Consider the following 72,089-nt stretch of genomic DNA (forward strand, 5'->3'; position numbering starts at 1 on the left):
CACTCTTTCACCCATGCCTTCTTCCTCTCCGCCCATCCGTTCTCGAGCTCCAGCGCACAAGCTTCCACTCTCTCCGCCCACAAGAAGCACTCCGACCATGTTCACATCTGGAGCGCAAGGCAAGTGGATAGCCTCCTCTGTCACGGAGGAGAACATCAATGAGCTCCGGGACGCGGGATACTTGTCCCAGGAAATCGCCCACCGGCTTCCGGCCAAGGGGTAGATCGTCACCACCCCGGAGCCCAACGAGAGGATGGTATTCATCCCCCACTTCGTCTGCGGGTTAGTATTTTCCCTCCATCCCTTCGTCCGTGGACTCATGTTCTACTACGGGCTAGATTTCCACGATCTAGCCCCAAATTCTTTCCTCTACATCTCGGCATTCATTGTCATGTGCGAGGCTTTCCTTCGCATCCCACCCCACTTCGGATTATGGCTAAAGATCTTCAATGTGAAGCCGAAAGTGGTGGATGGTCAACATGCAGAGTGCGGAGGCGCCATGGTGAGCAAATTGTCCAACGTCCCCTGGCCCACAGGCACCTTTGTGGAGACCGTCAAAGGGTGGCAACAGCAGTGGTTCTATGTCACAGAGCCCCGTGACACCACCTGGGCCGTGGCTCCCGAATTCAAGTCCGGGCCCCCAATGCGGCTTACCTCCTGGCTAAAGAAGGGCCTGGACTGGGCGTCGTCGGACGAGGTGTCAGCGCTGTAGACGCGCATCAAGAGCATGGTGGACAAGGACATCAAGCTTGTCAATGTGATCCAGGTGATGCTTTTTCGCCGGATCCTTCCCTGCTAAAGCCGGACTTGCCATTTGTGGGAGTTCGATCCGGCCAAGCATCACACCTTCCAATAGTTCTTCGGCGCTACGCACGAAGGTATCTAGAAGGTGCTTTTCAAGGCCAATCAGACGTGGCCGAAGACGACCGAGGACCGCGGCTACAACCTGACTCATCCAGCCAGTCCGGTAAGTTCTTCATATTTCAAGGTGTATCCTCCACCTGTACATGCAAGGAAATTGCCTAAGCTTCTCCATCTGTCTTTTTAGGGCTGGACAAAGAAGGTGGAGTAGATCCAGTGTCCGGCTCCACTGCCTGAAAACCCAGCGATCCCGCTTCTGACGAAGATGTTGGTTCCGGCGCCCTACAAGGCGCCGGAGAAGAAGGCCAAGGAGACAAGAAGTGGCCTCCGCCATAAAGGTACTTCGGACGCAACGTCCGAAGACACCAAAACCCACTCCTCCCTCACTGAGAATGACGAGGAGGAGCAGGAAAGAAATTCTCCCCCAAGGGGGGAAGGAATAAAAGGGCAGCCTCCACGAATCTGGAGGCAGAGGCGGAGGCGTCCAAGAGAGGGAGGGTCTCCCTTGCGGATAATTCTGCATTAGACACTGATAGCAGCTCCGAGTGGCATCCCAGGCCGAAGCCCCTAGCCGAATCGTAAGTTCTCAAAGGTACTTACGCACATATACATCCAGCTTCTTTACTTCATGGTTTTTAACAGGATGAATCATGCGCTGCAGTCCGGCTCACGCCCATCCCCAGCGATCCTCATCTTCGGGGAATTCGCTGGATCCAAATGTGATGGACAGCGAGTCGCCTCCGCTGGCCTCCTCCCCCAAGACTACGGACGATGCCGAAGTGTTGTCCCGAAGGACCCTCCCAAGCCAGGGAGAGGTACAGGAGGCCGTTCAGGTGGCGCCAGAGGGTGATACCTTGGCCACCGGACACATGGGGGAATAGATCCCCCTGGAAACTGGCGATGGGGGCCATACCCAATTCGGCCCCCAGCCGAATACTATTCCGGAGGCCCATATGGCTCCGGAATCAGGTAAGCAGCCTCCTTCGAAAGAGGGAGGTGCACCTATTCCGCCGGTGTCCTCTGTCCACCCTGAAGCACCGGATACTTTACTGCAAGCGCTTCAAGGTGCTTCCATTATGGAAGAACACCGTATGCTTATGGGTACGGTGGTTGAGGAGGTACAGTCCGCTAAGAGCGGACTGACCGAAGCCTACGTCAGCCTTCTAACAGGCTTTGAGGTATGTGACGGAATTATGCAAAAAGAATGTTGTAGTATAGACAGTAACCCCTGAGACTCTGTCTGGTGTTCGAAAAGAAAGGCCGGATAGAGGATCAAATAATTTTCGCAGGAGACTAATCATGTGTGTGAATAAGCAGGCATCGATGCTGGCAGCAACCTCCCATTCTGCCGAAGTCTCCAAGCTGAAGCAGAGGTTGGAGCAGGCCGATGAAGAGCTCGGCCGTGTCAAAAAACAACTAGAGGACAAGCAAGGTATGCAATGTCCTATTCAGATCGAGAATGATATGAATTGTTTGTGTTGATCATGTTACCATGATATTTCGTAGGAGCTGCGGCCGAGGTGGAGTCCCTCAAGAACGTGCTGGCCGAGGCCCAGAAAAAAGCGGAGAAGGAACAAGCCACCCGCAAAAAACACGAATCAAGGGTCGGGGAGGTTCAGCAAGAGCTCAAGGACGCCGTAGAGAAAATGCGAGTCCTTGGAGCGCAAGATTGCGGACCAAGAGTCCGAAATTGCTAAGGCCTGCCAAAGCTCACAAGAGGCCCGGGTTGAAGCCCAGGGCGCCCTCCGGGAAATCCAGGAGGCCATGCAGATTGCGGCGGGTAAGGCCTTTATTATGCAGAGCAAATTTGTGAAGAAAAGGTATCTCTTACTGAACCGAATTTGGAGTTCTCTAGGAGCGTTTGCGGATCTACCTCACAGTGTTGCTGATGCCACAGAGTTCTTCCGAGCTGAAGAGGGGAGCTCAATGGAGAAGCTGTTCTGGTCGCAATACCTTGCGCCAGAGCATCCGGTGTCCCTTAGCGATCAGCTGAAACAGCTGACCAAACTGCATAGGGTGGCCGGACTGGCCATGAAGGATTTGATAATCCGTCTGTGGCCTGCTGAAGCCATGCCCAGCAGCTACTTCGGGCTCGTGAAGCGGCTGGTCGATGTCTGCCCTCGGCTTGATGCCATAAAGTGGTCAGTCTGCATCGAAGGTGCGTGGATGGCCTTCACCCATGTCAAGATGCAGTGGGCGAAGATGAATGTCGTCAAGCTCGTGACCAAGGGACCGCCTGCGGGCAAAGACCACCACACGCCCGAGCGGTGTTTTGATGATGTCCTGGAAGGATCCCGCATTGTAGAGGGCTAGTGTGCGAAGGACATTATCTTTGAATGATGTATTCATGTTACCCAGTCCTGTATTATGGAACGAAGCCTATATGTAATATATTGCTTATTGTTGTGTGAAAATATTTCCTCCTATGCGGCCGTTTTATTAAATCTGAGGGTGCCAGTCGTCGGCTTCAGCCCCCACGTAGGTAGTACGGGGGTGTTTGGGTTGGAACCTAAATACACTTGACCCAAGGGTTTGGTCCTTTAAGGAGGTGTTTAGTGCAGCGAACCAGGCAATCGGACTATGTGGCTTTATCACCCTCACTTAGCCATAGGAGTTTGACAATAGGAGTGTAGGTGCAGCCCCTAGTTAGTATTTGTTTTATCCAGACTAGGGGGCTGTAGACACCTGATCGGGTGGAAGCCGATGCGTCGCATAATGCGGAAAAAATCGCAAGAGATTTATGTTTAGCCACTGAATAGCTGACCAGCTCTTGTCGCATCATGACAGTCAGTTTTCGGCTTTCTCTACTGAGGTGTTTGTCCGGATAAACCAGAAACACAATCGCAGTAGTTCTCCCTTTACTACCCTAGACGATAGACGGAACGTAAGGTAGCAAGCACAGGAGCCGGGCAACCCAACTATTGACCAAAGACATGATTCGGAGCCGATGCATATAATGCTATATTCGGGGCGCTGAATAATACTATAAAAAGTGTTCGGACTTGTTGTAAGCATATGAAGCACAATGGGGCCCCTGGCAAGTTAAGTCGTACCAAAGGGGACGGGTGCCATCGATGAAATACAGTGAAACATAATGAAGGAGTAAACCAGTGCCACATATATTGGGCCGGAAACCGTTTCCATTATAGTCTGATTTATATGTCAAAGCGTATTTGTACAAATAATGCAATAAGCAACATGGCTATTTAACATGCCGAGACTAAGGGGAAGCTGCGTGCGGGTCCTGAGAACAGGTAAAGTGATCGTCAAGAAGATCATCTGGATATTCCACCACACGTCTATGTGCTACCTCTTGAGCACTGCGTTAGTTTTCCCTTGAAGAGGAAAGGGTGATGCAGTAAAGCAGCGTAAGTATTTCCTTCAGTTTTTGAGAACCAAGGTATCAATCCAGTAGGAGGCCACGCACGAGTCCCTCGCACCTACACAAACAAATAAATCCTCACAACCAATGCAATAAAGGGGTTGTCAATCCCTTCATGGTCACTTACGAGAGTGAGATCTGATAGATATGATAAGATAATATTTTTGGTATTTTTATGATAAAGATGAAAAGTAAAGAAAGCAAAATAAAAACGGCGCCAGAAATAGCTTGTTGACGGGAGATTAATATGATGGAAAATAGACCCGGGGGCCATAGGTTTCACTAGTGGCTTCTCTCATGAGCAAAAGTATTACGGTGGGTAAACAAATTACTATTGAGCAATTGATAGAATTGAGCATAGTTATGAGAATATCTAGGTACGATCATGTATATAGGCATCACATCCGCGACAAGTAGACCGACTCCTGCCTGCATCTACTACTATTACTCCACACATCGACCGCTATCCAGCATGCATCTAGACTATTAAGTTCATCAGAAAAGAGTAACGCTTTAAGTAAGATGACATGATGTAGAGGGATAAACTCAAGCAATATGATATAAACCCCATCTTGTTATCCTCGATGGCAACAATACAATACGTGCCTTGCTGCCCCTACTGTCACTGGGAAAGGACACCGCAAGATTGAACCCAAAGCTAAGCACTTCTCCCATTGCAAGAAAGATCAATCTAGTAGGCCAAACCAAACTGATAATTCAAAGAGACTTGCAAAGATAACCAAGCATACATAAAAGAATTCAGAGAAGATTCAAATATTTTTCATAGATAAACTTGATCATAAACCCACAATTCATTGGTCTCAACAAACACACAACAAAAGAAGATTACATCGAATAGATCTCCACAAGAGAGGGGGAGAACATTGTATTGAGATCTAAAAAGAGAGAAGAAGCCATCTAGCTATTAACTATGGAACCGAAGGTCTGAGGTAAACTACTCACACATCATCGGAGAGGCTATGGTGTTGATGTAGAAGCCCTCCGTGATCGATGCCCCCTCCGGCGGAGCTCCGAAAAAGGCCCCAAGACGGGATCTCACGGGTACAGAAGGTTGCGGCAGTGGAATTATGTTTTTGGCTCCGTTTCTGGTAGTTTGGGGGTACGTAGGTATATATAGGAGGACTAAGTACGTCGGTGGAGCAACATGGGGCCCACGAGGGTGGAGGGCGCGCCCCCTACCTCGTGCCTTCCTAGTTGATGTCTTAACGTAGGGTCCAAGTCCTCTGGATCACGTTCGTTTCGAAAATCACGTTCCCGAATGTTTCATTCCGTTTGGACTCCGTCTGATATTCTTTTTCTGCGAAACTCTGAAATAGGCAAAAAACAGCAATTCTGGGCTGGGCCTCCGGTTAATAGGTTAGTCCCAAAAATAATATAAAAGTGTATAATAAATCCCATTAACGTCCAAAATAGAATATAATATAGCATGGAACAATCAAAAATTATAGATACGTTAGAGACGTATCAAGCATCCCCAAGCTTAATTCCTGCTCGTCCTCGAGTAGGTAAATGATAAAAACAAAATTTTTGATGTGGAATGCTACTTGGCAATTTCAATGTAATTCTCTTAATTGTGGTATGAATATTCAGATCCGAAAGATTCAAGACAAAATTTTAATATTGACATAAAAATAATAATACTTCAAGCATACTAACTAAGCAATTATGTCTTCTCAAAATAACATGGCCAAAGAAAGTTATCCCTACAAAATCATATAGTCTGGCTATGCTCTATCTTCACCACACAAAGTATTTAAATCATGCACAACCCCGATGACAAGCCAAGCAATTGTTTCATACTTTTGATGTTCTCAAACTTTTTCAATCTTCACGCAATACATGAGCGTGAGCCATGGACATAGCACTATATGTGGAATAGAATGGTGGATGTGGAGAAGACAAAAAAGGAGAAGATAGTCTCACATCAACTAGGCATATCAACGGGCTATGGAGATGCCCATTAATAGATATCAATGTGAGTGAGTAGGGATTGCCATGCAACAGATGCACTAGAGCTATAAGTATATGAAAGCTCAACAAAAGGAACTAAGTGGGTGTGCATCCAACTCGCTTGCTCACGAAGACCTAGGGCATTTTGAGGAAGCCCATCATTGGAATATACAAGCCAAGTTCTATAATGAAAATTTCCCACTAGTCTATGAAAGTGATATCATAGGAGACTCTCTATCATGAAGATCATGGTGCTACTTTAAGCACAAGTGTGGTAAAAGGATAGTAACATTGTCCCTTCTCTCTTTTTCTCTCATTTTTTGGGCCTTCTCTTTTTTATGGCCTTTCTCTTTTTTAGTCCGGAGTCTCATCCCGACTTGTGGGGGAATCATAGTCTCCATCATCCTTTCCTCACTTGGGACAATGCTCTAAAAAACTGATCATCACACTTTTATTTACTTACAACTCAATACTTAGAACAAAATATGACTCTATGTGAATGCCTCCGGCTGTGTACCGGGATACGCAATGAATCAAGAGTGACATGTATGAAAGAATTATGAACGGTGGCTTTGCCACAAATACAATGTCAACTACATGATCATGCAAAGCAATATGACAATGATGGAGCGTGTCATAATAAATAGAACGGTGGAAAGTTGCATGGCAATATATCTCGGAATGGCTATGCGAATGCCATGGTAGGTAGGTATGGTGGCTGTTTTGAGGAAGGTCTATGGTGGGTGTATGATACCGGCGAAAAGTGCGCGGTATTAGAGAGGCTAGCAATGGTGGAAGGAAGAAAAGTGCGTATAATCCATGGACTCAACATTAGTCATAAAGAACGCATATACTTATTGCAAAAATCTACAAGTTATCAAAGCAAAGTATTACGCGCATGCTCCCAGGGGGATAGATTGGTAGGAAAAGACCATCGCTGGTCCCCGACCGCCACTCATAAGGAAGACAATCAATAAATAAATCATGCTCCGACTTCATCACATAACGGTTCACCATACGTGCATGCTACGGGAATCATTAACTTTAACATAAGTATTTCTCAAATTCACAACTACTCAACTAGCATGACTCTAATATCATCATCTCCATATCTCAAAACAATTATCAAGCATCTAACTTCTCATAGTATTCAACACACTCATAAGAATTTTTTTACTAATCTTGAATGCCTATCATAATTAAAGAAAAATACCATGCTGTTTTTTAGGACTCTCCAAATAATCTAAGTGAAGCATGAGAGAACAATAGTTTCTATAAAACAAAACCACCACCGTGCTCTAAAAGATATAAGTGAAGCACTAGAGCAAAAACTATATAACTCAAAAGATATAAGTGAAGCACATAGAGTATTCTAATAAATTCCGAATCATGTGTGTCTCTCTAAAAAGGTGTGTACAGCAAGGATGATTGTGGCAAACTAATAAACAAAGACTCAAATAATACAAGACGCTCCAAGCAAAACACATATCATGCGGTGAATAAAAATATAGCTCCAAGTAAAGTTACCGATGGAAGTAGACGATAGAGGGGATGCCTTCCGGGGCATCCCCAAGCTTTGGCTTTTAGGTGTACTTAGATTATCTTGGGGTGCCATGGGCATCCCCAAGCTTAGGCTCTTGCCACTCCTTGTTCCATAATCCATCAAATCTTTCACCCAAAACTTGAAAACTTCACAAGACAAAACTCGGCAGAAAATCTCGTGAGCAACGTTAGCGAAAGAAAACAAAACACCACTTCAAGGTACTGTAATGAACTAATTATTTATTTATATTGGTGTTAAAACCTACTTTATTCCAACTTCTATATTGTTTATAAACTATTTTACTAGCCATAGATTCATCAAAATAAGCAAACAACACGCGAAAAACAGAATCTGTCCAAAACAGAATAGTCTGTAGTAATCTGTAACTAACGCAAACTTCTGGAACTCAAAAACTTCAGCCAAAATAGGACGACCTAGACAATTTGTTTATTGATCAGCATCAATTGAAATCAATATTTTATCACGTTCTGGTGATTTTTAACAATTATTTTCGTGAACAGAAAGTTTCTGTAATTTTCAGCAAGATCAAATAACTATCATCCAAGAAGATCCTATAGGTTTAACTTGGCACAAACACTAATTGAAACATAAAAACAAGTCTAACCAGAGGCTAGATCAAATATTTATTCCTAAACAAAAGCAAAAAACAAAAAAATAAAATAAAATTGGGTTGCCTCCCAACAAGCGCTACCGTTTAACGCTCCTAGCTAGGCATTGATAATTTTAATGATGCTCGCATGAAAGACAAGAATTGAAGCACAAAGAGAGCATCATAAAACACGTGACAAACACATCTAAGTCTAACATACTTCCTATGCATAGGCATCTTATAGGCAAGCAAATTATCAAGGTAAGCAAAAACTAGCATATGCAAGGAAGCGGAAAGTAACAATAGCAATCTCAACATAACGAGAGGTAATTTAGTAACATGAAAATTTCTACAACCATTTTTTCTTCTCTCATAATAATTACATGTAGGATCATAAGCAAATTCAACAATATAGCTATCACAAATCATATTCTTAACACGTTCCACATGTATGTAAAGTTGACACTCTTCCAAAATAGTGGGATTAAAATTAACTAAAGTCATGACCTGTCCAAACCCACTTTTATCAAAAATACCATAAGATTGAACATTCTCCAAATATGTGGGATCTAAAGTTGAAACTCTTCCAAACCCACTTTCAATAATATTGCAAACATTATTAATAATCTCAGAGTCATCATGGGGCTTAAATAAATTTTCAAGAACATAAGAAGAATCACCCCAATCATGATCATTGCAACAAGTAGTAGGCATGGCAAACTTAGCATCCCCAAGCCTGAGGTTTTGTATATCATTGACACAATTGACATTAAGAGAATTTATAATAACATCATTGCAATCATGCTTTTCATCGAAGGAACTATCCAGTATGGGTGCAATAGCAACGATCTCATGTTTAACATACGAAACTATAGCAAATTCATCTTCATAAATATTGGCATCATGGCCACAAGAATAGCAAGCATCATGTTCATCAAGGGATATTTCAATCAAATCATCGGAATCACAATTATCTATAGATTCATGCATATCATTATTTTCATCCGAAGAAATGGTCATTCTTTCAATAAATTCTTTGACATAGACATTATGAGCATAATTTTCATAGCAATATTTAAGTATGTCAAGATTTTCAGATTCGTAGAGAGTAATATCATACTTTTCAAACAAAGAAGCAACTTCATAAGAACCCTTAAAAGCAACAAATTCTTCAATTTGTTCGATATCGTAGTAACTATAAACTCCCTTTGCATAAGAAGATAAGATTTCATTATCATTAAACTCACATAGGTAGGGGAGGTGTTTTTAGGGTTCTTAGAGCAACAAGTAAGATCACAAATTTCACAAAGATTCCAAGCATAACACAACAATTTGTTTATTTGATTCCATAAGAGTCTCCCTTTTTTAGACAAACGGTGACGCACAAAATGAGCATGCTCATCTAAAGATTTCCCATCAACTAGGCTAGTTCGGGTTTTAGCACGAGCACATAAGGATCGAAGATGATCCAAGTAGAACACTTTAAGTGGATCCATAACAATAGATTTTTAGCAAGAAAATATGCAAGCAAATAGAAGGAACATGGTAACACAAGCAAACAAGCAAAAGAGGCGAACGAAAAAGAGGAGGAGAATAAAATGGCAATGGTGAAGTGGGGGAGAGGAAAACGAGAGGCAAATGGCAAATAATGTAATGCGAGGGATAAGGGTTTGTGATGGTACTTGGTATGTTGACTTTTGCACATACTCCCCGGCAACGGCGCCAGAAATCCTTCTTGCTACCTCTGGAGCACTGCGTTGGTTTTCCCTTGAAGAGGAAAGGGTGGTGCAGTAAAGCAGCGTAAGTATTTCCCTCAGTTTTTGAGAACCAAGGTATCAATCCAGTAGGAGGCCACGCACGAATCCCTCGCACCTACACAAACAAATAAATCCTCGCAACCAACGCAATAAAAGGGGTTGTCAATCCCTTCACGGTCACTTACGAGAGTGAGATCTGATAGATATGATAAGATAATATTTTTGGTATTTTTATGATAAAGATGCAAAGTAAAGAAAGCAAAATAAAAACGGTGCCAGAAATAGCTTGTTGACGGGAGATTAATATGATGGAAAATAGACCCGGGGGCCATAGGTTTCACTAGTGGCTTCTCTCATGAGCATAAGTATTACGGTGGGTAAACAAATTACTATTGAGCAATTGATAGAATTGAGCATAGTTATGAGAATATCTAGGTACGATCATGTATATAGGCATCACGTCCGCGACAAGTAGACCGGCTCCTGCCTGCATCTACTACTATTACTCCACACATCGACCGCTATCCAGCATGCATCTAGAGTATTAAGTTCATAAGAACAGAGTAACGCTTTAAGTAAGATGGCATGATGTAGAGGGATAAACTCATGCAATATGATATAAACCCCATCTTGCTATCCTCGATGGCAACAATACAATACGTGCCTTGCTGCCCCTACTGTGACTGGGAAAGGACACCGCAAGATTGAACCCAAAGCTAAGCACTTCTCCCATTGCAAGAAAGATCAATCTAGTAGGCCAAACCAAAATGATAATTCGAAGAGACTTGCAAAGATAACCAATCATACATAAAAGAATTCAGAGAAGATTCAAATATTGTTCATAGATAAACTTGATCATAAACCCACAATTCATTGGTCTCAACAAACACACTTCAAAAGAAGATTACATCGAATAGATCTCCACAAGAGAGGGGGAGAACATTGTATTGAGATCCAAAAAGAGAGAAGAAGCCATCTAGCTAATAACTATGGACCCGAAGGTCTGAGGTAAACTACTCACACATCATCGGAGAGGCTATGGTGTTGATGTAGAAGCCCTCCGTGATCGATGCCCCCTCCGGCGGAGCTCCGGAAAAGGCCCCAAGATGGGACCTCATGGGTACAGAAGGTTGCGGCGGTGGAATTAGGTTTTTGGCTCTGTTTCTAGTAGTTTGGGGGTACGTAGGTATATATAGGAGGAAGAAGTACGTCGGTGGAGCAACGTGGGGCCCACGAGGGTGGAGGGTGCGCCCGGGGGGGGTAGGCGCGCCCCCCTACCTCGTGCCTTCCTGGTTGATGTCTTGACGTAGGGTCCAAGTCCTCTAGATCACGTTCATTCCGAAAATCACGTTCCCGAAGGTTTCATTCCGTTTGGACTCTGTTTGATATTCTTTTTCTGCGAAACTCTGAAATAGGCAAAAAACAACAATTCTAGGCTGGGCCTCCGGTTAATAGGTTAGTCCCAAAAATAATATAAAAGTGTATAATAAAGCCCATTAATGTCCAAAACAGAATATAATATAGCATGGAACAATAAAAAATTATAGATACGTTGGAGACGTATCACTATGCTGCTTTCCTCCTTGGTATGTGATCCTTCGAAAGGATCGACGATCGGGCCTTCGATTGGGGCCCGTGGAAAAGAAACCTGAAAAGGGTAGAAAGGAAAGGTAAAATATGAGTGTCCAGAGGAGGTCGAGCCGTATTGTGGACCGTGGTAGAGTGATGCCTCCATCTTTGCCCATGGTATTTTTAGTGCGTAGTTATCTACACGCAGTACGTATGCCACAATTTGATCGGGACTGAGACGGAGGCCGAATTGCTAGTCGAACTCCTGACGAGCTGGACTTTCCTGCTGCGGAGTAGTCTGGACTCATTTAATAGTGTCTAGGGGCTTGGCCGCCGAATTGATGTTCTGCTTGGTAAGGCCGCCCTGTACTTCCGCTGCCAGGGCCGGAGTGTGCTCCTCGGTACGGAGGGAGTGTTCCATGTTTCCATTGACTGTTATGACACCGTTTGGTCCGGGCATCTTGAGTTTGAGATAGGCATAATGTGGCACCGCATTGAAGCGAGAAAATGCGGTTCGTCCGAGCAGTGCGTTATAGCCACTGCAGAATGGGACGATGTCGAAGATCAAGTCTTCGCTTCAGAAGTTGTCCGGTGATCCGAAGACAACTTCCAATGTGATTGAGCCCGTGCAACGGGCCTCTACACCTGGTATTACTCCTTTGAAGGTAGTTTTTGTGGGCTTGATCCTTGAAGGATCGATGCCCATCTTGCGGACTGTGTCCTGATAGAGCAGGTTAAGGTTGCTGCCACCGTCCATGAGGACTCGCGTGAGGTGGAATCCATCAATGATTGGGTCGAGGAACAGTGCGGCAGAACCGCCGTGACGGATACTGGTCGGATGGTCCCTACGATCGAAAGTGATCGGGCAGGATGACCATGGATTGAATTTTGGGGTGATTGGCTCTATCGCATAGACGTCCCTGAGCGCGCTTTTGCGCTCCCTCTTGGGGATATGGGTAGCGTATATCATGTTCACCGTTTTGACTACGGGGGGGGGGGGGGGGATTTCTTCTGCCCCCCTGTGTTTGGTGGACGGGGCTCCTCGTCATCATCCTCACTTGGCGACCCCTTCTCCCTATTCTCGGTATTTAAGTTACCGGCCTGTTTAAAGACCCAACAGCTTCGGTTGGTATGATTGGCAGGTTTATCGAGGGTGCCGTGGATTTGACATGGTCGATCGAGTATTCGGTCCAAGCTGGATGAGCCCGGATTACTTCTTTTAAATGGCTTCTTCCGCTGATCGGACTTGGAGCCACTGAATCCGGCGTTGACCGCCGTGTCATAGGTATTGTCACCGTTGCTTCGACGCTTGTGCTTGTTGCATCGGGGCTTGCCGTTGCTACTTCTGGATTCAGAGGTGCCAGGTTTGCTTGCACTGTTACTGCTACGGGCTAGCCAACTATCTTCGCCCACGCAAAAACGGGTCATAAGTGTCGTGAGGGCTGCCATGGACCTAGGCTTTTCTTGGCCAAGGTGTCGGGCGAGCCATTCGTCGTGAATGCTGTGCTTAAAGGCCGCTAGGGCTTCAGCATTCGGACTGTCGACGATTTGGTTCTTTTTAATTAGGAACCTAGTCCAAAATTTCCTGGCCGACTCTCCGGGTTGTTGAACTATGTGACTTAAGTCATTGGCATCCGGAAGTCGGACGTATGTACCCTGGAAGTTGTCGCGGAAGGCGTCTTCCAAGTCCTCCCAACTGCCAATGGAGTTTTCCGACAGGCTGTTTAACCAGTGCCGAGCTGGTCCCTTGAGTTTTAGCGGGAGGTATTTGATGGCATGAAGATCGTCACCGCGGGCCATATGAATATGGAGAAGAAAGTCCTCAATCCATACTGCGGGATCTATTGTTCCATCATATGATTCGATATTCACGGGTTTAAACCCTTCTGGGAATTCATGCTCCATTACTTCATCAGTGAAGCAGAGGGGGTGTGTGGCGCCTCTATATCGGGCCAAGTCACGATGCAGCTCGGATGGAGTCCGTCTGCGGTTTTTGGCCCGGACGTGCTTATGCTTGTCACGTCCGGCTAGATAGCCGTCGTCGCGCGCCGGGGCACGCCCCCGCGATCCGTAGATCGATCTGGTCCGACCTGCTCTATTTTATAGGTCCTGCCGCAGGTCATATGTATATCCCCGAGCTGCTGTGTCTCTACCTTTATGGCGAGGTAATACGGGCTGGTGTTCGGCTTGAGTTGCCGTTTTGTCACGGCCACGTGGTGGACGGTTGTCCGCGTTACGCGCTGATGGTACGGGCTCTAGCTTCTCGTCGTCGAATTGAGGTAGCAGCTTACGCTTCGGGTAACTCTTAGTTGGGCGCCCGATATCGTATTCCTCGGCTGCCAGGACATTAGTTCACCTGTCGTTGAGCAGATCTTGATCAGCTTGAAGCTGCTGCTGCTTCTTCTTCAGGCTCCTTGCGGTGGCTATTAGCCGGCGCTTAAAGCGCTCCTCTTCGAGAGGTTCTTCAGGCACGATAAAGTCTTTGTTGCCGAGGCTCAGCTCTTCTTCGGAGAGTGGAGGGTAATTACTATCCTCCGAGTCTTTGTTTATAGCCTGTCCATCAGGGCTAACTTGCCCATCTTCCCAATCGTGCTGTTCGGAGGTTGGCTCGACGGTGTTTTCTTGGTCCTCGGTGTCGTCCGGAGTATTGTCGTTTCCGGTGCCGGTATTGCTGTCTTTTCGCGGCGTGATTTACAGCGGCGCCGCTGACGTCGGCGCTTTGGTTGTATCTCAGGAGGTTTATCCTCAACTAGATTTTTCTCATTATCGCCGTTACCCTCTTTGGGTGTATCCGCCATGTACACATCATATGAAGAGGTTGTCGACGTTCTGGGAACGAGGGTCCCCAGACTTGCCTGCCTGCGGCCCACGGCGTGGCTGTGCTGTAGGCCTGTACGGCCCATCTTCATCAACAAGGCATTCAAGACCCTCGTGAGGGGCCAAGCCTTGCGAGTCGGGCGACGCAAGACCTCCTCAGGAGCGGTTTCTCTAGGCAGGCTCACGAGGAGCGGAGATATCAAGGCGGGGCAAACCTCGCGAGGCTCTCGTGACGTGAGCCATGACGATCGACACCAGGCGGGCGCCAGCGCGCGCAGCGTCCCTGTTTCCTCTTTGGTGCTAAGGAGGCCAGCGCAGGCGCGGAGTACCGGGGCATCAGGCAAAGGTTTCCATATCAGTGCAACAAGACCAAGACCGGCAGGACGGAGCTCACCGTGGAGCCCACGACGGCGTCATCACTAGAGCTTTCTGCAGGCGAAGACCGCTTTTTTCAGGATAAGCTGTACTAGCTGTCCCCTTTCAAATTGACCGTTGTTGGCTCCCTTCCCGCTCAATATTTGGGGAGAGGACCAGGGCCTATATAAGTAGAGCTAGCCACCACAATAGGAGGTGGCTTGATCTCATCTGATCGAGAGCCAATCCTTAGCCACACGCCGAACACAAGAACACCTCAACCTCAGGAGGTTGTTCTTCCCCTTGCACAGTTCATCATCAGCCCAAGAGGCAATCCACCACCACCACACTAGAGTAGGGTATTACACCACAACGGGGGCCCGAACCCGTATAAATCTTGATTCTTTGTGTTGTGAGTGCGTCGAGTTCGTCCGCGAGATCTTAGCGAGCTAGGGCGTAGATCGGTAGGGAGGAAATCTCCGCGCGCACCCCAGTGTTCGAACCTTGAGGGTTTTGCCGGAACCCGTGATCCGACATTTGGCGCGCCAGGTAGGGGTGCGCCGGAGCTTCCTTTCCATCGCTTCGCGTCCAGTTGCTCCGTTGTCTCCATGGCGGATGCTCGCTGTGCTCGTGCTGAGCGCCGGGCTGCCCTGGCCACCCGCGTCGCTCGGACGGCTCCCGTAGGTGGGCCACCTCGTCGTTCCCCGTCTCCTGCCACCAACGCCGCCACCGGCCCGGCGGGGAACGAGCAGCAGGCGTCCTTGTTGCACCCCTCGGTGCGGCAGGACGGCCGCACCGCCACTCCATCGTTGACTCCCACTGGTTTGTCGTCCCACGCTCGTCGCGCTCCCATGGACGCACGGGCAACGCTCCTCATGGCGCATGAGCTCCTGCTCTACCGCCCGGTCGACGACCTCTATGAGGACTGGCTCGACCGCATCGCCGAGCTTGTCCGCGCCGCAGGGGGCTCCCCGACGCCGTCCCTCTCTCTGCCTTGCCCTCCACCGGCTACGGGAGACGTGGCTCACGGAGCGCCTCCACCACCTCTGCCCCAAGACGGTGCCTTGGCGCCAAGGCGCGCGGCCCCACGGCGCGACTCGCCATGCCCGGTGCCCGCGCGCGAAGAGAGAAGCTGCCAAGAAATTCCTCGGCCGCGAGAAGCTGCACCTGCGCTCCCCGCGCCGCCTCGCCAAGACCGCGCGCTACCTGCGGTGGCGGCACACGGACCTCATCAAGACCAAGCTCCACCTCCGAGACGGGCCCCGGCAACCACGTTCGGCTGCCGCACCTTCACCCCCGAGCTGTGTAGCGTCGCCTGGCCGGGCAAGTTCAAGCCGGATCTGCCTCCTTGCTACGACGGCACCCTCGGCCCCGTGGAGTTCTTGCAGCTCTACGAGCTGAGCATCGAGGCGGCCAACAGCGACGAGAAAGTAATGGCGAACTGGTTCCCTATGGCGCTCAAAGACGGCGCCCGTTCGTGGCTCCTGAACCTGCCTCAAGGCTCGATCTCCTCCTGGGACGAGATACGCGACCGCTTCATCGCCAACTTCCAGGGCACTCGTGACCGCCCGCCGGCCGCGGGTGACCTGCGCCGCATCAAGCAACAACCAGGAGAGACCCTCCAGAAGTACATCCAGCGCTTCAACAACACTCGCCTCAAGATTCCCAAGGTGACGGACGAGCCATCATCTCCGCATTCTCCGACGGCGTCCGCGATGTCAAGATGAAGGAGGAGCTGGCTATCCATGAGGAGTTGCGCACGTCTCAGGAGTTGTTCAACCTGGCGACCAAGTGCGCAAGAGCTGAGGAGGGGCGCCTTTTCCTCCTCAAGCTGCCAGCTGCGGGTGCAGAGGAGAAGAAGGCCAAGGCCAAGGATGTGAAGCGCAAGGAAGCAGCCGTGCTCGCAGCGGAGCCGGACACCAAGCGAGGCAGGGACCAGCCCGAGTCATCCAAGAGAAGCCGACTGTTCTGCGCCTTCCACAACCTGAACACCCACAACACCAGCGACTGTCAAGAGCTTAGAGCCATTCACGAAGGACGCTACGGTCGACGCCCCGAGCGCAGCGACCGGGGCTACGGCCGAGGAGGAGGACGTGGTGGCGGACGTTGGGACGACCGTGGCCCGCGCCAGGAGTGGCGCAACAGGCCTCGCGAGGACCGCTGGCAGGATCATCCTCGCGAGGGAGCCTGGAGAGACCAGCCTCGTGAGGATCGTCCTCAGGGCAACACCGGTCTTCCCCCGCTGCCGCCACCGCCAAGAAGGAATAACGACCACCATCAGGATGAGGGGGTTGGGGGCTTCCAGGAGCCGCGTGCAATCGCCTGCATCTTGGGTGGAGCTCAGGCCCCAGCCTCGCAGCATATCTTCAAACAGTTTGCTCGTGAAGTAAATGCAGTCCTCCCAAAGCTCGAGGCCACGCGCCCGCTCAGGGGGGTCTCAGTGCGCCATCACCTTCAACTCGGCAGATAACCTCAAGTGCGCAGCCACCCCTGGCGCCCTCCCGATGCTTTGCTCACCAGTCATCAGCAACGTGCAAGTTACCCAGACCCTCATCGACAGCGGCGCAGGGCTTAACGTCCTGTCCGTCGATACATTTGAGAACCTCCAAGTGCCATATGACCAGCTTCAGCCTACCAAGCCTTTCTCAGGAGTGACCGGCGGTTCCACCACACGGATAGGGCAGGTCCGCCTCCCTGTCACCTTCGGGGAACACAAGAACTACCACACCGAGCTCATCGACTTCGACGTCGCGCACATCCGTCTGCCATACAACGCCATCCTTGGGTGTCCAGCCCTGGCCAAGTTCATGGCGGTGACACACCACGGCTACAACGTCCTCAAGATGCTAGGAAGTGGCGGAATCATCACAGTCCCGTGCGAAGAAAGAGACGCGGTGTGCTCCCTCGAGCGCGCTTTTCAAGCTGCAGCAATCAACGACCCCGACAGCAAAGGCGAGGGCCCTCCTGAGGCCCTCCCCAATAAGAAGAAGTAGTTGCACCATGCAGGATCTCAGGAGGATGGCGTCCTAACTGGAACCTCGTCAGGATCAGCGCCCGCTCCAGGGGCGCCTCCCTCGATCACATAGGAAGGCGCGCCCGGCGCCCTCCTCAGGCAGGGCTCGGGGGCTCTCTCCTTGAGGGCCTCAAACCTTGCCCACATCACGAGGGAGGCGCTCGGGCACCACTTGGAGGCGTGCTTCGCGGTACGTTTCCCCCAGGAGAACACAGGGCAAGGAGCGCCCACCGCTCAGGAGTTCATCACCAAGACCACTCAGGAACTGCAAGACGCAAGGGCCATGCGCGGCAACCGCCGCTCACGAGGCACAGCTCCCCATCCAGGTGAGGATGCCGGGCTGCGCGTCTGCATCGATGTTCCAGGGCTCAACAGGGCCGCATCTCAAGAGCCTTTCCGGCCTTCGCGCGTGGGCCGCTGCGAGGGTCCACCGCACAGCTACGTTCGCATGCCTTTCGGCCTGCCGAACGTGTCGTCAGCCTATCAGCGCAACCTGCGGCGTGTCCTGGCAGCTCAGGAGGCCAGGCACCACGCCATCCTAGCAAAGATGGAGACGGTCCTCAGGGAACCACCTGAGCCCCAGAGCCTCTCGAGGCTCAGGGTCCCGGTGGCTCGTGAGGAGCTACCCCTTCGTGGCGCGCCTTCAGCTGCACCAACTCTCCTTCGTCGACAGAACCAGGTGACATTTTCCAAGTTCATTCAGCCGGGAGCACCCCTCGGGCTGCATCATTCCCAGGCCGCGTGGGTCCGTCCCTGTGGCATGTATCCCTCTGCGTATGTCTTTAGCTTACCTTGCTGGGGGCGCCCCTTGGGCTGCATCATCCCCAAGCCGCCCGGGCCTGACCCAAGTGGCATGTATCTTTCCGCATTTACCCAAGCTGATCTGCCTTTCATGCTTAACCTTTCCATGACTATCGCCTGCTTGACTATCACCTCCCTTGGGGGCTACTCACACAGGCACGACGCTGGTGCATGGGCCCGTCCCTGCCACGTCGACAAAACTGAGCGGTCGAGCTCTGGCTCACGGCACGCTCCGCGCACGTCACCTCACCAGGCCCTCAGTGCCCTCACCTCTTCGCGGAGCAACCAGTGGCAGACTGGCAACCACATCGACAAACCGTGTTTCTTCTAGTGCTAGTTCGCAAGGATCTCATGAGGAGGATAGCAGGTGGCACCGCAAGCTTCCTATTCTCTCGTGCAATTCGCTTGCGCATTAAAAGGGGGGCTCCTGAGCATCGCAACTCAGGAGCTCTTGCTGGCTCTCCAGCCCTCACCCCCTGGCCTTGAGCACGGCATCGCGACCTGGCATACCAGCGGCGGCTGAGCTCGCTCGAGGGTCGGGACCTGAGGACGTAGAGCACTAAGGAGAGCACGGGAGGAGGGAAACTCGTACGGGCGCGACCCAACTATGGTGCAAAAGCTTGCGCGCAGGCCTAGCGCACCACAAGGAATCATCACAGAATCGACAAGATAAGTCTCGCGCTCAGATCGACAGATTGATGAAGCCTAAGCGTCACGCACGTCGCAGCCCCATTGTGGCCACGTCGCCTCCCTTTCTTGCCATACCATGGCTGCTTGAGCGCTAAAGGGGACCTCCTAAGCATCGCGCCTCAGGGGGTCCTACTGGACCTCGGGCCGCACACCTCCTGGCCTTGACCACGTCACGCGACCTGGCATACCAGTGACGACTGTTGAGGGAGTCCTGGACTAAGGGGTCCTCGGGCGTCCGGCCTGTTATTAGTTGGGCCGGACTGATGGGCTGTGAAGACATGAAGGCCGAAGATTTTACCTGTGTCCGGATTGGACTCTACTTGGCGTGGAAGGCAAGCTTGGCGACCGACTATGAAGGTTCCCTCTTATGTAACCGACCCCATGTAACCCTTGATCTCTCCGGTGCCTATATAAACCGGAGATCATAGTCCGGATAAAGGGATACTCATTACCATATTCACATAGGCTAGACTTCTAGGGTTTAGCCATTGCGATCTCGTGGTAGATCAACTCTTGTAACACTCATATTCATCATGATCAATCAAGCAGGAAGTAGGGTATTACTTCCATAGAGAGGGCCCGAACCTGGGTAAACATCGTGTCCCCCGCCTCCTGTTACCATCGATCCTAGACGCACAGTTCGGGACCCCCTACCCGAGATCCGCCGGTTTTGACACCGACAGTTGTAGCCTGCCTGGGGACCGGGACCTGTCAGCGAGAGCAACAAGCTATCGCGAGGATAGAAAGGGGAGACCGAGCCTTAACGGGACATGCGTTCGCAAATTTTCATGACAAGGAGGACGTACACAAAAGACATTACAGACCCTTTACACGCCCCCACGGGGTACTCCGTTATTCTTCGCAGGGAACAAAAGACTAAAACTTAGAGGAATCCTATCTACACCCTCCCGTGGTGGACGCCATCATCAACAGTGGGCCACGGGAGGCCGGCGCCAACTCCATCCAGATCAGCGGCGGCGGCTAGATGCCGCAGCCCGGTTCCGGGCGCGACGAGAGCTCGGGGGGACGTAGCTGTCGTCGCTCGTCTCCGGAGTCTCGTAGAGCTCGGGAGAACCGCTGGACTCCCAGGGGCTGCTGCTGCTGGAGTACCCGCGAGCGGAGCGCACGACAACCTAGCGCTCCTCTCCAGGGCAACACTCCAGGCGGCTGCCCTCCGCGTCGAAGAGCTTGAAAGAAAAGCGTGGAGGCGCCATCATACTCGAAGTGGATCACAAGGGCACCCCTCGCACAGCAAACCCGCGCGACCTCGCCCTAGCCGCGGGTCATGAAGATCTTGCCTGTGGGGACCGCTTCGATCTCTCCTCCAGTCGCCGGAGCGTTGCAGTCGGCATGCTGCAGCCAGAGCTCGAGAGGCCCACTCGGCGGCATCACGTCGGAGAAGAACCACGGGAAGCGGATCCAAGAACTTGGGGGCATCGGTGCCCATAGAACGAGCTCGCACGAGGAATCCGAGGCGTGGATTCCAGGGGCGACGATGCGTGTCGCCATGGCGCGGCGACCACGGGCGCGGCGCGGGCGACGCGCTCATCGCTTCATCCTCCTGAGCCCCCAGCTTGGGCGTACAAGGGTAGCGGATACCCTGGAGGAGGCCGCTCGCACCAAGGCCTCGTCACCAACTGCATCGCCGCCTCATCGTGGTGATGAACTAGCCTCTTCTTTGGCGGAAGCGGCCCCGGATCATCGTGGGGGGCCTTTCCTTTCTCGCCAGCAGAAAACCTTCGGATCGGCGCCATTGCTGCTAGCGGTGGAGCAAGGAGGAAGAAGCAAGTGAACCAAGAAGAGATGGGCGACGGGGGCTCCGCCCGCCTCCCCATTTATGGCGGAAGAAGGCCAACCGGCGCCCCCCATGATCACAGGTAATGATTATTTTCCTTGCATCTTGTAGGGACTTGTCAAATCGAGTAGTTGCCGAGGCAGCGTGGGGAAGCGGAGACGCCCACGTCCAATCAACCGCCACGCGTCGACCAAGGCCGCCGGCTTTTGGGGCCCGCGGCGCTCCGCGCTTGACCTTTGGCTTCACCGCGAAGCCAAGCCCGAGCGCACCTTGGGCCCGGGGGCTACTGTCGGCGATCGGAATGGGGGTCCCCAGACTTGCCTGCCTGCGGCCCACAGCGTGGCTGTGCTGCAGGCCTGTACATCCCATCTTCATCAACAAGGCATTGAAGACCCTCGCGAGGGGCCAAGACTCGCGAGGCGGGCGACGCAAGACCTCCTCAGGAGCGGCCTCTCCAGGCAGGCTCACGAGGAGCGGAGATATCAAGGCGGGGCAAACCTCGCGAGGCTCTCGTGACGTGAGCACTGACGATCGACACCAGGTGAGCGCCAGCACGCGCATCGTCCCTGTTTCCTCTTTGGTGCTAAGGAGGCCAGCGCAGGCGCAGAGTACCGAGGCATCAGGCAAAGGTTTCAATATCAGTGCAACAACACCAAGACCGGCCGGGCAGCAGGACGGAGGTCACCGTGGAGCCCAGGACGGCGTCATCACCAGAGCTTTCCGCAGGCGAAGACCGCTTTTGTCAGGATAAGCTGTACTAGCTGTCCCCTTTCAAATTGGCCGTTGTTGGCTCCCTTCCCGCTCAATATTTGGGAAGAGGACCAGGGCCTATATAAGTAGAGCTAGCCACCACAATAGGAGGCGGCTTGATCTCATCTGATCGAGAGCCAATCTTAGCCACACACCGAACATAAGAACACCTCAACCTCAGGAGGCTGTTCTTCCCCTTTTACTGTTCATCATCAGCCCAAGAAGCAATCCACCACCACAACACTGGAGTAGGGTATTACACCACAACAGTGGCCCGAACCAGTATAAATCTTGTGTCTATGTGTTGTGAGTGCGTCGAGTTCGTCCGCGAGATCTTAGCAAGCTAGGGCGTAGATCGGTAGGGAGGAAATCTCCGCGCGCACCCCAGTGTTCGAACCTTGAGGGTTTTGTCGGAACCCGTCATCCGACAGAGGTGGCCGTCCAGCATCCGGTAAACGGCGGGTTTTGGGCCTGCTCTTCTCCGGCATCGTCGTCCATACCTTCGATGTCTTCGGAGCCGTAATCGAGCATGTCGGTGAAGTCTTGGACAGTGGCTATGAAGTGCGTGGTGGGTGCGACATAAAATTCCCCGCTCTCAGCCCCTAGTTCAGGCTGGGCGCAATTCGGACGTTGCCCCTCTATAATGACGAGGGATCGAATTAAGTCCAAAGCCTCGCTTAAAGGCGAGCTTTGGCGAGGAAGAGGAGAGTCTGTGGAGTATGGCAGGAAGGAAGCTCCTTGGCCGAGCTCACACGATGCTGACTCCGAGGGTTCGGAGCCAGTGTTCGGAGAAGGGTCCCACCTCATGAAGATTACTGGTGACACTACTTCCTCCGGCTCTCCCATACTAGGCTCAATAGCCGCAGAGAGTCCAGCGGGCTTGAGGATCCCGTCTTCGGACCTGGTAGTGCACTCCGGGTCTAAGGCCAGAGCGGAGGTTGGGGTCGCAAACCGTTGGAAGATCAAGTCTCCTCGGATATCGGTGACATAATCCAGGTTCCCAAAACTAATCTGGTGACCTGGGGCGTAGCTGTCGATCTGCTCTAGCTGGCCAAGCGAGTTGGCCCGCAGTGCGAAGCCGTCATACACAAAGAACTGGCCGGGGAGAAAGTCCTCCCTCAGGGTAGCATTGTTGTAGATGACTGAAGGAGCCATCGAACCTTCTGATGACGGCGCAGCGGAACTCTCAATGAAAGCACCAATGTCGGTGTCAAAACCGGCGGATCTCGGGTAGGGGGTCCCGAACTGTGCGTCTGAGGATCGAAGGTAACAGGAGATAGGGAAACGATGTTTACCCAGGTTCGGGCCCTCTTGATGGAGGTAATACCCTACTTCCTGCTTGATTATCTTGGATGAATATGAGGTTTACAAGAGTTGATCTACCTCGAGATCGTAATGGCTAAACCCTAGATGTCTAGCCTGTATGGTTATGATTCTTCTCTACGGACTAAACCCTCCGGTTTATATAGACACCAAAGGGGACTAGGGTTGTACATAGTCGGTTTACAGAGAAAGGAATCTTCATATCCGAACGCCAAGCTTGCCTTCCACGCAAAGGAGAGTCCCATCCGGACACGGGAGGAAGTCTTCTGTCTTGTATCTTCACGGCCCAGTAGTCTGGCCCACGTCACACAGCCCGGACGCCCGAGGACCCCCTAATCCAGGACTCCCTCAGTGCGCTGGAGGTATAATTAATTAACCGTAGCACCCGTGTCTGGCTGAGCCGAACAGAAGCTTCTTCTCCAGCGGACTGAGCTTCAGTGACATAATAGCAGGTGTAGTTGCGTCACTTACATGTGGGCCAGATGCCTCTTGGGCCCACATGCCAGCGACCCAACTGCACCTGCAGCTAAGTAAACGAAGCAGCGTCCTTCTCCAGCATAGCTCTCCGACTCCACGTCGCTGCCAAGAAGATAATCGGCCGTCAATGGTCAACCCGCCTAGCTTGGCTTCAACCGGAGGGTACAGCGGTGGCCTTACTTGGACCCGAGCGGTGGCGACCTACCGTGTTCTACTCTTCCTCATTTTCTGTGTGGCGCGGCCTCGTTGGCAGCGGGGCGGGGCCTCAACGGAGCCAGCGATGTCCTCTGTCTTGTTGCCGATGGGGCGGCGCCACGGCAGAGCGGGGGAAATCCTCCCCCTCGTTGCCGGCAGGGTGGGGCCTCGGCTGAGCCGGCGATGTCCTCTGCCTCGTTGTTGGCGGGGCGGGGCCTCGGCGGAGTAGGGCCTCCGCCTCGGTGCCGGCGGGGCGGGGCCTCGGCGGAACCGGCGGTGTCCTCTGCCTTGTTGTTGGCACCGCGGGGCCTCGGCGCAGAAGAGCCTCGTCGACGCCAGCAGAGCGGGGACTCGTCGGAGCAGGCATTGTCCTCTGCCTCATCCTCGGTCTCGCCAAACAGCGCCTCGCCTGCTTCATCGCCCTCTTTGTAGGCGGCCGCAGCCTCCGCCACCCGCATGCGGTACCGGCAGCGCTCGAGGCGGTCCTCGCGGGCGGAGCGATACGAGTCGAGCAGCGCCTCCTGCTCCGCCCGCTCCGCGGTGATCTGCTCCTCCGCCTGCAGGTGCTCCTGGAGGAGATGGTGGTTGTAGGCGGCGTCGGCCTGCGCCTCCCAGAACTGCTCCTGACGCTTCTGCCTCACCGTGTCCATGTATTGGGCACGGGCCTCACCGATGGTCATGGTGCAATGCACCGGCGAGGATGGCGCGGAGGAGGGAGTTGGCGCCGGATCGTCGACTACCATGTTCTCCATTGGGACGTCATCGTCCTCCGGCCGCCTGCCGGCCAGCCAGTCGGCAGCAATGGCTGCCATCTCCTTGTGGTATGTCATCCGCCCGTCCCGAAGAGCACTGGAGCGCGAGGAACCAATGGTGGGAGTAGTGGTGTGGACAGGAGAAAGGGAACGGAGGCGGATGACTACGGCTATGGCCGGCGCAGCAGTTTATATAGCAATGGTGGGCGGCGGAGGGACGGACGTGTGGTGCCGGAGTAGCCGCCTCGGCAACCACATATCATTGATGGGGACGGCAGACGGATAGACGACACTTGTGTCGTTTGAAGGCGGAGCAATCGCCTGCACCGAGAAGCGGGGCGGGCATCGCTGACCGTTTCGGGCGAAAAGCACGAGCGGGCGAGGGAGGCGGTCTGGGTGGGCCATGGCAGTCAGACTCGTTCTTGGCAGCGGGTCAGTCCAGCAGTCGGACATGCTCGCTCGCCAGCGAGCTCGCCGAGCTGAGCGACGACAATCAGACGATGGACGTAGCTTCCGACCAGGAGCCGGTGCCACTGTCCAAGCCGGTTCATGCCGTGTTCACCATAGAGCAGGTGAGGCCCACTTCGACGCCCTAATGGCGGAAGAGCTACCGGCGTAGGACGACCTGTGCTGCAACCTCCATCTCCTCAATGAGCACCGGTGAACAAGCGAACAACAATGTCGTCGCGGAGATGTGGCCCTATGATCATGGCTTCCCGAATGAGCACCGGGCGCTGTATCAGACCATCCGTAGGGCCCGCGAGGCCCTCTCTATCGTCCTTCGAGTTGTTGCGCTCATTGTGGTGCCGTCGTCTCATGTTGTCAACATGGTCAACGGCATGAGGAATGAGGAGATGACTTTACTTGGACAGGATGATAGTGGGGACCCACCATGGCCATAGCCGCACGTACGCAAGTGCCTCCTTATTATATACAACTGTAATTTTTTGCTTCCTCCTGGTTTCCTAACATCACGGTCCCACACCATTGTCAACCTATGTACTCAATAAACGAGAGAATTGCACAAGGAGCGGCCGACAGCTGGGACCAAGCAGCTCGAGCAGTATTTGTCTTTTTGAGGTGTGAGCACTGCAGAGTTTTTCTTGAGCGATGTTTTCGTTGTTGTTCAGAGGAGAGCAGGGTATTAACTGGGCGGGTTGTGGCCCATCTAGCCCAGGCCAGATATCCAACCCAGATATTAATTTATTTCAAGCTGAAAATGGCTAGCCCAGCTATACTTTTTTTGAGGAATACCCAGGCAAGGTCAACTTGTTATTCTCCGCCCCGCTGGGCTGCAAATCTTTCCTAAGAGGGATGCATTAGGCTTAACAAGAAAATGGGCTTTAAGAAATAATAAATGGGATGTAATTATAAAAACAGGGCAGTAACTATAAAAAATGCACCAAACACATAATTACTTTATAAAATATTATTTATGGATTTTGAAAATTTCAACTTCATTAATTGTTGCGCGCGCAATGTTTCGTTGGATTTTTACGTAATACAAATTTTTATTGAAATTGTATTTAATCTGACTAGAATTTTTGGGATAAAAATATTTAGGATCCCATCAAAATGTGGGAAATTTTATTGCATTCTGTTTGGAAGGGTTGGTTGAAATTATTAATCGTTGTCCAAGCTAGAAAATGGGCTGTACTTTTAACAAACTGTAAATGGGCTGTAGTAAATTCCATTAGAATTCAAAAATGGGTTGTACATTCTTACAAATCTCAAATGGGCTATAAGTTCTCTACCACACACTTGTGGGCCTACTAAGTTGACATGTCCCTCAAAAAAAGTTGACGCGTATGCAAGGCTTTGTGAACTTATAGTCAACACACGGTTCTAGCAGCAGTCGCCGTTGGATGTCCATCCAACGGATGTCGTGCTTCTTCTTCAATCTCGGATATTCTAGCTTCACCCGCCCAAAAAATGATTCCTCCCCCTGACATCTGGGGCGCACCATTTCGGAAGCTGACCTGTGGGCCTACTAAGTTGACGCGTACAAAGGGCTTTCTCAACTTAGTAAATATAAACGATTCTAGCTGTAGTTACCATACGATGTCCATCCAACGGCTGTCATGCTTCTTCAACCACTGGTCTTCTTGCTCCAGCCGCCCAAAGCAGCGCCGGTCATGCCGCCTGCTCCTGCCTCCCGTGGTCGGCAGTGCTGCCGCGGGGGCCTCACCGCCCCCTACTACTCCCACCGCTGGTCAGGCCATCCCTCCACTCACCCACACCCCCTGTTATTCTATGGCGACGGCAGCCTCACACCGCAGCCGAACCAGTGAACCCTCGTACTCCTCTCCGCGTGGGCATCCACTGCCGCGTCTTCCCCAGCTCCGCGTCGTCCCCTTCCAAGGCCTCGCTGTCGTCCACCGCCTTGATGCTCTCGGCGCGGCGTGGTCAATGTGGTCAGCAACCGACTTCCATCGGAAGAGTACTGTACGTGGAGAGGATGACAGCTGGGTCCACGGCCGTAGCAAGGAACTGCCTCCTTATTATGCGGAAAATAATGATTCCTCCACCTGACAGCAGGGGCCCACCAGACGGGCCACCATATTTCGCGAAAAAAACGTTTCCCCCTGACTGCTGGGACCCACCAGCTACATCTTCGCACGCAAGGAAGTGCATCCATATTACGGGCAAAAAAATGATTCGCCCCCTGACTGCTAGGACCCACCAGCTACATCTTCGTACACAAGGAAGTGCCTGACAGTCGGGACCCACGTGGTCGAAGCGTACGTAGCGTTGTCATTCTGGTCGCGAACGTGTACGTACATACCGTGGCCGTGCAAGGAGGGGAACGTGTCTTAGTAGAGGCGCGCACCTGTCGTAGTAGAGGCGCGCACGTAGCATGTACACGTACGTACAACGGCCAGGGTGCAAGAAAGAAAATACAGCCACGTACGTACATACGGGCGGGGTCTCGAACGCCTACTCACGCATACGTACAGCTAGGGATCATGTACATGGCTGGGTCGGAATGGAGAAACTACGTCGTCGTCGTCGTGTTCATGGGGAGGCAACGGAATGCGTCGTGTTCATGGGGAGGCAATGGAATGCGTCATCGTGTTCATTGGGAGCCAGCCGGCTTGTACAGAATAGCCGATGGAAACGAGGCCTGGCGTACCGCAGTATGAAGGAAACGGCCTTGTCTTCGACCAGCGATGGTCAAAACGGGATCCTGTTCATCGGGAGGGGTCTGGCGTACCGCAAAACGGAGGAAACGGACTTGTGTTGGACCTCCTACGGTCGAAACGGGGTCCTGTTGACCGGGAGGGGTGTGGGGTACCGCAAAATGGAGGAAACGGACTTGTGTTGGAGTGCTACGGTCGAAGCGGGGGGTCCTTCTCATCGAGAGGGGTGTGGCGTCAAAACGGGACTCCACGGGATACTATTCATCTCCACTGTCGACCTCCTCCAGCCTCCACGGGCTACTGTTCATCCACCGTCGACCTCCTCCAGCCTCGACCTGTGACTGTTCATCCACGGGCTCCTGTTCATCTAGCCTCCACTGCTCCTCCACCGTAGAGGCAGCATCGATCGGCTTCAGTTAGCTGCAGTAGCGAAGGAATCACTCGGGTTCAGTTAACAGCAAGGGATCGATCGATCGCTCGGGTTCAGTAACGCGTAGCCTGCAGTGCAATCGCTCGGGTTTAGTTAGAGCCCAACGCCTCGCTCGGGTTCAGTTAGAGCCCAACGCATCGCGCACACACGCGTACGTACGAGAGAAACGCGCATCGCTCAGCCTCCGATGACCCACCGTAGCCGGGAACTCCCCGATATTTTCCTCGCCCTCGCTTCTACCACGGTTTTTTCCGTCATGGACGGCCCAAAGAATGTCATGCAGCTGCGTCTCCGGCCCGCCCAGGACGAAAAGCGCATTTTTTGTCATAGAAGTAGGAGCCCACCACATCTATGATGATACCGGGTTTTGTGACAATTATCGTCATAGAAGTGTCATAAGCATGACAGGAAAAAATTTCGTTCGGCCCAAAATGTCACGGATGTGTCTTTTTTTTTGTAGTGCAAGGGAAATTATTTTCCAGAATTTTTATGCTCGGCTTTCACGTGATGATCAATCCATGCTCGATACTTCTTGTACTGTTTCTTTTATGAAGAAGACTATTGAATTCCGGTGGGATCTTTTGGAAAGAATTAAACGCAACTCTGAAGATTGGGAACTCGACGAAGCTAAAGAGTCAGGTATTAAGCTTAAGTATGATTGTGTTAAATCTTTTATGAATACCGATGCTTTTCAAAAGTTTAGCACTAAATATGGACTTGACTATGAGATAGTAGCCTCCTTTTGTGAATCATTTGCTACTCATGTTGATCTCCCTAAAGAGAAGTGGTTTAAATATCACCCACCTATTAAAGAAGAAATTAAAGAAGCGGTACCAGTTAAAGAGGAAACTATACTTTATAATGTTGATCCAGTTGTTCCCACTGCTTATATTAAGAAACCACCTTTTCTTGTTAGGATAAAGGAACATGCTAAAGTTTCAACTCTGGTCAACAAAAGTTATATCAGAACACCTAAACCAGATGAACAAATTAAAGTAGAACCTAGTATTGCTATGGTTAAGGATCTCTTGGAAGAAAATGTAGACGGGCATGTTATTTACTTCTGTGAAGAAGCTGCTAGAATTGCTAAACCTGATAAAAATGAAAAGCACAGACCTGTTGTTGGCATGTCCGTTGTCTCAGTTAAAATAGGGGATCACTGTTATCATGGTTTATGCGACATAGGTGCTAGCGTGAGTGCTATTCCATTTACCTTATATCAAGAAATTATGAATGACATAGCACCCGCAGAGCTAGAGGACATAAATGTTACTATTAAACCTGCTAATAGAGATACTATATCACCAATTGGAATTGTTAGAGATGTTGAAGTCTTGTGTGGGAAAATAAAATACACTACTGATTTTCTTGTTCGTGGTTCCCCACAAGATGACTTTTGTCCAATTATCTTTGATAGACCTTTCTTGAACACCATTAATGCTAGAATAGATTGTGAGAAACAAACTGTCGGTGTTAGTTTTGGTGATGAGTCTCATGAATTTAATTTCTCCAAGTTTAGTAGAAAGCTTCATGAAAAAGAATTGCCTAGCAAGGATGAAATAATTGATCTTGCTTCTATTGTTGTGCCTCCCACTGATCCACTAGAACAATATTTGCTAAACCATGAAAATGATTTACATATGCATGAAAGAAATGAAATAGATGATATTTTGTTTGAACAACGTCCTCTGCTTAAACACAATTTTCCTGTTGAAACTCTAGGAGGTCCTCCTCCACCTAAAGGTGATCATGTGTTTGAATTAAAACAATAGCCGGACACTTTGAAATATGCTTATCTTGATGAAAAGAAGATATATCCTATTATTATTAGTGCTAACCTTTCAGAACATGAAGAAGAAAGATTATTGAAAGTTCTAAGGAAGCACCGAGCTACTATTGGATATACTCTTGATGATTTAAAGGGCATTAGTCCCACTCTATGTCAGCACAAGATCAATATGGAACCTGATGCTAAACTTGTTATTGATCACCAACGTCGGTTAAATCCGAAGATGAAAGAAATGGTAAGAATGGAGATATTAAAACTTTTGGAAGCAGGTATAATCTATCCTATAGCTGATAGTAGATGGGTAAGTCCTGTTCATTGTGTCCCTAAGAAAGGAGGTATTACTGTTGTTCCTAATGATAAGAATGAACTTATTCCACAAAGAATTGTTATAGGCTATAAAATGGTAATTGATATTAGAAAACTAAATAAAGCAACTAGAAAAGATCATTACCCTCTGCCTTTTATTGATCAAATGCTAGAAAGATTATCTAAGCACGCCCACTTTTGCTTCCTTGATGGATATTCTGGTTTTTTGCAAATACTTGTTTCTCAACCTGATCAAGAAAAGACAACTTTTACTTGTCCCTTTGGAACTTATGCTTATAGAAGTATGCCTTTTGGTTTATGCAATGCACCTACTACCTTTCAAAGATGTATGACTACTATATTCTCTGACTTTTGTGAAAAGATTGTTAAGGTTTTCGTGGATGACTTCTCTGTCTATGGGAAGTCTTTTGATGATTGTTTAAGCAATCTTGATCGAGTTTTGCAGAGATGTGAACAAACAAATCTATTCTTGAATTGGGAGAAGTGCCACTTTATGGTTAATGAAGGTATTGTCTTGGGTCATAAGATTTCTGAAAAGGGTATTGAAGTGGACAAAGCTAAGGTTGATGCAATTGAGAAAATGACATGTCCTAAGGATATCAAAGGTATTCATAGTTTCCTAGGTCATGCTGATTTCTCTAGGAGATTTATCAAAGACTTTTCTAAAATTTCTAGGCCTCTTACAAACCTTTTGCAAAAGGATGTCCATTTTGTTTTTGATGATGATTGCTTTTAAGCCTTTCAAACACTCAAGAATCAATTTCTGCACCTATTGTTCAACCACCTGATTGGAACTTTCCTTTTGAAATTATGTGTGATGCTAGTGATTATGCCGTTGGTGCTGTTCTAGGACAAAGAGTTGATAAGAAACTCAATGTTATTCATTATGCTAGTAAAACTCTAGACAATGCTCAAAGAATTATGCTACTACTAAGAAAGAATTCCTAGCAGTGGTGTTTGCTTGTGATAAATTTAGATCTTACATTGTTGATTCGAAAGTAATTGTTCACACTGACCATGCTGCTATTAAATATCTGATGGAAAAGAAAGATGCCAAACCTAGACTTATTTGATGGGTTCTCTTGCTACAAGAATTTGATTTGCATATCACTGATAGGAAAGGAGCTGAGAACCCCATAGCTGATAACTTGTCTAGGCTTGACAATGTGCTTGATGACCCATTACCTATTGATGATAGTTTTCCTGATGAGCAGTTAGCTACAATAAATGTTGCTCATCTCCTTGGTATGCTGATTATGCTAATTATATTGTTGCTAAATATTTACCACCTATCTTTACATACCAACAAAAGAAAAAATTCTTCTGTGATTTAAGACACTACTTTTGGGATGACTCACATCTTTATAAAGAAGGAGTAGATGGTATTATTAGACGTTGTGTCCCTGAGCATGAACAACGACAAATCCTTCGGAAATGTCACTCCGAAGCATATGGAGGGCATCATCTTAAAGATAGAACTGCTCACAAGGTATTGCATTATAGATTTTATTGGCCTAATCTCTTCAAGGATGCCCGTAAGTTCGCCTTATCTTGTGATGAATGCCAAAAAATAGGTAATATTGGTAAGCGTCAAGAAATGCCTATGAATTATTCACATGCTGTTGAACCATTTGATGTTTGGGGATTTGATTACATGGGACCTTTTCCTTCCTCTAATGGGTATACACATATTTTGGTTGCTGTTGATTATGTTACTAAATGGGTAGAAGCTATTCCAACCAGTAGTGCTGATTACAACACCTCTATTAACATGCTTAAGGAAGTTATTTTCCCATGGTTTGGAGTCCCTAGATATTTAATGACTGATGGTGGTTCACACTTTGTTCGTGGTGCTTTCCGTAAAATGCTTGCCAAGTATGATGTCAACCACAGAATTGCATCACCTTAGCATCCTCAGTCTAGTGGTCAGGTTGAGCTTAGCAATAGAGAAACAAAATTAATTTTGCAAAAGACTGTCAATAGGTCCAGGAAGAATTGGTCTAAGAAATTATATGATGCACTTTGGGCTTATAGGACAGCATATAAAAATCCTATGGGTATGTGTCATTATAAAATGGTTTATGGAAAAGCTTGTCATTTGCCTCCTGAATTAGAACATAAAGCATATTGGGCAATTAAGGAACTCGACTATGATTTGAAACTTGCCGGTGAAAAGAGGTTATTTGACATTAGCTCATTAGATGAATGGAGAACCCAAGGTTATGAAAATGCCAAGTTGTTTAAGGAAAAAGTTAAAAGATGGCATGATAAAAGAATCCAAAAGCGTGAGTTTAAGGTTGGAGAATATGTTCTTTTGTACAACTCTCGTTTCAGGTTCTTTGCAGGAAAACTCCTCTCAAAATGGGGAGGACCCTATGTTATCGAGGAGGTTTATCGGTCTGGGGCTATCAAAATAAATAATGCCGAAGGTACTAACCCGAAGGTTGTTAATGGGCAAAGAATAAAACATTATATCTGAGGTATGCTCATTAATGTTGAAAGCAATATTATCCAAACTTTGACACCGGAAGAATACACAAAAGAGTCCTTCCGGAACACTCCAAAATCATGAAAATAAGGAGGTATGTGAAACGGTAAGTAAACGGACTCCAAAAAATCCGCAAAAATATTTTTTGTCAGTTTTGGAATATTTAGAAAATTAGGAATATAAGAAATTACCGGGAAAGTGACCCTGGTGGACGCAAGACACCAGGACACGCACCAGGTGGGTTGTGCCCACCTGGGGCACCTTCCGGACTCTGTTTGTCTTCCGTTTGCTTGTTTCCCAAGATAAAAAATCTTTATATATCCCCCGAACCTGTTGACCACCATATCATGAAGAAATCTTCTGTTTTATTTTCCTTGTTGTTTTCCTATTAGATATGAAAATATGTCATCCCAAGACTCTGAGGGTGAGAGCTATGTTGCTGATTTCATCACAAACCCCAAGTCTTATTGGGATGTGGAGCATTATGGCTGGACTTCGAAGGAAGGGGAAGACTATTACCCCAGAAGGAGGAGTCGAGCTCAAATGAGGATGAATCCCCGTTGCCTCAACCTGGGGACATGCATGTGGAATTCAAGAAGTCCAGCCTCCCCAATAAAGCAAAGAGGCCTAAGGTTCAGTTTATACCTTTCCGCCTTTTGCAGGAAAATAAGCGGGATTTATGCAAAAAGGTACTAGAGCTTGAGCAGGAGATTAGTGAATTGAAAGAGGAAAATTCCATCCTCAAGCGTAAGCTGAGGAAGAAGGACAAACCCTCTACTTCACCACCACCACCATCTTCTTCATCACCAAAGGAAAATTGAGTATCGGGTATGGGCACTCCCCTTCGCTTCCGCCAAGCTTGGGGGAGGTGCCCCGTTATCGTATCATCCCCACTATATTTTGCCTTTACTTATTTTAGTTCGATCCTTTGCTTTAGATGAATAGAAGTTTAGTTTGATCCTTTCTTTTCGAGAGTTTGCTTAGTGATCTATCCTTGTAATTGTGTGCGAGATATATAATAAAGTTAGTTTGAGTTTTTGCTTTCTTTACTTTCATGTTGCAATAAAAAGAAGGGAAATAAATAAAAAGGAAAGGAAATAAATCAAGAAGATCGTATGCCAATCCTATGGTAGGTGATGACACCTCATAAGGAAAAGTATAAGTAGAATTTTTTTATTAGAGATTGACAAACATAGCATTGGTCAATGATGCAACTCATGAAAGAATTAATAAGGGAAGAGAAGATTCACATATAAATATACTATCCTAGAAATCTTTTGTGATTGTGAGCCCCCATCAAAATATTATATGCCAAAATTATTGACATTGGACAAGGAAGACAACTTAATGATTTATATTTGTTCATATTCACATAGAAGTCATATTGTCATAGATCCTTTAACATGTGGTGCTTGCCCCTATCTTTGCTAGCCAAAAATTCCGCACCAAGTAGAGATACTACTTGTGCATCCAAAAACCCTTGAACCCAAATCTTATTTTCAAGAGTCCACCATACCTACGTAGGGATTGAGCAAGATCCCTGAAGTAAGTTGTCATCGGTGCAATAAGGCAATAAAAATTGCTTCTAAAAGTGTGAGATCATTTAGTGCAAGAGAAAATTGAGCGTTGTACGAACTTGTGATGGTGAAGAATAAAAGCGACAGACAGCATAAAAAAGGTCGCTATCACAAGGGGCAATGCAATGTGACGTTATTTTGCGCTAAGGGGTTGAGCATACAAAAAAATAAGCACATGGCAACCTCTGCTTCCCTCTGCGAAGGGCCTATCTTTTACTTTTATGCAAGAGTCAAAGTTTTCTCTCTATTCCTTTTCATTTTCTCCTTTGGCAAGCATCATGTGGTGAGGAAAGATCTAGGCACATCTGTCCAGTTGAATATGGGTGGCATGAATTATTATTGTTGACATCACCCCTGAGGTGAATATGTTGGGAGGCGAAACTATAAGCTCCTATCTTTCTATGTGTCCGATTGAAATGTTTTGCTCATGTGCATGCGGTGAGTGTTAGCAATCATAGAAGACTATATGATGGTTGAGTATGTGGACCTACCTAAAGGCTCCGATACGTGACCCTTCCTTAAAAGATGATGAATTGTAGTTGCAAAGTTGACTGAGAACAAAGTTTGTTGGTTTCTAATTTGTTGTTGTTATAATAATCTACATGATGCTTCTATGTCCGTATTTTGTTTTTATCGACACCTCTCTCTCCAAGCATGTGGACATGTTTTTCGATTTCGGTTTTCGCTAGAGGACAAGCGAGGTCTAAGCTTGGGGGAGTTGATACGTCCATTTTGCATCATGTTCTTACTGTTATTTATGATGTTTTTATGCATAACAATGCTTTTTGGAGTAATTCTAATGCCTTTTCTCACATAATTTGCAAGGTACACACAAAGAGGGAGAATTCCGGCAGCTGGAAATCTGGACCTGAAAAAGCTACGTCAGGCTACCTATTCGGCACAACTCCAAACAAGCTGAAACTTCACGGAGAATTTTTATGGAATATTTGCTGAATATTGGAGCAAATAAGTACCAGAGGAGGCCCACTAGGTGGGCACAACCCACCTGGGCGCGCCAGGGAGCCCAGGCGCGCCCTGGTGGGTTGTGCTCTGCCCGGCCCAACTCCGGTGCCCATCTTATGGTATATAAGTCATTTTGACCTAGAAAAAATAAGGAGAGGACTTTCGGGACGGAGCGCCACCGGCTCGAGGCAGAACTTGGGCAGGAGCACTTTTGCCCTCCGGTGGAGCGATTCCGCCAGGGGAACTTCCCTCCTGGAGGGGTAAATCATCGTCATCATCATCACCAACAACTCTCCCATCTAGGGGAGGTCTATCTTCATTAACATCTTCAACAACACCATCTCCTCTCAAACCCTAGTTCATCTCTTGTTTTCAATCTTTGTACCGGAACTATAGATTGGTGCTTGTGGGTGACTAGTAGTGTTGATTACATCTTGTAGTTGATTACTATATGGTTTATTTGGTGGAAGATTATATGTTCAGATCCAATATGCTATTTAATACCCCTCTGATCTTGAGCATAATTATCATTTGTGAGTAGTAACTTTTGTTCTTGAGGTCACGGGGGAAATCATGTTGCATGTAATCATGTGAACTTGATATGTGTTCGATATTTTGATAGTATGTATGTTGTGATTCCCTTAGTGGTGTCATGTGAACATTGACTACATGACACTTCACCATATTTGGGCCTAAGGGAATTCATTGTGGAGTAGTAATTAGATGATGGGTTGCGAGAGTGACAGAAGCTTAAACCCCAGTTTATGCGCTATTCCGTAATGGACCGATTGGATCCAAAAGTTTAATGCTATGGTTAGAATTTATTCTTAATACTTTTCCCGTAGTTGCGGATGCTTGCGGGAGGGTTAATCATAAGTAGGAGGTTTGTTCAAGTAAGAACATCACCTAAGCACTGATCCGCCCACATATCAAATTACCAAAGTAGCAAACACAAATCGAACCAACGTGATGAAAGTGACTAGATGAAATTCCCGTGTACCCTCAAGAACACTTTGCTTACTATAAGATACTATTTTGGCCTTTCCTTTGCCTCAACGGGATTGGGCTGCCTTGCTACACTTTTGTTACTACTATCATTACTTGCTTGTTACAAAAATATCTTGCTATCAAACTACTCTTTTACTTACAATTTCAACACTTGCAGACATTACCTTGCTGAAAACCACTTGTCATTTCCTTCTGCTCCTCGTTGGGTTCGACAGTCTTAGTTATCGAAAAGAGCTACAATTGATCCCCTATACTTGTGGGTCGTCAATGACAGGGTTAGATTGACAATAAATGCACTAGGAGAACTAGCTCCTATTAGCACCTCTTGGGTGGGATAGTTTTTTTGGGTGGGCTAGATGCAACTAGCTCAAACTAACCTTCATGTTTGGATACTTTATGGATATTTGAGCCCAAACTAACTCTAACCCATGGATCCAAACAGGGCCTATGTTTGCTATGCTTAATTACAGATCAGCAAACTAGCTTGTGGTTCCGCTGCTTTTTGTTCGTTTTACCCTACATTTTCTGATGCTAGCTATTACATCACTCCTCCGAGCCTCTGTTCATTACTTTTTTGTGCATTCTTGATCTTCCCAAGTTGCATGCCTAATTTGATGCTTCTATTAATTATGGAGCTGCCAACCCCATCTAGCAAAATATTTGTTCTTTTGGGGCTGGCACCTCGAACAAGCATAAAAATAGAGTGAAGCACATATATTGTCGTGTAAGCACACACCCTTCTTTCATTAGTTTAGATTAACCATTGATGATCAATTCGAACCAGTGCATGTGATTAAAATTAATTTACCTAAATAGTGGGGGAAGAATAAACTACCACAACTAGATTTGCAACCACGGGATGCTTGATACGTCCATTTTGCATCATGTTTTCCTACTGTTATTTATGATATTTGTATGCATAATAATGCTTTATGGAGTAATTCTAATGCCTTTTCTCTCATAATATGTAAGGTTCACACAAAGAGGGAGAATACCGGCAGCTGGAAGTCTGGACCTGAAAAAGCTACATCAGGTCACCTATTCTGCACAACTCCAAATGAGTTGAAACTTCACACAGAATTTTTATGGAATATTTAAGAATTATTGGAGCAAATAACTACCAGAGGGGGCTGACCAGGTGGGCACAACCCACCTGGGCGCGCCAGGGCCCCCAAACGCGTCCTGGTGGGTTGTGCCCTCCTCGGCCCACCGCCGGTGCCCCTCTTCTGGTATATACGTCATTTTGACCTACAAAAAGAAGGGGAGTACTTTTGGGACTTGGGCAGGAGCACTTTTTCCTTCCGGCGGAGCGATTTCGCCGCGGGAACTTCCCTCCCGGAGGGGGAAATCATCGTCATCATCATCACCAACAACTCTCCCATCTTGGGGAGGGCAATCTCCATCAACATCTTCAACATCACCATCTCCTCTCAAACCCTAGTTCATCTCTTGTGTTCAGCCTTTGTACCAGAACCTGAGATTGGTGCTTGTGGGTGACTAGTAGTGTCGATTACATCTTGTAGTTGATTATTATATGGTTTACTTGGTGGAAGATTATATGTTCAGATCCATTATGCTATTTAATAACCCTCTGCTCATGAGAATGCTTATCATTTGTGAGTAGTTTTGTTCTTAAGGTCACGGGAGAAATCTTGTTGCAAGTAATCATGTGAACTTGATATGTGTTCGATATTTTGATGGTATGTATGTTGTGATTCCCTTAGTGGTGTCATGTGAACGTCGACTACATGACACTTCACCATACTTGGGCCTAAGGGAATGCATTGTGGAGTAGCTATTAGATGATGGGTTGCGAGAGTGACAGAAGCTTAAACCCTAGTTTATGCGCTACTTCGTAAGGGATTGATTTGGAGCAAAACATCCCTCGAAGACAATCATGACGACTTCACGTCCCTTCGAGCTACTACATATGGACTTATTTGGCCCTACTTACTACCACTGCACATCTTTATGGCTTCGTTATTGTTGATCATTATTCTAGATATACCTGGGGGCACATAATTCTCTATAAGATTGAAGTGCAGGATGTCTTCAGACGCTTCGCCAATCGGGCCATGACCAAATATGGCATCAAGATCAAGCACATCAGGAGTGACAATGGCACAGAATTCAAGAACACTATCCTCGACACTTATCTTGATACACTTGGCATCACACATGAGCTATCTACTCCATACACTCCTCAGCAGAATGGCGTCGTGGAGCGCAAGAACAGGACCCTTATTGAGATGTCTCGTACGATGCTCAATGAGTACAAGACTCCAAGAAAGTTCTGGCCTGAAGCCATTCATACTGTGTGCCACATCATCAACAGGGTTTATCTTCACAAATTCTTCAATAAGACATCTTATGAACTACTCAATGGTAAGAAGCCAAACGTAAGCTATTTCAAAGTCTTTGGTGCCAGGTGCTGGATTAAAGATCCACATCACACTTCCAAATTTGCACCGAAAGCACATCAAGGTTTTATGCTTGGTTACGGAAAGGATTCGCACACCTACAGAGTCTTCAACCTCTTTCACTATAAAGTGGCTGAAACGGTAGATGTGCGATTCGATGAGACTAACGGCTCGCAAAGAGAGCACCTGCCAAATGTGCTAGATGAAGCTTCTCCTAGTGAATCTATCAAGGTAATGGGTACTGGAGAAATCATACCCACCGAGGAACAGACTGAAGAAGAAATCGTCATTCCAACTCCTAATCAACGTGAAGACAATGCTGAGCCTGAAGATAATACTGAAGATGAAGACAATGATCAGCAACAGCAAAATCTTCGCCCTGTTCATCCTCGTGTGGCCAATGAAGTTCAGATTGAGAAGATAATTGATAGCATCAATGCACCTGGTCCACTCACTCGATAAAGAGCAACGCAACTAGCAAACTTTTGTGGGGACTTTGCATTCGTGTCCATATCAGAACCCAAGAAAGTCGATGAAGCTTCTATGGAACAAGAATGGATTCAAGCTATGCAAGAAGAGCTTCAACAATTTGAGCTCAACAATGTCTGGGAGCTAGTTAAGCGTCCTGATCCATGCAAGCACAATATCATTGGAACCAAATGGATCTATCGCAACAAACAATATGAACATGGTCAACTCATCAGAAACAAAGCTCGTCTCGTTGCTCAATGTTACACACAAGTAGAGGGAATTGACTTTGATGGAACCTTCGCTCCCGTGGCTAGGCTTGAAGCCATTCACATACTGCTAGCCTATGCCAACCACAACAACATCCTTCTGTACAAAATGGATGTGAAGAGTGCCTTCCTCAACGGCAAAATTGAAAAAGAAGTGTATGTAGCTCAACCACCTGGTTTTGAAGATCCAAAGCGACCTGATATGGTCTACAAGCTCAACAAGGCACTGTATGGCCTCAAACAATCTCCTCGCGCTTGGTATGACACACTCAAAGACTTCCTGAAGAGCAAAGGCTTCAAACCCGGTTCTCTAGACCCCACTCTCTTCACGAAGACATATGATGGAGAGCTGTTTGTATGCCAAATCTATGTGGATGACATTATCTTCGGCTGCACTGATAAGAGATACAGTGATGTGTTTGGGCGTATGATGCAAGAGCAATATCAGATGTCCATGATGGGAGAGCTGAGATTCTTTCTTGGTCTTCAGATCCGTCAACAGAGAAATGGCATCTTCATATCACAAGAAAAATACCTCAAAGATTGCTTGAAGAAGTTTGGAATGCAAGACCATGATACGTCCATTTTGCATCATGTTTTCCTACTGTTATTTATAATGTTTTTATGCATAATGATGCTTTTTGGAGTAATTCTAATGCCTTTTCTCTCATAATATGCAAGGTTCACACAAAGAGGGAGAATACCGGTCGCTGGAATTCTAGACCTGAAAAAGCTACGTCAGGCCACCTATTCTACACAACTCCAAATGAGCTGAAACTTCACGGGAACTTTTTGTGGAATAAATAAGAATTATTGGATCAGATAACCACTAGAGGGGGCCCACCAGGTGAGCACAACCCACGTGGGCGCACCAGGGAACCCAGGCGCGCCCTGGTGGGTTGTGCCCTCCTCGGCTCACCTCCGATGCCCATATTCTGGTATATAAGTCATTTTGACCTAGAAAAAATCAGGGGGGAGTTTTGGAACGAAGCGCCGCCGTGTCGAGGTGGAACTTGGGCAGGAGCACTTTTTGCCCTCGGCGGAGCGATTCCGCCGGGGGAACTTCCCTCCCGGAGGGGGAAATCATCGTCATCATCATCACCAACAAATCTCCCATCTTGGGGAGGGCAATCTCCATCAACATCTTCAACTGCACCATCTCCTCTCAAACCCTAGTTCATCTCTTGTGTTCAATCTTTGTACCAGAACCTTAGATTGGTCCTTGTGGGTGACTAGTAGTGTTGATTACATCTTGTAGTTGATTACTATATGGTTTATTTGGTGGAAGATTATATGTTCAGATCCATTATGTTATTTAATACCCCTCTGATCTTGGGCATGGTGATCATTTGTGAGTAGTTACTTTTGTTCTTGAGGTCACTGATGACCCACAAGTATAGGGGATCTATCATAGTACTTTCGATAAGTAAGAGTGTCGAACGCAACGAGGAGCAGAAGCAAATGACAAGCGGTTTTCAGCAAGGTGCAGCAAGTAACCGATAGTTTTGTGATAAGAACATTCGTAACGGGTAACAAGTAACAAGTGTAACAAAGGTGCAGCAAGGTGGCCCAATCCTTTTGGTAGCAAAGGACAAGCCTGGACGAACTCTTATATAAAGCAAAGAGCTCCCGAGGACACATGGGAATTATTGTCAAGCTAGTTTTCATCATGCTCATATGATTCACATTCGTTACTTTGATAATTTGATATGTGGGTGGACCGGTGCTTGGGTGCTGCCCTTACTTGGACAAGCCTCCCACTTATGATTAACCCCTCTCACAAGCATCCGCAACTACGAAATAAGAATTAAGATAAATCTAACCATAGCATGAAACATGTGGATCCAAATCAGCCCCTTACGAAGCAACGCATAAACTAGGGTTTACGCTTCTATCACTCTAGCAACCCATCATCTACTTATTACTTCCCAATGCCTTCCCCTAGGCCCAAATAATGGTGAAGTGTTATGTGAACGTCGACTACATGATTATTTATAACAAGACTTCTTCCATGTCCTCAAGAACAAATGTAACTACTCACAAAGCATATTCAAGTTCATAATCAGAGGAGTAACAATTATCATTAAGGATTTGAACATATGATCTTCCACTGAATAAACCAACTAGCATCAACTACAAGGAGTAATCAACACTACTAGCAACCCACAGGTACCAATCTGAGGTTTTGAGACAAAGATTGGATACAAGAGATGAACTAGGGCTTGAGGGGAGATAGTGCTGGTGAAGATGCTGATGGAGATTGACCCCCTCTCGATGAGAGGATCGTTGGTGATGATGATGGCTTCGATTTCCCCCTACGGGGGGGGGGGGAGGGGGGAGTTTCCCCTGCTGAACAGCTTCACCGGATCCCTAGATTGCTTCTGCCTAGGTTCTGCCTCGAGACCGTGGCGCTTCATCCCTAAAGCTTTTTCTTGATTTTTTCCAGGTCAAAACCTTTCATATAGCAGAAGATGGGCACTGGAGGCCTGCCAGGTGGCCCAGGAGGCAGGGGCGCGCCCAGGGGGTAGGGCATGCCCCCCAGGCTTGTGGCCTCCTGGTGGATCTCCTCTGGTATTTTCTTTGTCCAATATTTTTTATATATTCTAAAATAATTCTCCATAAATTTTCAAGTATTTTGGAGTTGTGCAGAATAGGTCTCTCAGATTTGCTCCTTTTCCAGTCCAGAATTCCAGTTGTCGGCAATCTCCCTCTTCATGTAGACCTTGTAAAATAAGAGAGAAAAGGCATAAGTATTGTACCATAATGTGTAATAACAGCCCATAATGCAATAAATATCAATATAAACGCATGATGCAAAATGGACGTATCAGTCACGGGAGAAATCTTGTTGCAAGTAATCATGTGAATTTGATAAGTGTTTGATATTTTGATGGTATGTATGTTGTGATTCCCTTAGTGGTGTGCTACCTCTTGAGCACTGCGTAGGTTTTCCCTTGAAGAGGAAAGGGTGATGCAGTAAAGCAGCGTAAGTATTTCCCTCAGATTTTGAGAACCAAGGTATCAATCCAGTAGGAGGCCACTCTCAAGTCCCTCGCACCTACACAAACAAATAAAAACCTCGCAACCAACGCAATAAAGGGGTTGTCAATCCCTTCACGGTCACTTACGAAAGTGAGATCTGATAGATATGATAAGATAATATTTTTGGTATTTTTATAATAAAGATGCAAAGTAAAATAAAAGGCAATAAAAATGGCTAAGTGTTGGAAGATTAACATGATGGAAAATAGACCCGGGGGCCATAGGTTTCACTAGTGGCTTCTCTCAAGAGCATAAGTATTACGGTGGGTGAACAAATTACTGTTGAGCAATTGATAGAATTGAGCATAGTTATGAGAATATCTAGGTATGATCATGTATATAGGCATCACGTCCGCGACAAGTAGACCGACTCCTGCCTGCATCTACTACTATTACTCCACACATTGACCACTATCCAGCATGTATCTAGAGTATTAAGTTCAAAAGAACAGAGTAATGCTTTAAGTAAGATGACATGATATAGTTAGAGGGATAAACTCATGCAATATGATATAGACCCCATCTTGTTATCCTCGATGGCAACATTACAATACGTGCCTTGCTGCCCCTGCTGTCACTGGGAAAGGACAGCGCAAGATTGAACCCAAAGCTAAGTACTTCTCCCATTGCAAGAAAGATCAATCTAGTAGGCCAAACCAAACTGATAATTCGAAGAGACTTGCAAAGATAACCAATCATACATAAAAGAATTCAGAGAAGATTCAAATATTGTTCATAGATAAACTTGATCATAAACCCACAATTCATCGGTCTCAACAAACACACCACAAAAGAAGATTACATCGAATAGATCTCCATGAGAATCGTGGAGAACTTTTTATTGAGATCCAAAGAGAGAGAAGAAGCCATCTAGCTAATAACTATGGACCCGAAGTTCTGAGGTAAACTACTCACACATCATCGGAGAGGCTATGGTGTTGATGTAGAAGCCCTCCGTGATCAATGCCCCCTCCGGCAGGACGCCGGAAAAGGCCCCAAGATGGGATCTCACGGGTACAGAAGGTTGCGGCGGTGGAATTAGGTTTTCGTGGATGCTTCTGTTGGTTTGGGGGTACGTGGGTATATATAGGAGAAAGAAGTACGTCGGTGGAGCAACGTGGGCCCCACGAGGGTGGAGGGCGCGCCCAGGGGGGTAGGCGCGCCCCCCTGCCTCGTGCTCTCCTGGTTGATTTCTTGACGTAGACTCGAAGTCCTCTGGATCATGTTCCCAAAGGTTTCATCCCGTTTGGACTCCGTTTGATATTCTTTTTCTGCGAAACTCTGAAATAGGCAAAAAAAACCAGCAATTTGGGCTGGGCCTCCGGTTAATAGGTTAGTCCCAAAAATAATATAAAAGTGTATAACAAAGCCCATTAATCATCCAAAACAGAATATAATATAGCGTGAAGCAATAAAAAATTATAGATACGTTGGAGACGTATCAAGCATCCCCAAGCTTAATTCTTGCTCGTCCTCGAGTAGGTAAATGATAAAAACAGAATTTTTGATGTGGAATGCTACTTGGCATAATTTTTTAATGTAACCCTCTTAATGGTGGTATGAATATTCAGAGCCGAAAGATTCAAGATAAAAGTTTAATATCGACATAAAAGTAATAATACTTCAAGCATACTAACTAAGCAATTATGTCTTCTCAAAATAGCATGGCCAAAGAAAGTTCATCCCTACAAAATCATATAGTTTAGTGATGCTCCATTTTCGTCACACAAGAATGCTCTCATCATGCACAACCCCGATGACAAGCCAAGCAATTATTTCATACTTTAGTAATCTCAAACTTATTCAACCTTCACGCAATACATGAGCGCGAGCCATGGATATAGCACTATGGGTGGAATAGAATATAATGATGGGGGTTATGTGGAGAAGACAAAAAAGGAAAAAGTCTCACATCAACGCAGCTAATCAACGGGCTATGGAGATGCCCATCGATTGAAGTTAATGCAAGGAGTAGGGATTGCCATGCAACGGATGCACTAGAGCTATAAATGCATGAAAGCTCAACAAAAAGAAACTAAGTGGGTGTGCATCCAACTTGATTGCTCACGAAGACCTAGGGCATTTGAGGAAGCCCATTGTTGGAATATACAAGCCAAGTTCTATAATGAAAAATTCCCACTAGTATATGAAAGTGACAAAACAAGAGACTCTCTATCATGAAGATCATGGTGCTACTTTGAAGCACAAGTGTGGAAAAAAAGATAGTACCATTGTCCCTTTTTATTTTCTATTTTTTTTGGGCCTTCCTTTTTTTATTTGGCCTTTCTCTTTTTTTGGGGGGGGGGGACAATGCTCTATGAATGATGATTATCACACTTCTATTTATTTACAACTCAATGATTACAACTCGATACTAGAACAAAGTATGACTCTATATGAATGCCTCCGGCGGTATACCGGGATAGGCAATGAATCAAGAGTGACATGTATGAAAAATTATGAACGGTGGCTTTGCCACAAATACGATGTCAACTACATGATCATGCAAAGCAATATAACAATGATGAACGTGTCATGATAAACGGAATGGTGGAAAGTTGCATGGCAATATATCTCGAAATGGCTATGGAAATGCCATAATAGGTAGGTATGGTGGCTGTTTTGAGGAAGATATAAGGAGGTTTATGTGTGACAGAGCGTATCATATCACGGGGTTTGGATGCACCGGCGAAGTTTGCACCAACTCTCAATGTGAGAAAGGGCAATGCACGGTACAGAAGAGGCTAGCAATGATGGAAGGGTAAAAGTGCGTATAATCCATGGACTCAACATTAGTCATAAAGAAATCACATACTTATTGCAAAAATATACAAGTCATCAAAAACCAAGCACTACGCGCATGCTCCTAGGGGGATAGATTGCTAAGGAAAAGACCACCGCTCGTCCCCGACCGCCACTCATAAGGAAGACAATCAAAGAACACCTCATGTTTGAAATTTGTTACATAACGTTTACGATACGTGCATGCTATGGGGCTTGCAAACTTCAACACAAGTGTTTCTCAATTCCACAACTACTCAACAAGCACAACTTTAATATCACTACCTCCATATCTCAAAACAATCATCAAGCATCAAACTTCTCTTAGTATTCAACACACTCATAAGAAAGTTTTTTACTAGTCTTGAATACCTAACATATTAGGATTAATTTCCCAATTTAAGCAAATTACCATGCTGTTTAAGACTCTCAAAATAATATAAGTGAAGCATGATATAATAATAGTTTCTATAAAACAAAACCACCGCCGTGCTCTAAAAGATATAAGTGAAGCACTAGAGCAAAAACTATATAGCTCAAAAGATATAAGCGAAGCGCATAGAGTATTCTAATAAATTCCGAATCATGTGTGTCTCTCTCAAAAGGTGTGTACAGAAAGGATGATTGTGGTAAACTAAAAAGCAAAGACTCAAATTATACAAGACGCTCCAAGCAAAACACATATCATGTGGTGAATAAAAATATAGCTCCAAGTAAAGTTACCGATGGAAGTAGACGAAAGAGGGGATGCCTTCCGGGGTATCCCCAAGCTTTGGATTTTTGGTGTCCTTAGATTATCTTGGGGTGCCATGGGCATCCCAAAGATTAGGCTATTGCCACTCCTTGTTCCATAATCCATCAAATCTTTTACCCAAAACTTGAAAACTTCACAACACAAAACTTAGCAGAAAATCTCGTGAGCTCCGTTAGCGAAAGAAAACAAAACACCACTTCAAGGTACTGTAATGAACTCATTCTTTATTTATATTGGTGTTAAAACTACTGTATTCCAACTTCTCTATGGTTTATAAACTATTTTATTAGCCATATATTCATCAAAATAAGCAAACAAAACACGAAAAACAGAACAGTCTGTAGTAATCTGTAACTAGCGCAAACTTCTGGAACTCAAAAAATTCAGCCAAAATAGGAAGACCTAGACAATTTGTTTATTGATAAGCATCAATTGGAATCAATATTGTATCACGTTCTGGTGATTTTTAACAATTGTTTTCGTGAACAGAAAGTTTCTGGAATTTTCAGCAAGATCAAATAACTATCATCCAAGAAGATCCTACAGGTTTAACTTGGCACAAAGACTAACTAAAACATAAAAACAAGTCTAACCAGAGGCTAGATCAGATATTTATTCCTAAACAGAAGCAAAAAACTAAAAACTAAAATAAAATTGGGTTGCCTCCCAACAAGCGCTATCGTTTAACGCCCCTAGCTAGGCATAAAAGCAAGGATAGATCTAGGTATTGCCATCTTTGGAAGGCAATCCATAAGTCGCTCTCATAATAGATTCATAAGGTAATTAAATCTTCTTTCTAGGGAAGTGTTCCATGCCTTTACTTAACGGAAATTGGAATCTAATATTCCCTTCCTTCATATAAATGATTGCACCAATCGTTCTAAGGAAAGGTCTACCAAGAATAATAGGACATGGAGGATTGCAATCGATATCAAGAACAATAAAATCTACGGGCACATAGTTCCTATTTGCAACAATAAGAACATCATTAATTCTTCCCATAGGTTTCTTAATAGTGGAATCCGCAAGGTGCAAGTTTAAAGAGCAATCATCAAATTCGCGGAAACCTAACAAATCACACAAAGTTTTTGGAATCATGGAAACACTAGCCCCCAAATCACACAAAGCATAGCATTCATGATCTTTAATTTTAATTTCAATAGTAGGTTCCCACTCATCATAAAGTTTTCTAGGGATGGAAAGTCCAACTCAAGTTTTTCTTCATAGGATTGCATCAAAGCATCGACGATATGTTTAGTAAAAGCTTTATTTTGGCTATAAGCATGAGGAGAATTTAGCACGGATTGCAACAAGGAAATACAATCTATTAAAGAGCAATTATCATAACTATATTCCTTGAAATCCAAAATAGTAGGTTCATTTATATCTAGAGTTTTGATCTCTTCAATCCCACTTTTCCCAATTTTTGCATCAAGATCTAAAAATTCCGAATTTTTGGAACGCCTTCTAGGTAAAGGTGGCTCATATTCAGTCCCATCATTATCAAGATTCATATTGCAAAACAAATATTTAATAGTGGACACATCAATAACTTTTAGATCTTCATCTTTATTTTCATAGAAACTAGAAGAACACGCCTTCACAAAGCAATCTTTCTTAGCACGCATCCTAGCGGTTGTTTCTTTGCACTCATCAATGGAAATTCTCATGGCTTTGAGAGACTCATTGATATCATGCTTAGGTGGAATAGATCTAAGTTTCAAAGAATCAACATCAAGAGAAATTCTATCAACGTTCCTAGCCAATTCATCAACTTTAAGCAATTTTTCTTCAAGCAAAGCATTGAAATTCTTTTGTGAATTCATAAACTCCTTAACACTAGTCTCAAATTCAGAGGGCATCTTATTAAAATTTCCATAAGAATTTTTGTAGGAATTACCATAATTATTAGAGGAATTACTAGGGAAAGGCCTAGGAGAGTTTCCTCTATACGCGTTGTTACCAAAATTATTCCTACCAACAAAATTCACATCCATAGATTCATTATTATTCTCAATCAAAGTAGACAAAGGCATATCATTAGGATCAGAAGAAACACTTTTAGTAGCAAATAATTTCATAAGTTCATCCATCTTTCCACTTAAAACATTAATTTCTTCTATCGCATGCACTTTTTTATTAGTAGATCTTTCGGTGTGCCATTGAAAATAATTAACCATAATATTATCTAGGAGTTTAGTAGCTTCTCCTAAAGCGATTTCCATAAAAGTGCCTCCCGCGGCCGAATCTAAAAGATTTCTAGAAGCAAAATTCAATCCGGCATAAAATTTTTGTATAATCATCCAAAGATTCAAACCATGAGTAGGGCAATTATGTATCATTAATTTCATCCTCTCCCAAGCTTGTGCAACATGTTCATGATCAAGTTGCTTAAAATTCATAATATCGTTTCTAAGAGAGATGATTTTAGCGGGAGGAAAATACTTAGAGATAAAAGCATCTTTGCACTTATTCCATGAATCAATACTATTTTTAGGCAAAGACGAAAACCAAACTTTAGCACGATCTCTAAGCCAGAAAGGAAATAGCTTCAATTTAACAATATCATTGTCCACATCTTTCTTATTTTGCATATCACACAAATCAACGAAGCTATTTAGATGGGTAGCGGCATCTTCACTAGGAAGGTCGGCGAATTGATCTTTCATGACAAGATTCAACAACAAAGCATTAATTTCACAAGATTCAGTATCGGTAAGAGGAGTAATCGGAGTGCTAAGAAAATCATTGTTCATGGTATTGGTAAAGTCACACAATTTGGTATTATCTTGAGCCATCGTGACTAGCAAGCGATCCAACACACGAGCAAACAGGAAGCAAGCGAAAAAGAGGCGAACGGAAAAGAGAGGGCGAATAAAACAGCAAGGGTGAAGTGGGGGAGAGGAAAACGAGAGGCAAATGGCAAATAATGTAATACGGGAGATAAGAGTTTGTGATGGGTACTTGGTATGTTGACTTTTGCATAGACTCCCCGGCAACGGCACCAGAAATCCTTCTTGCTACCTCTTCAGCACTGCGTTGGTTTTCCCTTGAAGAGGAAAGGGTGATGCAGTAAAGCAGCGTAAGTATTTCCCCCAGTTTTTGAGAACCAAGGTATCAATCGAGTAGGAGGCCATGCTCAAGTCCCTCGCACCTACACAAACAAAAAAAACCTCGCAACCAACGGAATAAAGCGGTTATCAATCCCTTCACGATCACTTACGAAAGTGAGATCTGATAGATATGATAAGATAATATTTTTGGTATTTTTATAATAAAGATGCAAAGTAAAATAAAAGGAAATAAAAATGGCTAAGTGTTGGAAGATTAACATGATGGAAAATAGACTCGGGGGCCATAGGTTTCACTAGTGGCTTCTCTCAAGAGCATAAGTATTACGGTGGGTGAACAAATTACTGTTGAGCAATTGATAGAATTGAGCATAGTTATGAGAATATCTAGGTATGATCATGCATATAGGCATCTCGTCCGCGACAAGTAGACCGACTCCTGCCTGCATCTACTACTATTACTCCACACATCGACCGCTATCCAGCATGCATCTAGAGTATTAAGTTCAAAAGAACAGAGTAATGCTTTAAGTAAGATGACATGATGTAGAGGGATAAACTGATGCAATATGATATAAACCCCATCTTGTTATCCTCGATGGCAACAATACAATACGTGCCTTGCTGCCCCTGCTGTCAGTTGGAAAGGACACCGCAAGATTGAACCCAAAGCTAAGCACTTCTCCCATTGCAAGAAAGATCAAACTAGTAGGCCAAACCAAACTGATAATTCGAAGAGACTTGCAAAGATAACCAATCATACATAAAAGAATTCAGAGAAGATTCAAATATTGTTCATAGATAAACTTGATCATAAACCCACAATTCATCGGTCTCAACAAACACACCGCAAAACAAGATTACATCGAATAGATCTCCACGAGAATCGTGGAGAACTTTGTATTGAGATCCAAAGAGAGAGAAGAAGCCATCTAGCTAATAACTATGGACCCGAAGGTCTGAGGTAAACTACTCACACATCATCGGAGAGGCTATGGTGTTGACGTAGAAGCCGTCCGCGATCAATGCCCCCTCCGGCAGGACGCCGGAAAAGGCCCCAAGATGGGATCTCACGGGTACAGAAGGTTGCGGCGGTGGAATTAGGTTTTCGTGGATGCTTCTGTTGGTTTGGGGGTACGTGGGTATATATAGGAGGAAGAAGTACGTCGGTGGAGCAAAGTGGGCCCCACGAGGGTGGAGAGCACGCCCAGGGGGGTAGGTGCGCCCCCCTGCCTCGTGCTCTCCTGGTTGATTTCTTGACGTAGACTCCAAGTCCTCTGGATTAAGTTTGTTCCGAGAATCACGTTCCCGAAGGTTTCATTCCGTTTGGACTCCGTTTGATATTCTTTTTCTGCGAAACTCTGAAATAGGCAAAAAAACAGCAATTTGGGCTGGGCCTCCCATTAATAGGTTAGTCCCAAAAATAATATAAAAGTGTATAACAAAGCCCATTAATCATCCAAAACAGAATATAATATAGCATGAAGCAATAAAAATTATAGATACGTTGGAGACGTATCATGGTGTCATGTGAACGTCGACTGCATGGCACTTCACCTTATTAGGGCCTAAGGGAATGCATTGTGGAGTAGTTATTAGATGATGGGTTGCGAGAGTGACAGAAGCTTAAACCCTATGGTTAGATTTTAGCTTAATACTTTTCTCGTAGTTGCGGATGCTTGCGAGGGGGTTAATCATAAGTAGGAGTTTGTTCAAGTAAGAAGTGCACCTAAGCACTGGTCCACCCACATATCAAATTATCAAAGCAGCGAACACAAATCAAACCAACATGATGAAAGTGACTAGATGAAATTCCCGTGTACCCTCAAGAACGTTTTTCTTATCATAAGAGACCGTTTTGGCCTGTCCTTTGCCTCAAAACGATTGGGCTACCTTGATGTAGTTTTTTTTACCATTACTGTTACTCGCTCGTTACAACTTATCTTACTATCAAACTACTTGTTACTTATAATTTCAGTGCTTGCAGAGAATACCTTGTTGCAAACCACTTGTTATTTCCTTCTGCTCCTTGTTGAGTTCAACACTCTTACTTATCGAAAGGACTAAGATTGATCCCCTATACTTGTGGATCATCAAGGCTCTTTTCTGGCGCTGTTGCCGGGGAGTGAAGCGCTCTTGGTAAGTGGAAATCGGTAAGGAAAAATTACTACTACGTGCTGAAATTTATTGTCACTTGTTACTATGGAGAACAATCCTTTGAGGGGTTTGTTCGGGGTATCTTCACCTCGACCGGAACCACAATTATTTGCCCCTCAACCTACTACACCTACTGAAAATATTGGTTATGAAATTCCTTCAGCTATGATAGGACAACTGCTAGCTAATCCATATGCAGGAGATGGTACCGAACATCCTGATATGCACTTGATATATGTGGATGAAATTTGTGGATTATTTAAGCTTGCAGGTTTACCTGGAGACGAAGCTAAGAAGAAAATTCTCCCTTTATCTTTGAAGGGAAAAAGCATTGGAATGGTATAGGCTATGCGATGATATTGGATCTTGGAACTGGAATCGATTGAAATAGGAATTTCACAAAAAAATTATCCTATGCATCTAGTTCATGATGATCAGAATTATATATATAATTTTTGGCCTCGTGAAGGAGAAAGTATCGCTCTAGCTTGGGGAAGGCTTAAGTCAATGTTATATTCATGCCCCAATCATGAGCTCTCAAGAGAAACTATCATTCAGAATTTTTATGCTCGGCTTTCTCATGATGATCGATCCATGCTCGATACTTCTCGTACTGGTTCCTTTATGAAGAAGACTATTGAATTCAGGTGGGATCTTTTAGAAAGAATTAAACACAACTCTGAAGATTGGGAACTCGACGAAGGTAAAGAGTCAGGTATTAAACTTAAGCTTGATGGTGTTAAATCTCTTATGAATACCGATGCTTTTCAAAAGTTTAGCACTAAATATGGACTTGACTCTGAGATAGTAGCCTCTTTTTGTGAATCATTTGCTGCTCATGTGGAACTCCCTAAGGAGAACTGGATCATTTATAATGTTGATCCAGTTGTTCCTACTACTTATATTGAAAACCCACCTTTCCCTGTTAGGATAAAGGAACATGCTAAGGTTTGAACCGTGGTCAATAGAAGTAATATTAGAGCACCTAAACCTACTGAAGAAATCAAAGTAGAACTTGGCATTGCTATGGTTAAAGATATCTTGGTAGAAAATATAGATGGTCATGTTATTTACTTCTGTAATGAAGTTGCTAGAATTGCTAAACCTGATGAAAAAGATAAACATAGACCCGTTGTTGGCATGCCCATTGTCTTAGTTAAAATAGGAGATCATTGTTATCATGGTTTATGTGATTTAGGTGCTAGTGTGAGTGCTATTCCTTTTACCTTGTATCAAGAAATTATGAACGATATAGCACCTGCTGAAATAGAAGACATAGATGTTACTATTAAGCTTGCTAATAGAGACACCACCACACCACTTGGGATTGTTAGAGATGTTGAAGTCTTGTGTGGGAAAATAAAATATCCTACCGATTTTCTAGTTCTTGGTTCCCCGCAAGATGAATTTTGTCCCATTATCTTTTATAGAACTTTCTTGAACACCGTTTATGCTAAAATAGATTGTGAGAAACAAACCGTAGGTGTTAGTTTTGGTGATGAGTCTCATGAGTTTAATTTTTCTAAGTTTAGTAGAAAACATCATAAGAAAGAATTGCCTAATAAGGATGAAATAATTGGTCTTGCTTCTATTGTCGTACCTCCTATTGATCCATTAGAACAATATTTGCTAGACCATGAAAATGATATGCATGTGCATGAAAGAAATGAGATAGATAAAATTTTCTTTGAACAACGACCTCTGCTTAAACACAATTTGCCTATTGAAACTCTAGGAGGTCCACCTCCACCTAAAGACGATCCTGTGTTTGAATTAAAACAATTGCCGGACACTTTGAAATATGCTTATCTTGATGAGAAAAAGATATATCTTGTTATTATTAGTGCTAACCTTTCAGAACATGAAGAAGAAAGATTATTGAAAATTCTAAAGAAGCACCAAGCTGCTATTGGATATACTCTTGATGATCTTAAGGGCATTAGTCCCACTCTCTGTCAGCACAAGATTAATATGTAACCTGATGCTAAACCCGTTGTTGATCACCAACGATGTTTAAATCCTAAAATGAAAGAAGTGGTAAGAACTGAAATACTGAAGCTTCTGGCAGCAGGTATAATCTATCCCACAGCTGATAGTAGATGGGCAAGTCCCGTTCATTGTGTCCCTAAGAAGGGAGGTATTACTGTTGTTCCTAATGATAAAAATGAACTTATTCCACAAAGAATTGTCATTGGCTATAGAATGGTAATTGATTTTAGAAAATTAAATAAAGAAACTAGAAAAGATCATTACCCTCTGCCCTTCATTGATAAAATGCTAGAAAGATTATCTAAGCACACACACTTTTGTTTTCTCGGTGGATATTCTGGTTTTTCCAAATACATGTTTCACAATCTGATCAAGAGAAAACCACCTTTACTTGTCCTATTGGAACTTATGCTTGTAGACGTATGCCTTTTGGTTTATGCAATGCACCAGCTACCTTTCAAAGATGTATGACTGCTATATTCTCTAATTTTTGTGAAAAGATTGTTGAGGTTTTCATGGATGATTTTTTCGTTTATGGAACTTCTTTTCATGATTGCTTAAGCAACCTTGATCGAGTTTTGGAGTGATGCGAGCAAACTAACCTTGTCTTGAATTGGGAGAAGTGCCACTTTATGTTCAATGAAGGTATTGTCTTGGGACATCAAATTTTGGAACGAGGTATTGAGGTGGATAAAGCCAAAGTTGATGCAATTGAGAAAATGCCATGTCCCAGAGATACTAAAGGTATCCGTAGTTTTCTCGGTCATGTTGGTTTCTATAGGAGATTTATTAAAGACTTCTCTAAAATTTCTAGGCCTCTTATAAATCTTTTACAAAAAGATGTTCCATTTGTTTTTTATGAGGATTTTGTAGAAGCTTTTGAAACACTTAAGAAAGCCTTAATTTCTGCACCTATTGTTTAACCACCTGATTGGAACGTGCCCTTTGAAATTATGTGTGATGCTAGTGATTATGTTGTTGGTGTTGTTTTAGGACAAAGAGTTGATAAGAAATTAAATGTTATTCATTATGCTAGTAAAACTCTAGACAGTGCCCAAAGAAATTATGCTACTACTGAAAAAGAATTTTTAGCAGTGGTGTTTGCTTGTGATAAATTCAGATCTTACATTATTGATTCTAAAGTGATTGTTCACACTGATCATGCTGCTATTAAATATCTTATGGAAAAGAAAGATGGTAAACCTAGACTCATTAGGTGGGTTCTCTTGCTACAAGAATTTGACTTACATATAACTGACGGGAAAGGAGCTGAGAACCCCATAGCTGAAAACTTGTCTAGGTTAGAAAATATACTTGATGACCCCCAACCTATCAATGATAGCTTTCTTGATGAACAGTTAGCTGCAATAAATGTTTCTCATAACACCCCTTGGTATGCTGACTATGCTAATTATATTGTTGCTAAATATATACCACCTAGCTTTACATATCAAAAAAAGAAAAAATTCTTCTATGATTTAAGACATTACTTTTGGGATGACCCACATCATTATAAAGAAGGAGTAGATGGTATTATTAGACGTTGTGTACCTGAGCATGAATAGGGACAAATCCTACGAAAATGTCACTCTGAAGCTTATGGAGGGCATCATGTGGGAGATAGAACTGCTCACAAGGTATTGCAATCTGATTTTTATTGGCCTGCTCTCTTCAAGGATGCCTGTAAGTTTGTTTTATCTTGTGATGAATGTCAAAGAATTGGTAATATTGGTAAGCGTTAGGAAATGCCTGTGAATTATTCTCTTGCTATTGAACCATTTGATGTTTGGGGTTTTGATTACATGGGACCTTTTCCTTCCTCTAATGGGTATACACATATTTTGGTTGCTATTGATTATGTTACTAAGTGGGTAGAAGCTATTCCAACTAGTAGTGTTGATCACAACACCTCTATTAAAATGCTTAAGGAAGTTATTTTCCCAAGGTTCGGAGCCCTAGATATTTAATGACTGATGGTGGTTCATACTTTATTCATGGTGCTTTCTGTAAAATGCTTGCTAAGTATGATGTTAACCATAGAATTGCATCCCCTATCATCCTCAGTCTAGTGGTCAAGTTGAACTTAGCAATAGAGAAATAAAATTAATTTTACAAAAAATTGTCAATAGATCCCGAAAGAATTGGTCTAAGAAATTAGACGATGCACTTTGGGCTTAGCGAACAGCATATAAAATCCCATGGGTATGTCTCTTTATAAAATGGTTTATGGAAAAGCTTGTCATTTGCCTCTTGAGTTAGAACATAAATGTGGCACCCCGGCTCAGAGAAACCGGAACACCCCATATTCCAACCCAGAGATCAAGTCTTCTGGAATACGGCACTGCTTGACATAGAACAAATCAGCTCTCATTACAAAGGATAAGGGATACAAAGGTCTGATGTTACAATGGATCACATCAGCACGGCGACACTACGCCTGCTAGGGTAGTTCTATGCTAGCAGCAGAACAAATCATAGCAGCGGAAAACTTCTAGCAGCGGAACAACAACGAAGGTGGTGAACTCCACTCCACAGGGACTCTGGCTGGGACACGATCTAGCTCGCACGCGCGGTAACCTCGACAAGCAATCAATCAATCATGGGAACACCTGCAATCTGGCATGACACGTCAATTCAGTACATTGAATGTACTTCCAAGCTCACAACAACCAAAAGCATCAATGCAAGACAATAGCATAGCATTAACAGGTTAATTAATGAGCAACTGCTATGATGTTGAAACAATAACTAAGCAAGATATGATACTACTAGAATACTGATGAACCAACATCTCGAATCACATGAACCATCTCACACTTGGCTATCTCGCCAAGCAATAAATCACCTCGATCACCTCGTGATCAATACCTCCACGTGATCACCGCGTGACCACATCACAAACTCAATGATCATCCACAAGATCAACCCAATATCCTCATCAACATCCTGCAACTGATACTGCTCACATATCAACATATAAATCACCTAATAAGTCATTCCATCATGTAAGTGTTGATCGAACGGTGTGACCTAGTACGAACTTGTGCCCATGACTGATGACGCGGCTATCGATAGATTAAACACACTCTGCAGAGGTTAGCACACTGTACCCACATCACAGAACCCATGGCCTCGTACTCCCATTCGGGTGGACCAATGGTGTTCCGACAAAACCAATCTTCTGCCATGACACTCTCCCGGACACTCTGACCAACTCCCCTTTGCGATCAGTCCTGGGTGGCCCCGATGTCACCTCGTGACACCCAACGGCCACCATCGTGGCAAAACAAAACTGGTCCCAAACGGGGACAAAAGCGCGCAAACAACTCGGGCACACAAAGTTATTACGGCCTACCGGGCGAGGGCAGCGCGCGTACATAACCTTCCCTAGTTGGAGGCACCGGCGAGAGGCATGACAATAGACCGCATTAGGGCCCTTCATTAAAGGCAAATGTGGTTGCACTGGAAAAGCCCAGTTCGGTGGCACCTGACCAACGAAATGACGGAATTTTTCCCCAAAGATAGATCTGTGATAACTGATACTTCGATATCATCTATCAACCTGTAATCCTAGTCATAGAAATATCCAACAAATAATCTAGATAAAGTCATAACCTAATACTCCGAGGGTAGCATAACAACTAAGACCATGATGAATCCAAGAACCATGATACTACTAATCCAATAGCAAGATCAAAATATTAACCTAAGATCCTCATGATAACATCATATCCAAAATAATACTGCAAATCATAATACCACCATGAAAATAATATAAGCCACTAATAATCCAATGGCACATGCCATCCTCATAAGCTGCAAAATATTAGTCCTAGAACTCCAAGCAACATCATGGCAATAGCAAGATCAAAATATTACTTCGAGAAATGCCATGAACAAGTCATATGTAGCTAATTCAAATTTTAAGCAAGTTTAAATAAGTAAACCATGTCATTGCGTTGCAATCATGCAAATGGAGGGTGTGGCTTGCCTGGGGTGGAGGGATTCACCGGGAGGAAGTGTGAGAAGCTCGCGGAAAGAATCGCTGGAAAACATTCTCCCTCGGAGGAGGCTGAATAAGGGCAAGGGCATAATGGGCATTTCAGAATGTTAGCACATAGTGAAAATGATTCCATCGGAACGGGCTCGACAGGACGAAGAAGTGGGATTTGGAATCACTTGAATCGAAGTTGTGAGCAAAGAGTTATAAAGGTTTTTCTGCCAGGGACCTATCTATAAATAAAATGCTCACAAATTGGCCCCTGACTGAAAAACAGAAAACGCATATCAGGGAGTACGCTTTCTCGCCGAGAAAGCATATTTTTTGTCGAAGAAGAAGTAGAGTACGCTTTTGGGATGGGAAAGCGTATTCGGGCAAAACCCGCGTCCACTTATCCACGTCAGCGCCCGGGGTCAACTCCCGGTTCGACAGATGAGTGAGGCCGCGGGGCCTGCTGGCAAGCTAGCGGGGCAAAGTCGTCTTCCTCGCGCCAGCCCACGAAGCAGAGGGAGGCCGCTGGTGTCGGGCGGCGATTGCTGGTGCCATAGTGCACCTCCGGCGACGCTCTGGCTATGGATGAGCTCAGCGTTGCTAGGCGCATCCAACGGTGCCATCCACGGTCGGAGAGGTGGATCGAGGCGATGACGGCTTTGGCGCCGGCGGATGGTGGTAGTCGGGCGAGGATGGAGTCGAGGCTATGGTGCTTCGGCGGAGGAGGTGAAGGGCTGTGGAGCTCCGCCGTGGTTGAGGGAATGTGATGGAGATGGAATGAGGAGGAGAGGAGGTCCGGCTGGCTCCGATTTGAGTCAAGGCCAGCGGTGAGGTTTCGGCCATGGGGAGGGGCAGTAGGAGCTCTGGTGATGATTTGAGAGGTCCGGCTGGCTACTGGGAGTGAGAGGGAGTGGCTGGTGAGAACGAGAGGGCTCGGGGAGGGTTTATATAGCTGAGGGGAGAGGTGCCGCACTGGCGGCCACCATGGATGCGTGGCCGGCGCTGCGGACCACGTGGGCACGCGCGCGAGCTTTGCAGTAGGTGATGGGGGCGGAACAGGGGAGGTTCATGGGGCAAATGACGACACCAGGAAGCATAGGGAGGAAGAGACGAACGCGGACAGAGCCATGTCAGCCACTGTGTGCTTGTGGCCGTCGCTTTGGATCAGTCCAGCGAGCAGATAGCAGGGGAAGGGGTCCAGAGGAGTGAGGTGGAAGAAGGAGGAGGGTGGTCGGCACCAGAGGACGCGCGAGGATCGCCGGAGAGAGGGGCCCAAAGCAAAAAACGACGTTCTGGACACGGCCATAGCGAGCAGAGCGCGTGTGTAGGCAAAATCCAACATGGTCACCATGCGACATGGCACGCACAAGAAGCAATGGGATGGCAAACCTTGTCTGGGGTGTTGTCTCTCCACCCTGGAGACTGTGGAAAGTGAAAGCTCGAGAGAAGAGGCTCTATAGCGAAGTGAGGCTTCGAGGAAACTTTGTTGTAGCAAACTTGGCTGCAATGTTGTGCTCAACAGAGAGGGGCTAGAGGCCAAATATAATATCGGGGAGGTTTAAAAGGACTATGATGTTGGGGTTTTGGAGGTAAATGGACCAAAATTCAATATAGTTGCATTGTAACAGCAGTTTTCGTCCAGCAAAAAAAGTAGGATGATGCTCTCACATGGAGTTTCCACTTGGGCTAAAATTGGGTAAGGCCTTATGATTTGAACATATAAAGATGCTGTAAAAAAATTATACCATTTGAACATGCCAAAATGGTACATCCTTCACAGACATCCTCTCTGTCCAGAAACTTGGAATAATTTTGGAGAGAAAATGGCTTGCTGAGATGATCACAAATTGATATTGGTAGGAGCATGATCTGGTAATTTTTCAGAATTAATGAAGCAATATAAAATATACTTGCTTCACAACCTGAAAATATTGACAGAATCAAACATTTGAAGGTGTGCTCACATAGTTTATGTGATGAGGCTGAAAATTGGAGGAGTGTGATGATATGAGCACATGAAGTAGTTTGCAAAATTTCAGCTCATTTGGATACTCCTAGCTAGTACTTCCTTCACAATGGCTTCTGTCTGACAGAAACTTTGAAAAATTGCTGAGGAAGATTAACTAGGCAAATGAAGTTGAAATTTGGCATGAGGCAATTATTTGGATGTAATAGCATTCCCAGAAAGTTTGGGAGGAATCAAGAAAAGATAGGTGGCACTTCCTTCAAAGGAGACCACTCTGGACAGAAATGAAGAAATAATATTGGTGGATTATTTTGGGCTAGGACAAGAAAGTTTGGACATATTTGGGGCATATATGATCCAAACAAATTATGAGAATTATTTGGGAATTTTGTGGAAGACAGAAATATAGGTTGCTTCACAACCTAGGGCAAATAGGGTTATTCCTTTAATAGAAAAAGGAATATTCCTGAGAAAAAGAATTTAGGGATGGGCCAGGATAGAAATGACATGAGCTTGGGAAAGATTTGAGACTGATGAGTCACTTCAGAGAAGAAATGTGGATGATCTCCCAGGTTTCAAGTCCACAGAACCACTCCAAAAAGAAAATCAGACCAAAAAACAAATAAATTAAAAAGTAAAAGAAAGGGCCAAAAACCAGGGTGTTACAAACCTTCCCCCCTTAAGGAAATCTCGTCCTCGGGATTTGGTTGCTCAGGGAACAAGTATGACTTGAGGACACCGTTTCCAACTCAGGTATCCATTTCCTTTGAATGTTGTTCCTCCTGATTTTCATATGATCTGATTACCTTGCTCAGGGTGGTTTGCTTCACCTTTGCCAAATCCTGACGGGTTTTTGCTCATATCCCAAATTCTTATGCTAATGTTGATTCTTTCATATCTGCGGCGATATCCAAAGGATCTGAGCATAATTTCCTTTTGTTATGAAAACTTTTTACTTTAGCCATGCGGTTGCTCAAACAAATGCATGTCTTCTGGGTTCAATCAATTGTTGAGGATCACGGCCATTCTCCTGATGAGATCTGATTGCTCGTAGGTGGTATTGACTTATCTTGATCTGTTTCTTTGGCTCGAGCAGGAGAGATGTACCAAAGATTCGACTGCCTTCTGCCGTGAGCAACATAAAGGGGTATGGATTTATAGTTGTATCATACCTGAAACTATACCGTCTTGAGACTCGCCTGACAGGGGTGCTGGCGAAAAGATACCTTTTTGACGGGATGTCTATATACTTGGTTCCGTCAGTGAATATACCTGGTCTGAGCGGATTGTTCGGCTTTCGACTTACTCATGCGGTCGGTATACACATCTGTGGTAATAGGCTGTGAGATGCTTTAACACTGCCGCTGAAGTCAAACTGCTGAGGTTGCCAAGGAATTTTGGATCTGACAGAATAGACTTGGACATTCCGCACTAACCATTCTAAGCGGGTTAGCGAAATGTGAAGTCCTTGTATAACAGAGTAGGCCGCTGAGATTATGTCTTTGTGGATCCATATGGAATCATGGCCTCCAACTGACTCGGGTATCTAGACCCTGATTGTTGCGCAAAAATCATCATACCTTTGTTGTCATTCTCACCCATGACGGTCATGATTCTATTTGTCAGGATACTTTGCTAAAATATCTTGGCCACACATGTCCTTGATTCTTCATGCAACCATGAATGGGGTTCGTGCAATATTTTTTGGCATTATTCCTTGTGCTTGCTTTCTGACCTGGGTCTGTACATATATGACATATATTCTAGGCTTGTAGCTGTACAGAGCTCATTGTTGAGGCCAGTCAGCTCATTGTTGAGGCCAATCATATAAGAGGGTGACAAGGTTTCATGAGATCTCCTTGTCAGGTGCAGAAAATATTGGCCTTGGTGACCATTGTCAAGACTGTTGATTCTTTCTTAGGTATATCTGCTTGATCATTGTCGTATTTCGTATCAGTGACTGGTATGACCGGGGATACACGCTCACCATATGTAAGAAGAATATACCATCAAACACTCGATCCTTGCGGTAGGCATATGTCTGGACTGATTTGTGCTTCTGACAAAAATGATGCGGTTCTGATTCTTGAGTTGCGCTGTCATATACTGCCAACTCACAGTGTAATACCTGACGATGGTGCGTAGTGTTGTACTGATGGAGTCTGGGTGTCTTATGTGGGAAGCCATCCGAGTAGCTTGCCGAAGAAGACTCGATACTTTATGCTCGAAACCTTTGCCACAGTGGCGTGTTGGAGAAGTCTGGGTTCCGTACCTGAGAAGCTTCTCCTCCGGTCTCTTGTTGAGAAAGATTTCATTACTTATGTCAGAAATCTTTATCGAGGTATCTTGCTGTCCAAGCCTCGGTATCTTGGATCAGAAACTATCCACATATCATACTGAGGAAAATTGAGGAGCCTTGCATCATAAGTTTCTTCCGCTAGCGTGTGGAGGAAGACTGAGTTTCTTATTCCCAAAGCTTCATACTGTGATAGGAAGACTGAAAGACATACACACACCCATAATATTTTGCAGCTGGTTACTTGCATGAGAAAAATTGTTTGTCTGTCTTCCTTGATCATAGCACATTCTGGATGTCTTTTGGAGTATAACATATTTCAAGTATCATGCATTGCAGAGCCAAAGCTTTGTATATGATTCATACCTTTGAATGAAAATATACCATTGATCCTACACCTGACTTGTCTTCCTATTGGCTTGACCACTATTGTGTGAGGATTAAGTACTGATGTAGACCTGATGTGTTTAGCTAAGCTTCTTCCATATATTTGAAATCCTTATTGCCTCTTCGAGTCTGGTGACGGTTGATGAGAAATTTCCATAAGGGGAAATAAGGTAACACCGAGGGCCCAAAAAGAAAGAAGGAAAAGAAACAACTCAACTAAACAAAAGCACACAAAAACAATCAACTCACACACAAACAAAGTCACATATTACTGCTAGTCACACAATATGCATGCCTACATAAGCACACAGATCTCGTGGGATCTCCGGTACTACGATCTAACATGATGTGATGGTGTGCACGAGGACGAATCAATGTGTGGAAGGATTGGTGTAAACACCGCTACACCAAGAGTTGGCTTATCAAGGTAGCATCCTTGACTAGCTCGGAAGCGAGGACGCACTTGCTAACCATGTAGCGGGACACGAATGTCACGGCCACATTATTATCAAGCGGACTGAAGGAATCCGCACTCGTCCAAGGAATAGGATAGCGGGGAAAACTAAGTCTGCTGACATTGCCCTTTCTTGATGACTAAGATCATTAAGGGTTGCCAACACGACGAGATAAAAGGCATGATTCGAGGCAGAAGCATGTCTACCACCGAAACGATAGGTGGGGATAAAGAAGGACATCCGTGCGATACCTGAGCACCATTTTTGCAAACAATGTTGGGATCACTTGGCATCACTTCGCTGGGACAGAGGTCGCCAAACACCGAAGAATAGGCACAAAAGGAAACTGGAGGGATGAAGAGGCTGGGCTGTAGTGGATCCGAACCGATACCAGCTACACTCACAAGATAAACCGTTAGCAACAAAAAAAGGCTATATGCATGCTATGCAACAAACAAATGCAGCAACCAAATGCAGAAAACGGGCTAGACTCTATACTACCGATTTCTACCGCTCGCGCTGACTAGGGCATCCTACAGCCAGACCTGCTCTGATACCAAGTTCAGTGGCACCCCGGCTCAGAGAAATCGAAACACCTCGTATTCCAACCCAGAGATCAAGTCTTCTGGAATACAGCATTGCTTGATATAGAACAAATCACCTCTCATTACAAAGTATAAGGGATACAAAGGTCTGATGTTACAATGGATCACATCAACACGGCGACACTACGCCTGCTAGGGTAGTTCTATGCTAGCAGCGAAACAACGACGAAGGTGGTGAATTCCACTCCGCATGGACTCTGGCTGGGACACGATCTAGCTCGCATGCGCGGTAACTGAGGGAGTCCTGGATTAAGGGGTCCTCGGGCGTCCGGACTATGTAACATGGGCCGGACTGATGGGCCGTGAAGATACAAGATAGAAGACTCTCTCTCGTGTCCAGGTGGGACTCTCCTTGGCGTGGATGGCAAGCTTGGTGTTCGGATATGAAGATTCCTTTCTGTGTAACCGACTTGGTACAACCCTATTCCCCTTCGGTGTCTATATAAACAGGAGGGTTTAGTCCGTAGAGGCAATCATAATCATATAGGCTAGACTTCTAGAGTTCTAGCCATTACGATCTCGTGGTAGATCAACTCTTGTAATATTCATATTCATCAAGATCAATCAAGCAGGAAGTAGGGTATTACCTCCATAGAGAGGGACCGAACCTGGGTAAACATCGTGTCCCCTGTCTCCTGTTACCATCGACCTTAGACGCACAGTTCGGGACCCCCTACCCGAGATCGGCCGGTTTTGACATCGACATTGGTGCTTTCATTGAGAGTTCCTCTGTGGCGTCGCCTAGAAGGCTCGATGGCCCCGTCAATTATCTACAACAATACTACCCTGAGGGAGGCTTTCCTCCCCGGCCAGATCTTTATGTTCGGTGGCTTCGCACTACGGGCCAACTCGCTTGGCCATCTAGAGCAGATCGACAGCTACGCCCCAGGTCACCAGATTAGTTTTGGAAACCTGGACTATGTCGCTGACGTCCGAGGAGACTCGGTCTTCCAAGGATTCACGACCCCAACCTCCGCTCTGGCCTTAGATCCGGAGCACGTCGTCAGGCCCGAAGACGGGCTTCCTGAGCCCGCCGGACTATCTGCGGCCATTAAACCCAGTATGGGAGAGCCGGATGTAGTAGCGTCGCTGGCAGCCATCACGAAGCCAGACCCTTCTCTGGACAGTGGCTCCGAACCCTCGGAGTCAGCATCGTGTGAGTTCGGCCAGGGAGTCTCCCCCCCCCCCCCCGCCGTACTCCGCGGACTCTCTTCTTTCTGGCCAAACCTCGCTTTTAAGCGAGGCTCTGGACTTAATGCGATCCCTTGTCATTACAGAGAAGCAACGTCCGAACTACGCCCAGCCTGGACTAGGGGCTGAGAGCAGGGAATTTTATGTCCCACCCACCACCCACTTCATAGCCACTGTCGAGGACTTAACCGACATGCTCGATTACAACTCCGAAGACATCGACGGCATGGACGACGATGCCGGAGAAGAGCAGGCCCAAAGCCCGCCGTTTACCGGGCGCTAGACGGCCACCCCCTCGTATGACATGTACATGGTGGATACACCCAAAGACAATAACGGCGATAACGAGAAGGACCCACTCGAGGATAAACCTCCTGAGATACAGCCAAAGCGCCGACGTCAACGGCGTCCCTCTAAATAACGTCGTGAAAAAGACAGCAATACCGGCACAGGAGATAACAATACTCCGGACGATGCCGAAGACAGAGTAGACCCCGACGAGCCAATTGCCGAACAGGATGATCGGGAAGATGGGCAGGTCAGCCCTGATGAACAGGCCGCAAACTAAGACTCGGAGGACAGTAATTATCTCCCACTCTCCGAGGATGAGGTGAGCCAAGGTGACGAAGAATTTATTGTGCCTGAGAACCTCTCGAGCAGGAGTGCTTTAAGCGCCGGCTAATCGCCACTGCAAGGAGCCTGAAAAAGAAGCAGCACCAGCTTCAAGCTGATCAAGATCTGCTCAATGATAGATGGACTAATGTCCTGGCAGCCGAGCAATACGGCCTCGAGCCCCCAACCAAAAGTTACCCGAAGCGCAAATCGCTACTTCAATTCGACGATGAGGTGCCGGAGCCCGTACCATCAACGCGTAATGCGACCGACCGACCACCGCGTGGCCGGGACAAAGCGGCAACTCAAGACGAACACCAGCCCGTACCACCTCCCCGTAAGGGCAGAGACACGACAGCTCGGGGTCATACATATGACCTGCGGCAGGACCTAGACAATAGAGCAGGTCAGACCAGATCGATCTACAGATCACGGTGGCGTGCCCTGACGTGCAACGACGGCCATCTAGCCGAACATGACAAACACAACCATGCCCGAGCCGAACACCGCAGACGAACTCCATCCAAGCTAAGTCGCAACTTGGCCCGATATAGAGGCGCCGCACACCCCCTTTGCTTCACTGATGAAGTAATGGAACACGAATTCCCGGAAGGGTTTAAACCCATGAATATCGAATCATACGATGGAACAACAGATCCCGCAGTATGGTTTGAAGATTTCCTTCTCCATATCCACATGGCCCGGGGTGATGACCTCCACGCCATCAAATACCTCCCACTAAAACTAAAGGGACCAGTGCGGCACTGGCTAAACAGCCTCCCAGAGAACTCCATTGGCAGCTGGGAAGACTTGGAAGATGCCTTCCGCGATAACTTCCAAGGTACATATGTCCGACCTACGGAGGCCGATGACCTAAGTCACATCATCCAGCAGCCCGGGGAGTCAGCCAGAAAGCTCTGGACTGGGTTCTTAATTAAAAAGAACCAAATTGTCAATTGTCCGGACGCCGAAGCCCTCGCGGCCTTTAAATATAGCGTCCGAGATGAGTGGCTCACCCGCCACCTCGGTCAAGAAAACCAAAATCCAAGGCTGCCCTTACTGCTCTGATGACCCGCTTTTGTGCAAGAGAAGACAGCTGGCTCGCTCGTAGAAGCAACAACACCGCTGATCCGGGCACTTCCGAAGTTCGAGACGGCAACGGCAAGCCACGACACAAGAAACACAAGCGTCGAAATAATAATGAAGGAACGCAAGACACGGCGGTCAACGCCGGATTCAGTTGTTCCAAACCCGGTCAACGGAAAAAGCCATTCAAGGCAAACAAAGACGGACCATCCAATTTAGACAAGATACTGGATCGGCCCTACCAGATTCATGGCACCCCCGTTAAACCAGCCAATCACACCAGCTGTTGGGTCTTTAAACAAGCCGGCAAGCTTAATGCCGAACACAAGGTGAAGGGGCCGCCCAGTGACAGCGATGACGAAGAGACTTGCCAACCGAACACCGGGGGTCAGAAGCAATTTCCCCCTGAAGTAAAAACAGTGAACATGGTATACATGACACACATCCCTACAGGGGAGTGCAAGCGCGCGCTATGGGACGCCGACGCCATAGAGCCAGTCGCCCCAAACTTAAACCAACGGGCAGCCTGCCCGATCACTTTTGATTGCAAGGACCGCCTAGCCAGTATCCGTCACTAAGGTTTGGCAGCTCTCATCCTCAATCCAATTATCGATGGGTTCCATCTCACGAAAGTCCTTATGGACAGCGGCAGTAGCCTTAATCTACTCTACCAAGACACTGTCCGCAGAATGGGCATTGATCCTTCAAGAATCAAGACCACCACAACTACCTTCAAGGGAACAGTATCCGGCGTAGAGGCTCACCGCACGGGCTCAATTACATTGGAAGTCGTTTTCAGCTCGCCGAACAACTTCCGAAGCGAAGGCTTGACCTTCGATATTGTCCCGCTCCGCAGTAGCTTCCATGGACTACTCGGGCGTACCACTTTTGCTCGTTTTAATGCGGTCCCACATTACGCCTATCTCCAGCTTAAGATGCCCGGTCCATGCGGCGTCATCACGATAAACGGAAATACAGAATGCTCCCTCCGTACAGAGGAGCATACTATGGCTACTGCGGCCAAAGTACAAAGCGGCCTTATCAAGCCGCGCATCTCTTCGGCCATCAAGCTGCCGGTCTCTATTAAACAGGACAAATCAATCTCACCGCTTGATTAGCAGTTCGGCCTCCGTCGTCCGCCCCATATAGCCGCGAAGTTTGTACCGTGCATACATAATTATGCACTTAAAATACCCTGGTCATCGGCGGAGGCACAATACGGAGAGACCTATAATGTGGTCCGAACTTTCATAATCTTTTTTCCTTTTTCTAAATATTTTTTATCTTTTACCACAGGTGACTCAAAGCCTGGTCATCTTACGGACTCTTTCTGACTTTTGGCTTCATATAAATAACCAAAGGCTATTCCGGCTAAGGAGTCCTTCGCCGAGGCAAGGCAGCGCAGACATGCGACCGGAGGTCCAAATGATTTTTGTAAGACCGCACTCTTTATTTCAAACCTGTAAAGTGCCTTTTTCCTCAGCATTCGACCCCCGGCATGTCAAATAGCCCGGGTAGTGGCATTATAATCTGTAAGATTGCGTTTGCAATCAGATTTCAGTGAACATAACCCATATTCAGTATTCGCTTTTTCTACGAGCTGAATTTTGCTTCTTCGGTTGTTTCACGCACGCACCTCGGCACAAATTGCCAGGGGCTCGATACGGCAACATATGAGTTGCCGACAAGTCCGAACAGCTTTTTAGCACACTTTGGTGTCACGAGTTTGGCCTTATATGCATCAGCTCCGAATCATGTCTTTGGTCAATAGTTGGGTTGCCCAGCTCCTGTGCTTACTACCTTACGTTCCGCCCTATCGGTTAAGGTAGTAAAGGAAGAACTACTGCGATTGTGTTTCCGGTTCATCTGGTCAAGCACCTCAGTAGAGAAAGCCGAAAACTGACTGTCATGATGTGGCGAGAGCTGGTCAACCACTCGATGACTCATCGGAATCCTTCGCGATTCCTTCAGTATGACACGAAGGACCGTTCTTCTGGTCACCTACGTAACGCACCGTATTCGGATAATCGCGTACATACCAGGGGCTATATCATATACCCACCGTCAAACTCCTATGGCTAAGTGAAAGTGTTATAGCCCTATAGTCCAATTGCCTAGTTCGCCGCATTGACACCTCCTTCATGGACCAAGACGTTGGGTCAAGGGTGATCAAGTGCTTTTCCGAACACCCCCGTATTATATGCGAGGGGGCCGAAGCCGACGACTGGTAAACTTTCAAATTATACAAAAACGGCCGCATAGGAGGAACCAAAACTTTCAGGCAAAAGTATAAAAAACATAGCCTTAATATATCATAATATTGTTTTTACAATTTCGGTACATTCACTCGAACATCATATCCTTCGAGCACTGACCCTCTATCAAGCAGGCACCTTCTAGGACATCCTCAAAATAATGCTCTGGCATGTGATGCTCCTTGCACTTGGGTGAACTCTTCGCTGCAATATCGGTGGCCTTCATCTTCGCCCAATACGTCTTGACGCGGGCGAAGGCCATCCGTGCACCTTCAATGCAAGTTGACCGCTTAACAGCGTCGATACGCGGCACCGCATCAACAAGTCGCTGCACCAAACCGAAATAACTATTCAGAATTGGCTCCGTCGGCCACAGCCGGACCACGACGTCCTTTGTTGGGTAACGTAGCAATAATTCAAAATTTTCCTACGTGTCACCAAGATCAATCTAGGAGATGCTAGCAATGAGAGAGAGGGAGTGCATCTTCATACCCTTGAAGATCGCTAAGCGGAAGCGCTACAAGAACGCGGTTGATGGAGTCATACTCGCGGCGATTCAAATCGCGGAAGATCCGATCTAGCGCCGAACGGACGGCGCCTCCGCGTTCAACACACGTACAGCCCCGGGACATCTCCTCCTTCTTGATCTAGCAAGGGGAGAGGAGAAGTTGGGGCAGAACTCCAGCAGCACGACGGCGTGGTGGCGATGGAGCTCGTGCTTCTCCGGCAGAGCTTCGCTAAGCACTATGGAGGAGGAGGAGTTGGAGGAGGAGAGGGATGCGCCAGGCAAGGGGTGCAGCTGCCCTCCCACCCCGTCACTATATATAGGGGGAAGGGGAGAGGGGGCCGGCCCCTCTAGATGGATCTAGAGGAGGAGGCGGCGGCCAGGGGAAACCCTAGATGGGTTTGGGCGCCCCACCCCCTAGGAAACTTGCCCCCCAAGCCGGGAGGGGCGGCTGCCCTAGGGGTGGCGCCCCCACCTCTCCTGGTTACGTGAGAGGGGTTGGGAGGGGTGCACAGCCCCTTAGTGGGCTGGTTTGCCCCTTCCCCTTGGCCCATAAGGCCCCCCAACGCTTGCCGGGGCCTCCGAAACCCCTTTCGAACATGCTGGCCATAGCCTGGTACCCCCGGAACAATTCCGGACTCCAATACCCTTCGTCCAATATACCAATCTTCACCTCCGGACCATTCCGGAGCTCCTTGTCATGTCCGGGATCTCATCCGGGACTCCGAACAACCTTCGGTAACCACATACTATTTCCCATAACAACTCTAGCGTCACCGAACCTTAAGTGTGTAGACCCTACGGGTTCGGGAACCATGCAGACATGACCGAGACACCTCTCCGGCCAATAACCAATAGCGGGATCTGGATACCCATATTGGCTCCCACATGTTCCACGATGCTCTCATCGGATGAACCACGATGTCGGGGTGTAACATCCCAAATTTTCAATTTGGAATGTCATACATTAGATCATCATTGCATATCATATTTTATTGCATTTTGGCAAATCCTCGAAATCCAAGCAACTCAAGGACCCTCGGAGAGAGTTGGGGATTTTCCCGGTTTTCATATTTAATTTTTATCAAATAATGAAACGAGGATTTTTGGTTTTAATTATTTTTCACTCCGAAAAATATTTCATATTAAAATATATGAGAGGAGAAAATATGACTTCTCCAAAATAATTGAAATATTGGAGGAAAAATATTAAAATCAAATTTTCATTTTATTCGGATTTTATTGCAATTTTATTTGCATTAGTAAAATTGCACGTTTTCAAAACTGCATTTTAGGGCCAAGAAAATGTTCATCCCGTTCTAATTATTTTAATTAGACGATGAAAATTTGTTTTGGTATTTTTTAGATTTTTATTTATTTTTCTAGGATTTTTTTTAGTTTCGGCGGAATTATTTAAAAAAAAGAGATCCCGCGCCCGACTGGGCCGAGGCCCAGCCGAGCCAGGCCGGCCCATCCCCGTCGTCGTCTCCCACCTGGAGACCGAAGCCGCGCCGCCGCCCGAGTCCGGGAGGACCACGCCGCCCCGCCGCCTTATCCCTCCCCCAAGCCACCTCCCCCCAACCTATATATACCGCCGCCGCCGCCCCGTTCCTCGCCACCCCGACCGGAGCCGCCGCCGCCCGAAGCCCCGACCGAGCCGCCGGAGAAGCTCGACGCCGCCGCCGCGGGAAGCCGCCGCCCCGACACCGAACCCCGCCGCCTCACCCGCCCCTCGCCGCCCTCTCCCGAAGCCCGTCGGAGCCCCGCCCGACCCCGCCGGAATCCCGCCGGACCGACGTAGCCACCGCGCCGGTTTTTGCCGGAAAACCGATTCGGTTTCTTTTGAAACCCTAGGTTTATTCTTTTTATAGATCGGTTTATTTTTTCGGTTTAGTTAGTTAGTGAACGTTCGCCGGTCCGTTCGTTTTAACGAACGTGTTCACCCTTTAGTTGATGTTAACGAACGTCCGTTCGATTAACTGTTCGTCAGTTTTCTTTTTCGTCAGATTTTCCACGATTTTTCCCGATCGCGATTTCCGATCTGTTTTTCGTTTTAGTTTATCTTTTCGCTCGTTTATCGGAATCAGGCGATTCAAGCGGCTAGAGTTTCGTCTCGAAATTATCTTTCCGTTTAGCCAACTCAAACAAGTTTTTGCTACTGTAAAATTTGACCTAGATCCAGATTAGTAAACGAAGCTTGTTTCTTTCGCCGTTTGACTTTCGTTGCTTCGTTTGATTTGATTCTTTTTGCAAACCGGAGTTCTTAAGTTGAACTTTCTGGTTAGATCTTTTATTTGAGTTTTACTTGTGCATTAGTTGAGTGCTTACTATATGCTTGTTTGTTTGCGATAGAGTACCCGGAGTGCGCCGCTTGCTACTTCGAATCTCTAGGTTTCACGGATCATCAGCAAGGCAAGTAACACTTTGATCATACTTCTTTTACTACCCAGTTTTATTGCATTAGATCAACCCTCAAACATTGCATGATTAGGATCTAATTAAATTGTGGGTTCTGGGAAGTAGATGAGGTAGTACCTATTGCCCTGTTTATTATCAAACCCTTGGGAGTTACTTCTACGTTTGCTTATATCGTTATGCTATGCTAGTAGACGTAGATTGGGTTTGAGTGTTACCATGACAGATGTGAGATTGTTAATTAATGGTTAAACTTAAGGTGGCAACTAAAACACACATCTGGGTGGATTGAGGTACCTGGGTATTCCAGGATTGCCTGTTTTTCTTTGGACCGCCACCCAGGCTCAAAGGGATCATGAGATTATTCATGCTAGAAACTTCCGTGTGCAGCCACAAGCTATTATGGGCTCTAGCATAGTTGAGTAGGCCGTGTGAACTCTTATAGTGGTAGACTAGCAGATGTAGGGGATGTAGGTGGTACTGTCTACCCATTCGTAAGGTGCAAACACTTCTGAAAGACTGTGTCTCGGTCATCCGTTTCTCAAACACCATGTAGTGCGAGAAATCTAACGGAGGAGATCGAGTCTTGTGGGGAAAAGTGCACAAACCTCTGCATAGTGTATAAACTAATCATGGTTAGCCGTGTCCCCGGTTATGGACACCTTGAGTATCTAGTATCTGGATTATCATGTGAATCTCATCATGTTACTTTAATTAATTTTGTTGGGTTTTGATGATGATACTTAATTGGGATTAAGAATGCTGTCAACCATTCTCAATGTTTAACAACCACCATGATAGTTAAATAAAATTTATTCCTTTGCAGTAGGGAAAAATTGGCTTTTCGCAAAAACTGTAACCATAGAGCCTTCTACCAGCCATATATGCATGTAGTATAGCATTATTCTGTTCATTACTCTCTATGTGTTACATTGCCAGCATATTCCATGTGCTGACCCGTTTTCGGGCTGCAACGTTTCATGTTGCAGACT

This window comes from Aegilops tauschii, chromosome 1 (assembly GCF_002575655.3).
Source record: "Aegilops tauschii subsp. strangulata cultivar AL8/78 chromosome 1, Aet v6.0, whole genome shotgun sequence".
Classification (NCBI taxonomy): domain Eukaryota; kingdom Viridiplantae; phylum Streptophyta; class Magnoliopsida; order Poales; family Poaceae; genus Aegilops; species Aegilops tauschii.